At 33.8% G+C, this 57,593-nt stretch overlaps 7 protein-coding genes, 1 long non-coding RNA gene and 1 pseudogene across 16 annotated transcripts; 4 read left to right on the top strand and 5 right to left on the bottom strand.

The window, feature by feature from the left end:
* Positions 1-4,135: 4,135 nt before the first annotated feature.
* On the top strand, positions 4,136-5,646 carry LOC107906847 (zinc finger protein 3). The gene has a single exon (XM_016833973.2). The coding sequence runs from the start codon at positions 4,642-4,644 to the stop codon at positions 5,521-5,523; it is 882 nt and encodes a 293-aa protein (XP_016689462.2). The 5' UTR covers positions 4,136-4,641; the 3' UTR covers positions 5,524-5,646.
* A 1,151-nt stretch (positions 5,647-6,797) lies between these two features.
* Positions 6,798-9,042, bottom strand: LOC107906848 (uncharacterized protein At2g39795, mitochondrial). Of its 4 annotated transcripts, XR_001686810.2 has the most exons (5): positions 8,514-9,042; positions 8,109-8,440; positions 7,836-8,001; positions 7,038-7,099; positions 6,798-6,897 (listed from the first exon to the last, which is right to left on the bottom strand). XR_001686810.2 is itself a non-coding variant. In XM_016833976.2 (4 exons), exons 1-3 carry the CDS (start codon positions 8,730-8,732, stop codon positions 7,842-7,844), a joined length of 711 nt encoding a protein of 236 aa, XP_016689465.2. In that variant the 5' UTR covers positions 8,733-9,042; the 3' UTR covers positions 6,798-6,897; positions 7,836-7,841. The 4 variants fall into 4 exon arrangements, 3 of the variants coding, with proteins under 3 accessions (XP_016689465.2, XP_016689464.2, XP_016689466.2); XM_016833976.2 differs by lacking the exon at positions 7,038-7,099; XM_016833975.2 differs by having other exon boundaries at positions 6,798-8,001.
* A 2,059-nt stretch (positions 9,043-11,101) lies between these two features.
* Positions 11,102-12,816, bottom strand: LOC107906849 (uncharacterized). Its single transcript, XM_016833978.2, has one exon. It carries the CDS (start codon positions 12,577-12,579, stop codon positions 11,419-11,421), a length of 1,161 nt encoding a protein of 386 aa, XP_016689467.1. The 5' UTR covers positions 12,580-12,816; the 3' UTR covers positions 11,102-11,418.
* A 10,666-nt stretch (positions 12,817-23,482) lies between these two features.
* Positions 23,483-24,664, bottom strand: LOC107906850 (protein PPLZ02). The gene is made up of 2 exons (XM_016833979.2): positions 24,478-24,664; positions 23,483-24,377 (listed from the first exon to the last, which is right to left on the bottom strand). Exons 1-2 carry the CDS (start codon positions 24,558-24,560, stop codon positions 23,903-23,905), a joined length of 558 nt encoding a protein of 185 aa, XP_016689468.1. The 5' UTR covers positions 24,561-24,664; the 3' UTR covers positions 23,483-23,902.
* Positions 24,665-27,974: 3,310 nt separating this feature from the next.
* Positions 27,975-29,600, top strand: LOC121216728 (uncharacterized; annotated as a pseudogene).
* An 898-nt stretch (positions 29,601-30,498) lies between these two features.
* LOC107906851 (aspartate aminotransferase, chloroplastic) lies at positions 30,499-34,321 on the top strand. 3 transcript variants are annotated; one of them, XM_016833981.2, is made up of 11 exons: positions 30,499-30,891; positions 30,988-31,059; positions 31,281-31,475; positions 31,671-31,709; positions 31,794-31,883; positions 31,965-32,073; positions 32,156-32,265; positions 32,355-32,498; positions 32,615-32,781; positions 33,268-33,532; positions 33,831-34,321. In XM_016833981.2, the coding sequence occupies exons 1-11, from the start codon at positions 30,820-30,822 to the stop codon at positions 33,960-33,962; spliced, it is 1,395 nt and encodes a 464-aa protein (XP_016689470.2). In that variant the 5' UTR covers positions 30,499-30,819; the 3' UTR covers positions 33,963-34,321. The 3 variants fall into 3 exon arrangements, with proteins under 3 accessions (XP_016689470.2, XP_016689469.2, XP_040949166.1); XM_016833980.2 differs by having other exon boundaries at positions 30,530-30,891; positions 30,976-31,059; XM_041093232.1 differs by lacking the exon at positions 30,499-30,891 and having other exon boundaries at positions 30,993-31,059; positions 31,333-31,475.
* A 103-nt stretch (positions 34,322-34,424) lies between these two features.
* On the bottom strand, positions 34,425-36,221 carry LOC107902807 (probable receptor-like protein kinase At1g80640). Its single transcript, XM_016828924.2, has 8 exons — positions 35,970-36,221; positions 35,753-35,885; positions 35,609-35,672; positions 35,426-35,522; positions 35,142-35,265; positions 34,885-35,003; positions 34,710-34,800; positions 34,425-34,631 (listed from the first exon to the last, which is right to left on the bottom strand). Exons 1-8 carry the CDS (start codon positions 36,120-36,122, stop codon positions 34,603-34,605), a joined length of 810 nt encoding a protein of 269 aa, XP_016684413.2. The 5' UTR covers positions 36,123-36,221; the 3' UTR covers positions 34,425-34,602.
* A 1,173-nt stretch (positions 36,222-37,394) lies between these two features.
* On the bottom strand, positions 37,395-41,085 carry LOC107906854 (probable receptor-like protein kinase At1g80640). Of its 2 annotated transcripts, none has more exons than XM_016833982.2 (10): positions 40,443-41,085; positions 39,919-40,110; positions 39,559-39,809; positions 39,335-39,467; positions 39,168-39,231; positions 38,992-39,088; positions 38,725-38,827; positions 38,393-38,511; positions 38,219-38,308; positions 37,395-37,803 (listed from the first exon to the last, which is right to left on the bottom strand). In XM_016833982.2, the coding sequence occupies exons 1-10, from the start codon at positions 40,603-40,605 to the stop codon at positions 37,663-37,665; spliced, it is 1,353 nt and encodes a 450-aa protein (XP_016689471.1). In that variant the 5' UTR covers positions 40,606-41,085; the 3' UTR covers positions 37,395-37,662. The 2 variants fall into 2 exon arrangements, with proteins under 2 accessions (XP_016689471.1, XP_016689472.1); XM_016833983.2 differs by having other exon boundaries at positions 39,919-40,092; positions 40,443-41,071.
* Positions 41,086-43,550: 2,465 nt separating this feature from the next.
* Positions 43,551-49,092, top strand: LOC107906855 (uncharacterized). 3 transcript variants are annotated; one of them, XR_001686811.2, is made up of 6 exons: positions 43,574-43,771; positions 43,955-44,011; positions 44,130-44,192; positions 44,280-44,329; positions 48,426-48,494; positions 48,650-49,092. It is a non-coding gene; the product is annotated as an uncharacterized lncRNA (long non-coding RNA). The 3 variants fall into 3 exon arrangements; XR_005913690.1 differs by lacking the exon at positions 44,280-44,329 and having other exon boundaries at positions 43,551-43,771; positions 45,068-48,494; XR_001686812.2 differs by lacking the exon at positions 44,280-44,329.
* Positions 49,093-57,593: the final 8,501 nt, after the last annotated feature.

Raw genomic sequence — 57,593 nt, 5'->3', positions numbered from 1 at the left:
AATGAATATTTATGGTTTATATTTATGTGAAAAAGGGATAAAAATACAGATGATTTTGGAAGTAAACTTTGTTATAGTGTCTTTGAAAAAAATTTGTTTGAATGTAGATGAGACTGAAAAGAAGGCTGATATGGTAAAAAAAAAAAAGGGGCTTCTTGGTAGGGATTAAATCTATAGTAAGTTTTCTTTTGTTGAATTATTTATAATGAATATTAGGTTTGGAATATAGATTTGTTGTGACGGATTGAGAAATATGATTTAGGGGCAAGGGTGAAGTTAGAAATATTTTTGGGTGAATTAAATTATATATTTTTATACAATTTTATCATTTTAATAATTTATATCTTTATAATTTTTAGAGAATTAAATCAAATTCTTATCATTTTGAGAGATAAAGTGTAACTTTATCATTGCTAATTTAAAATTTTGTAAATTATAAAAGAGTCAAATGAAAATTTTTCCATTTTATGGGAGCCCTTCAGATGAGATAAATATATTTAAAGAATAATATAATACAATTTGTTGTATTTTCAAAACAAAAGAAAAATAAAAATTCCAAGTTGAGTGGGTATGTTGGGGAAGGGGAACACAATGGTTTGAGACAGACGCGCGACGCGAGACCATGCTTTGCTTTGTGACCAAATAAAGTGATCGTCTCGTGCCTCAGCCATATGTATAAGGCTGTTATATTTTCAACTTTTTCTGATTAATCCTTTAATTTATTAATCTTATTCTAATAATCTATCTTTGCTTACCTTTTTTTTTAGTTTTGTATACTTTTTAGGGACTTTCATTTTAATTTTCTAGTTTAGTGGGAGAGAAGTGAATAAATGAGATTTGAGATATTGCATACTATGATCAAAAGCTAGAATTTTTGCATGAATGGCCACTGTGCCATTTTAGTGGAGATCACTACACAAAAGAGAACACAACATAATCTTCCTTTTCATCCAAATTGAAATGAAATTCATTCACATGGAGATAATAAAAAAGGATCAAAGCTTAAACTTAATCCAGATTAAAAGATCATAAGAATGCTTCCAAAGACTACCGGACAACGGCTGTTCCACTAATCAGTGATTATTATTATTATTACAAGTTGAAATAATATAGTACTGATACCGTGGGCAGCGCATACCAGAAAAGCTTTTTAACAAACAATGAACACCTTTCTGTTTCTGTTTTGGTTAACTGCACTTGCCTCATTTTCCTACCAACCCTTCCCTTTCTTTTTCCCCACACAACTGATGGACTGAAACTACATTTTGCTCATTCAGCTTTATTCCTTTCAGCCATTCATCATTTATAAAATGTAGGACTAAAATTGAATTTCTTCTTTAAGTAAAAGGAAATCGAAGTTTGTTTTGGCTTTGTTTTAGTGCATATCTTATGCGGTTATGCTCATATTAACTGCCCAGAATAACATCTGTTCATATTTAAGTCAAAACTAGTTTTAATGCAAGTATCGAAACATGTTCTGAAATAGATACTCGGATGCCATGTAGGCAACCACCTCTAAAATCAGGAATTCCAGCATCCATCCGTCCACGTTTTGGAGGATGGTAGACAAACCAAGAGATAAATGTAATGAAATTGTTTTATCATTATTTCACAATCTCGTGTCAAAATATATTTAAATGGTCCTTCCCACTTTGCATGGTAACGCCAAGCTTCCACTGAAAAAAACATATAAAATATAGTCCATATATAGAGATTAGAGTATAATAAAAATATATAAATAGATGATTTATGTTGGGTGCAAAATCTTTGAGATTCCTTGCTCTGTAAGAAGGTCACATGACAAAAGGGTACCATGGAGAAAAACAGCCTACTCATAACTTGATTGATAGAATAACAATAAATCTGTGTTTCTTCGTGAAGTTACGGGACTTTGATGCCAATAACCTTTCAAGATAGCAACACGACCTAAATGGTCCCGAAAATATATAAATTAATGCGCGTAATTCTCACCTTAATCATTATGTATCCAAGCCCTTGAACCTTCCACATTGGACCAAACATCATCGTTCCCGGTCTAGGAGTCCACAAAGAAGTAACTCTGGACCAAACATTAGTATCCCACTGAACTTATCCCGTTTTCTATGATAATCAAAACATATGAGATTTAGCCCAATCTAAATATGTGGCTATAGCAGCAGCAGGAGCTCGATAAGATGTAGGCAAGCCCTAATCAGCCAACTCTGGAGAGCAATGCACGTGATTTTTCATTAGTTTTGGCTTCATTTTTTAGTTCTTTCTCCATTCCTTAAAGAAACAAAGCCACTTTGACTGTTGCAGGGAACTTCCAGTCCAAATTCGAATAGTGGAATTAATGGAATCCTCACGTGTTTCTTCGGTACTTGACACTTGGGCTAATGCATCCGGCTCAATATTCCCGCCCCCTCCCATGCAAATTATACCTTTGAATGGGTGGGTTATTCCTGTTTACACTCTAATGTAGTGATTTTTAATAATTTTTAAATTTTAGTTAAAAATATTATGGGATAAATATATTATTAGATATGTAATATTATGTCAATTTATAATATTCAAAGAAAAGCCACTTCATTTTAGTTAAAATTACCATTAGAGTCAAAGTCGAAATTTTAAAATTTGAAAAAGTAATAAAAATAAATATTAAATTCACAAATTACACATAATATAAAACTAATAATAAAATCTAACTTAACAGTTCCAAGAAAATTAAAATATAATAAAGACTATTTCTAGTATAAGTAATAGTTATTTTTTTTAACACTTAACCCATGGGGCAGTGTGGAGTTGGGGGTGAGACATGGACTTGGACTTTGGAAAACAGGATACAAGGGGGTCACGATAGAGGCAGAGGGAAAGATTTAGAAACTTGGACAAATGTGCAAATCATGAGAAGAAACAAACAAATATAGATTTAAGTTAGGAAATTTGATTTGACCTTTGAATGCACGAAGTTAAAGGGTGCATGAACTCTGGAAATACCGACAACCTATGTTGCTTTGCTGTTGTGTTTGGATTTTGGAGGGTTCCGTTTATACATTGCGTACTGTGTTTGAAGTGGTTCAACAAAATTCATTGGAGCAAGTGTTAACTAGAAGCAGCCAATTTTAGAAAAGCGAAAGAGCCAAAGTATATCAGAAGCCAACAGCAGCCTAGTGTTTGAGATTTGAATCTATCAATCACACACTCTAAAAGATAAAAAAAAAAAAAGAAGAAGCCAGAACCTAACTCAATTCTCCATGTCTTTCTTTAAATCCATGGAGTTGCTTTCTGGAAATTAAAAGACCAACAACCTAATAAATTGATTGTTTGCTTCCTATTTTGTTGCATTTGTCATCTTTTATCTGTCTTGTTTGTCAGATAAAAAGTGATGGATTTGAGTGGGAGAAGAAGGAGAAGTATGATGTGGTGTTTTAAAAGTAGTTGAAGATCTGTTTAGATATATGATGTGGAAGTGATATTTATTTAAATGTAGATTATAGAAAGGCAGACAAAGAAATCTCAAAAAGAGATACGACTGAATTTATTTATTAGACTATAAAATCATGTGGCTTGTTTTGTGGGGTTTGGTTAAAATAACTCTTGCTTTCTCATAATAATTAAGTAAACTTATGCTTATCTCAAGGGTCAATTAATCAACCCTTTGCTATTTCTTTTCTTTCATGGTTTAACCAATAAGATGGCCCTAGTATTTGCCATGAGGGCCCATCACCTTCACCATTTGTTTGTCGGCCATTTGTCACCGGCCCCGACCCCTAATATATTTTCACGCACTGTGTTCTACTCTCCAATAACTTTATTCACAACCCACGTGTATATTTATATTTGATGATGGTTTGAAATTTTAAATGATAATATAAAATTCAAACCATGTACATTATTATAAAGGGGTCGCAATTCCCCTTCCCCACCAATGCCCCCAAGTAGCATTCAATCAAATCACATTAACGCTCTTTGAGTTTGTGAGTTGTTTTCGATAATAATAGCAACAGAAAGAGTGGGGCAAAACATCCAAGAAATGTGTAAAGATGCACGTTCAAAGTAACTGACTGGGGAAATGGTGCTTCTGTTTGATGTAGTTGAAGTACATAGATAGATACCCATGATTGGCCATTTTTTACCTGAATTCAAATGTATATATATATAGCAATAACTATAATAAATACGACACTATTAAAACCCGTGTTTAGTCTACCATAGTAATTCAAGGCAAGTATTGCTTTTGACAGTCTCAAAGCAAAGCATAGTATTTAACAAAAAAGGAACTGTAGTGCAGCATGAGGCTGATGGTGTTGCAGGGAGATCTGAAACCTGAAAAAAAGAGTGTATCCCTGGGATAAAAACAATATTGTTCACTGATTACTGATCAGAAAGTAGTCAAAAAAGCAATAATGTAGTGATCAGATGAAAGCAAAACTAGATTGTTTTTTTTTTTTTCTTTTTTCTGATATAAACAAGTACATTGTGGAGTTCCAAATAAAGTTAGCTTTCCATGTGAGTGATAAAAGGAAAAAGAAATCTACCATTCTTTTCTCTCTCTTTTTTTTTTTTTAAATAAAGGGAAAACACTGTTGTTTACATAGTACTATTTGCACACACAAAAAGCATTTCGGTTGTCTTCAACAAAAAGAAGATTTTTATTCTATTATGTTATCAACAAAAACATTTCATCGTCTGCCCAACAACATAGCTGAGCGTGTGGTAGACACTCCTCCTATGGAATCTCTAAGTAAAAAGCCTAGTGCTTCCGAGACAACCTCATGTGTCCTTTCTATACCAGAAGCTTCAAATGAAGTCATCAAAGATGGAGAACAAGAAGCAGCAAAACCCAGTCTCCAACTAGATCTAAAGCTAACCACAAGTGAGTGTGACGATATTGGTGGGTTCAATAAAGAACTCAACCTTATTGATTCCTTCAACACAGCAGGTTCATCCGATAGTACAGCACCAGAACCAGAAACTCCTCAAGCTACAGATGGTGAGCAACGAGTTTTCTCCTGCACCTATTGCCAAAGGAAATTCTACAGTTCACAAGCTCTTGGAGGCCACCAAAATGCCCACAAAAGAGAGAGGACTTTGGTGAAAAGAGGGCAAAGGATGGGATGGGGAGGACCTCAAGCTACAGCTTTAGGCCATCCTTACTTTTACCACAACCACCACTCTAGCTTGGCTTCTCTTCCGCTGCACGGCTCTTATAATAGATCTCTGGGGATTCAGGTGCATTCAATGATCCATAAACCTTCTTCTCATATTTCATCAACTGGTTTCGGAAATGCGTATGGGCACCATAGTTGGTCTAGGCCTCCTATAGACCAACAACCGGCTGTAGGGAAATTATCAATGGAGAACCACCATGCAACAGGAGCAGGACCATCGGGTCGAGCAAATGTCGGTAAATTTAGCATAACGAGGATGATGATGGGTTCTCCAGCTGATGAAGTGACGAGTAATTATTGGTGGTCTGCTGGTGCTAGTATGAAGCCTAAGAAGGAAGAGATGCAAAAGGTTGATCTATCCCTCAAGCTCTAATTCAGTATTATTTTTAAGAGAATATATATATTTATTTATATATTCCAGTTAAGATTTTAGTTTACTCGTAATTTCTTTTGTAGCAATTGTCATGTATATTTTTATAATAGAGAAGTTTTTTTAGCTTTTTTTTTCCCTTAGTTGGAACTGTTAATCATTTTCTGCAAATCCTATTTTTGGTTGCTGTTTACAACATACTTGCAAGTTTGAACTATTTGTTTTTCAGAGCGAATTTTCCCAATTAGGAACAACTTCCAGAATCGAAAAAAGTTTTGAATCCCAGACCAGTTTCAATTGACTGATAATTACCCAGAAATTCACTTCAGGAAGTCTTGGAGGAATGGATTCCCACAGTCCCTTTAGTTTCAAATCATAATAAAATAAATACTATAACATGAAAATCTTCCAATAATTACATTAAATTTAGAAGATGTAATCATATTCCTAACAACCATGACTTTTCTAATTAGGACCTGCTTAATATTGTTGTGGGCACAATTTGAGTATTTTCTAATTAGGGCCATTGATTTATAAATCAATTCAACACTAATCAATTTTCGGTTTTTTTTAATCCGGTAAAGCCACCGGTTCTTAAGTCTAACCAAACTAATCTATTCCAGCTCTAAAATTAAAATTTCATGGATTTTTTTTAGTATATTTTTGTAAAATTAAAAGATTCCGCAAAAAATATATCAATAATGACTCGGTTTTTGAAATACATTTTCTCATCTTCACGTTTTTTGTAACACAAATTTCCAAGATAAATACTAAATTAATACAACGTTGTTTTGAGGTCAGCGACTATGATTTTGTCGTACTGTGTCATCTCCACTAACTAATCCCTCAAAATCTAAAAAAGATTTGATTTTATGATAATAAAATGCTAAAAAGCAAACACATTTATTATATTTTTTTGTTTTATTCGGATAAATTGATTCTTGCTTTATTGGTCCAAACAAGCTAACCTGACGGCTCAGTTTTAATCATACAGCGACATTACATATAAATAATCTTTGATTGGTGGGGAGGTCGGGATGGCAAGCAGCTTTGTTGTGAAACTAATAGTTCAGAGCAAATCAGACAAACATCTGAGGAGATTAGTGGTCCACTGTACAACTTTGGGGCATGCCTGGTACCAACGTCTCAACTTCCACAACATTAAACAAATGGTGGTTCGAAAGAGTTGAATGTCATCATTTTCAACTCAAAGTCCCACCCGAGTTTAGAGACACATGTTCATCACCACCATTTAATATGAAAAAAAAAAAAAAAGAGACCCAAATGGTTCATCTGTTTTGACAAATACCAGCAAGATTGGAGTTTGATCCTCAAGCTTGCAAATTCTCCTTAGATCTTGGCCTACTTTGTAAGAAACTAGAAAAAAAGTGAAGAAAAAAACCATGTCATGAAGCCAATTTATCATCAGCGGCGCAATTCTATGCAAACTCATGAGCAAATTTTGACGGTTTAACACCTATAGAAAATCCCCACCGTGAAATGAACATTGAACTCACCTCCTTTGCATAAATCAAAAGAATAAATGGAGCATACATGGCCTTATCACCAGTGTAATTTCCTTACAACCAAGAAAGCAAAGAAGAATCAGCAGTTTATTATGTCTTAAACCAACAAAGCACCTAATACAGAACAACTCTAAGCTTTTAAAGCCCTGCAACACCAAGTGAGAGTTGATGGAAATTGCAGCACTTTTAGTTAATGGTCCTAAAATAGGCCAAAGGTTACTCAATCACATGCTTGTATCCATCAAATGGCTCAAGAAATAATGTAGCTTCCTGCTAGCAGAAATTGATACATTTTGTTCTTTTTTTTTCCTTTACAAGGTGAAGGTTTGCAATAATTCAGTTAGTTTTATTTTGAAGTTACTGTCTTTTCAGTAATTACCAACCCTTTCATATGCATACATTAGAATTGAGTCTTGCAGATATCATGCATTACTTGAGGAACACAACGAAGCAATGCAATTACAATTACTGGGCAAGGATTGCTAGAACACCAAAATAAAGGCTGTTCACTACTCTGAGACCCTAAAATATAGTTAACAACAAATCCAAGCTCTAAAATAGAGAGTTGGCGGATGCATAGAATCCTCATAAACTTATTTTTACCTGCACCAGTAAGATTACTTACCTTTACAACTCTGAATAACAGTCCAACGCCAAAATATGGTCAATCAATTTGTATTTCATTTTTCATATAGGCTGCTACAAATCATAGGGGAACCTAAACAGAAATCTTATGAACCTCGTGCAGGAAAAAACTAGATAGCAGAGATCAAATTTTTATAAGCAAACCTCGTTCTATTTCTGCACAATGGATTTGACATTTCCCAACCACTGGATCAATTCAATCCTATCCTTATTCATCATATACTCGTGCAGGAAAACACAGAGTTCATTATTTACTCCCCTTTCTTCCAAGTAATCACCAAGTGTCCTCTGAAGCTTCCTATTCTTTTTCCTGAAACAACAACAAAACATCAAAACAAAATATCACTGTTGACTTTGCCAATTAACATTAGGAAGTAGAAACTGTAACAAGCTTGCAAGCTGTGCCTCATAACATACCTCCTCAAATCACGTCCCATGTAAGGGTTAATAATAGTCTTATCGCGATTGAGCAAGTAAACTTTCTGGATTTCTAAATGATCAGGCCAAGCTGAGCACAAAAATTCCATATCAGGATAACCTTGACCTTTGGAAATATCAACAAGCAAGCTAATGTGAAGAACCACATTCTCCCCAGTGCTATCTTCTCCAGGCTTAGGAACAAAAACACAACCGTCAAACATAGTTGCTTCAATTTTAATTTCTTCATATTCTCCGTATTTTCCCCTCATTGTCATCCACTTCTCTCCCGGTCGGTCTTGGACCGTAAATGAATTGAAACTCGTAGCCGGCTATATAAATTGTGAAGAAAAGAAATGAAATAAAATTTGGGTGCAAATTGTTTTGATAGAAATAAATAGTTACCTGATGGGGAGGAGCGTAGTCGTGCTGGTACTCGATCTCGTTGCTTAGGATTCTGATGATGTTGGCTGTGAAAGGCGATTTATGGGTTTGGGAGGTTGCGTAGGGATGAAATTGGAGTAGTGAATATGCAGATGCGGTTCGTGATTGGCTGCCATTAGTTAGGGTTTTCGAAGCAGCAGAGACAAATGCTCTTTGAGCTGCTGGAATGAAGCGAGCCATTTTTAGTTTGACTGTTGGGAATTCAGTTTCCCGAATCAATGAAATGGGGTTTTAGCTTTTAAGATTAGGGTTTAAAAGATTAAACGAATGGGGAAAAGCAAAGTTAAATTTTGGGGAAAAAATAGTAGTAATAAATGGAGAACAAAATTATAATATGTTGACTTTTTAATCTTTACCAAAAAAATAATTATTTTTTCTTAAACTTTAAATTCTTATAAATTTGTTTACAAATGGAGTGAAAAAATAATCATTTAAATGTTAAGAAACCATTGCTTCATAATATAGTGTTGAGAGGTTGTTCTAAGATGTATCCCCATTTGAAATCCCGATAAGCAGCCAAATATTTACATCCGATTTCCCGGGTTCCATTTCCCTTCAAAATTCCTTGTTGGATGAAGACTGCAATTAAGGCTTGAAAATCTTGATCCAACAGCCCATCCTGCTTCAAGCAGATTCAACGTCAAAAGCCCATATTTCTGCAATCAACCAAGCCTGATAATATAACAATAAAATGTATTCATTTTAAGATGATATGGCATTTTTACTAGTGTGTTCATGATGCAATGTTCTTTGTCCATTGTTGTGCACCTAAATACGTTGCATCTTTACTTTATGGTTTGGGAATGAATTTTCTATTATTATGGCATCTTATATATTGCTTTCAAACTTTCAACTAACGTACTGTGGGTTTGGTTGGTATATGGTGGATATGGTTCAACTTGCACTTGGTCGCCATAAGCAAGAAAAAAATAAAAGTCGATGATGTCAATGGCTATCCTAATTGCATGTGAACAGTTGGCAATGCCATTGAATATAAAATCCACGTCAAATGAATTCATCCATTCGAATGGGTGAAACAGTTTGATTTCTGATAGTTACAAAGTTGAACTTTGTCCTAATTATAATAGTAATAATAATATTGTGCGTGATTCCTACATTTTGGTAAGTGATATCCCAATTGAGGGGTTTTTGTCAAATGATTGGAGCTAACTTTCAGTTGTTCACCAGTCATTTACAAAAGCCAATTAAAGCTTGCAAGAAAAGGGAGGTAATGGGTTTTTTTTTTTCCTTTTTTGTGCTGTTTAGATTCTGTTTCCTACTTTTAGGACTAAATGATTTGTAAAAGAGGAATGTATGGATTCCAGTTAATTCCAGCTACCTTAATCCCCCAAAACAGGCAAGATCCATGGTTTTCCGACCTTAACCCGGGGGTCTCACACTCCACAGCAACAATTCATGTTCAATAGTCCCCAAATATATGGAATTCCACTGTAAGGATGGGTCTCATTTTTTTGGATCGTACTTCAATACAGTTTGGAGTTGAGTTGGAAATTTGAACCCACCCCACCATGTTATTGCTGATGTTCCAACAGTTGGCAAGTGTAATATAACTTTAAAAAGAGAAACCCAACAACAGCATCAAGGTTATATTTTATTACTAAAATATTATGATGTTCCCAATGATTTGCTTAGATTAAATACTTTTATACTTGGCATCTCTTTCTTTAGAAAATGAGAAAAAATCTTGGGGTTTTATTATCTTTAGGGTTTGCCAAATAGATAAATATGGAAACGGGTACTAAAGGGTAGGTTTTTCCCCCTTCAACTCAACCACCCACAGCAGAGCAATATTTATAAAATGGATGAACAAATTCACACCTAATCCTAAAGTACAAGACAAGTCACAGCCTAACAAAACTTTTTTATTACCGACGCGCCTAAGTTAAAAGCGTATACATACAAGTTGGGATCTCAACTTATGCCTAATTCCGAGTCCCTCCCCATAAAGTTAGCACAGTCTCATCTCATTTAAAAAAGTCTTGGTTTATTTAAAAGAAAAAAGAACACTCCTTTCAAGGTGAAAATCTGTGGCCTGAAATTAACGAACCAGATTGGCTTTCCAGTTTCCACAAACAAAGACAGCCATGTTGTCAGACAAACAGTCAAACACTATACAATTTGGCCATTTCCAACCTCCTTCGAGTGCCGTTCGATCTTGTACGACTACTCTTTTTTCTTTTTTTGTGGTTCCACCAATCCTCTCAAGGTTTAAGATTACGGACCAATGAAGAAACTTGCAGTTTCAGGGATCCGAGACAGGGTTAGGTTGCTTGGGCTGTTATAGGATCCAAAAACATTGGTTATTAGTTCTTACACGCATCCCCAAGGAAGCTCATTTAAAGCAAAACGAGATTTACATCTTACTTGCACCTTCTCCAAGAATGGAAACTTGGAGATTTCCCATTACAATTACTGTTCCAATCATAACAGCAAAGACTTGACATATACAAGGAAAGGGGAAAAGCAGAAAAGGCATGCATTACAGCAATGAAAGCATTAGAACGAAACAGTAAACATGAACAGAAAAATTAAGAAACAACAGCTTCTGCTCATTGAATCTGCATGTATGGATTACAACCAGGGGCTCCAACAAAACTAACAATCGCAATAATTTCCATATAGAAGCACGTAAACATATTAATCTCTTTCGAGAACACAAGGGGGAAAGGATTAGATCTATCTATGTATAAATCTCTCTCTCTTTATAATTTTGTTCTCCTATTGTAACAATCTTCTTATTGTACTATGTTCAAGAACAAATGGGGTTAGTGAGGAATCAAATAGCGACATTATCAACAAAAGATTAAAAGTAATGTAGGAGAGCATCAGGACAAGGAAAAATCCTTCACTTTTTCCACGCATAGACAAGCAATAAGAAGCCAGTAGGAGCACTTAACTCGCTCTCCTCCACGCTTGCCCACTCCATTACGGAAGAGCTGCCTGCTGATGAAGCTGAAGACATCGAAATGGAAGAAGAGGATGAGCTTCTTGCAGTTCGCAAGAAGCTTTTCCTCATCTTTTTCCATTCGATTCCATTCACGCCAAAATTACATGAACTTTGCTGCCACAAGACGACCCCATTCTTCTCGTTGAAAGGACCGACTACCTCTTCAACCCCGTCTTGCTGATAATCACCTTCAAGAATTTCAGAGCCTTCGTTCTCAAACTTGAACATGAAAACAGCATGCCCATTGTTCAAATCTTGATCAAACAACCAGTTATACACGTCCCAGGAGACTTGTATTGAGACGCCATCTACTTCAATCCGTTCGTTGCCTCGAAATTTCCACTTAAGTCGCTTTATTTGTAATACCCTATTGTTATCAACGCTAAAACATAGCTTTCCATCCTCGTTGGCCTTAAATTCAATGGAAATTTCCCTGTTTCTGCCTCCAAACCTGGCTTTTGTGTTGTACACTTTATTGCCAAGTACGTGTTCTCTTCTCAAAACGAGAGATTGGCTTTTCCCGGGCCTTTGAGCTCTAGCTCTGGCATAAGCTTCCTTGGCAGAATCACCAACGAGAAGCGTCATTTCTCCACCAACAACAATAGCAATATAGAATCCAGAGTCGGGCTCAGACCCGGATCTGAACTTAGCTCTGGAGAAGTCCCAGAAGACTTGAACATTAGGGACTGTGGCGCTGCTGAGTTTCTTATGTCCATGTTTCTTCCAAAAAATAAAAGGTTTGATATGCAGATGAAAATGGAGGGTGGAGAAGGAAAGGGAGGCAGGGAGAGAGAGCGGAGAAGAGGAAGAATAGTGAGAGGCAGGATGGAGGTGGAGATGGAGGGAGTGACCAAGGAAGGAGCGGGACCAAGTAAGGGAAAAAAGGCCTAGATTTGTGTGGTAGAGACTCGTAGCAAGATTCGTTTTACCTGAGGATTGTGGTGGCGGCGGCGGCGGTGGCGGCGGTGGAGGAGGTGCTAAGAAGTTGTTGTCAGCGTTGGCGCAAGGTCTAAAGCAAAAAGGGAAAGTAGGAGAATGGTGGTGGCATTGGAGCGACATGGTTTGTTGGGTTTGAGATAGTGGCAAAGGAAGCTTCAGGTATGAAGGGGTTTTTGGATGGATTGGAGGCAGGGCCTTGGAAGGGTGGGGGTTTTTAAGGGGTGGAGACTTGACACTTTCCTACCTGATTATTTTGGAAAAAGAAAATACACTAATCAACTCAAAACAGATTAATGTTTCTTGAAGTTTGACCAAGGTCAAACCAAATTTATTATATAATTTTTAAAAATAATCCATAAAACAAATATGATTTATGTCAACTCTTCTCTATTTGTACCCACGTAAGCAAGCCTTGTTGAGTCGAAGAGATGGGGAATTACTAAGAAATTTTCTCTCTACTTTTTAAACTAAGCGGGTTGAATGAATCTACCATAAACCATAACAGTAAAGCCCGTGAATTTACCCTGATTCTGTATGTCGACTTCAAGTCAAATATAATTTCTTAAACCTAACATGTGCAGGCTATTTTTATTTTTATAAACTCTAAAAACCCTAATGAAGGCCACATTCTTCGATCGTTCGGAGGGGTCAGGATAGATTTTGCCAGTAAATGGCATTATTTCGACGGTCCAAACAAACGCTTGGAATAGGACCGCAAGTTTGAAAATCATGTACAATATACATTCATATAATTAATTTTAATTACGGAATATTTAGATAATTTATTGTAATTTATGAGGTTTATTGAATAATATAATTAAATCACCTTAAATACGCTTTTTAATTTTAGAGGAGGGTAATTACAACCAAATCTAATTTTAAAAAATTATTTTATATACAATATTACTTTATAAATTTTTATATTATAAGCATGAATGTGTATGGATGTTTGGGATAATCATGGTAAAAAAGTTATTATATTATAAATCCTAAAAATTATATTATTTAAATCCTATTTTTTTAATTTACGTTAAAAATTATATAAAAAATCATAAAAATGCTATAATATATTTATTTATAAAAAGGTATGTCGAGAAGTATGAACATAATTTATTTATGTGTCTATGCTATATATTATTTGTAAAAAAGTATTATACTTTTTTTTATCAAAACCTATTTGTAAAAAAATAACTTTCTAAAATTATGATAAAAAACTATATTATTTATAAGAAATGATAAGAAAGTTATTAGATAGTTTATAAAAAAATTTATATATTATAAATATTATAATATTTTTTTACTTTATCTACATATTATAAAATGGTAATAACCTAGTATAATTTTTTTTCCAAATTAAGTTTATATAAGTTTTTATGATTAAAACTATAAACTATTTGCACCGTGAATCCATATATTGTATGGTATCATTTGAAATAATTAAGCTAGACACAAGCAATAGAGATGACTCATTAATTCTTTAATTTGAAACATTTAAGGCTTCGAAATGTGATTGAGAGAACCTTTGTAATTCTAAAAAAATCTTTTCCCATGTTAACAACATAACTTTAATATATATATTTTAAAAAAAATGTTGGATTGTACTAACATGTTGCATATTTTATATTCATAGGTAGATTTTAGATAATTCATACTTCGAGGAGTACATGGAAGACTGAGATCTTAATAATCTCAATGATACAAAATTAGATTTAGATGAAAAAGAACTCGATCAAGGATTAATATTTGATGAAAAGATGTTTATGTTAAATATTAAATAGGGAATAACGTAATAAATATGGAACACTAAAACAATTAGATAAAATTAAATATGATGTTTATTTTTTATTTTTATTTTTAGTAATCATATTATCAACTATCTTTTTGCACTAACGTTGTAACACCCCTAACCCATATCCGTCTCCGAAACAGGGTTACAGAGCATTATCGGAATTTACAGATCAAATACAGACAATGCATATCATTTTACATTCATGTCAGAAACAGATCAAAATCAAACATATTGTCCCTTATATGAGCCCTCGAGGCCCAAAATACACATTAGAAACAAGTCAGGACTAAACCCGGTACTCAGAGAATTTTTCGAAAAATATCAAAATTTTTCAAAGATGCAAGGGACACACGCCCGTGTGGCCAGGCCGTGTGTCTCACACGATCAAGAGACACGTCTGTGTCACAAGCCGTATGAGCATTCGAATTAGGGACACACGGCTGTGTTCCAGCCCATGTCCAAACTTGGGAGCTCACTAACTTAGGTCACACGGCCAAGCCACACGCCCATGTGCTAGCCGTGTGAGCATATTGACTTGCATTAATAAGGTGTAGGAGTTATATGGCCAAGCCACATGCCTGTGTGCTAGGTCGTATGAATATTTTGAGCATTCTGTATTGCAATTTAAAAGATGCAGGGGACACACGGCCAAACCACAAGCCTAAACACATATCCTCATCAAGCATGTTAGTCATGTAATTCATATAATAACTCATACATTTCAAATACATAACATTCAATTTAAAACATATAAATATACAATTTAGTTACATGAACTTACCTTGACAAGTGTTCGTGTACACAAAAGCTACTAATCTGATATTTTTCCTTTTCCTTGATCTAACTCCGTATTGTGTCTATCTGGATCTATATGAATGAATTTAACTCAATTTAATACAATTCATATTCAATTCAGTCCAATACACAACTTTGGAAAAATTACTATTTTGCCCCTATCTTTTAATTAATTATGATTTTGTCCCTAGGCTCGGAAAATGAAATTCATACAATTTAATCCTTATTCCAAGCCTAACCGATTTTCATATATAACAACAGCAGCGCATGTATTTCATAAAATTTAGAAGTTTTTCATAAATTTTCCATCTTTTCAATTTAGTCCCTAAATCATAATTTCATCAAAATTCTCTTTAAAAAAGTTGTTTATCTATTAACAACCTTTCATTTTCTACCATAAAACTTCAAAATTCATGCATACTCATCCATAAAAAACTCTAATACTTTAATAGTTTTGCAAATTAATCCCCGAGATAGCTAGATTAAGCTATTACGATATTGGAAACAAAAAAATCATTAAAAAAGGGACAAGAATACTTACCTAATTAAGCAAAATAAGTTTGCTTGAGCTTAGGTTTCCATGTCTTATTTTAGGAAAGATGATGAAAATGATGATATTTTATTATTTAATTCATTTATCATCTTTCCAATTTAATTCTTTTCTTTATTAAAATTTCCAATGATGAATAATCATTCTTATCTACTAACTCCTCTAAATGATCTACTTGCCATATAAGGACCTCAAATTTTGAATTTCATAGCTATTTGGTACCTTTAGCTACTAGAATTCAACTTTTGCATTTTATGTAATTTGGTCCTTGTCATCAAATTAAACATGTAATCGGTAAAAGTTTCTTAATGAAATTTTCATACGATATTTCTATCATAATGAAAATCATAAAATAATATTAAAATAAATTTTCTTCCGAGCTCGGATTTATGGTCCCGAAACCACTGTTCCGGTTTCACTGAAAACGAGCTGTTACAAACGTAATACATATGATGATTTGATTTTAATTTTTGTAACTTATTTGGAAACCTTTTTACCATGCTAATGATTTTTATAGTAATTAATATTTTCTTTAAATATAAATTATGTAACCGTGTAATAATATTTTGTATTACTGAACATAACATAAGAAATTATAATGTCAATACACTGTCAATCAAACATGTCTAAAAAAGTTGTAATTCTTTGTAATTATAAAAGAGTATAATTATATTTTCATTCAATTACTCCGTATTATCCGAACATACCTTAAAAGGATAGATTTTTACTTTAATATGAAGGGGACATACTCTCTTATTAGTTTTCGGAACATAACACGTGTTGTTAACCAAGTATGATGCTGGAAATGGAAACAGAAATTACTTCAAACAGACATCCCAAACTGTTTGATTTAAACACTTGCTGCTATGACGATGATAACTTGCTCTTTCATTAAAGAAAAGGTCACCTAATTGTACAACATTTGTTAAGTGAAGTAGGGTCATCGAAAATGGAGTGATGGAAATGATGGTCCGCAAGGTAAGAAGCAGCCGTGTCCCAGCCATTCATCGTATATATTTATTTATTTCTAGCCATTACCGGATAACTCTACCAGCGAAGCTGGGATTGTCTCCTCGGTTGCTCGGTGTCCCCTACTTGCTTTTAATTCGGACAGCTGGTACATCCATGTACTTGCAGTTGTGTTGGACCATTTATTTATTTTTATATCCTTTTAGGTTGTAAATTTGCAATCCTTCCGTCACCAAAATACAATTTCCCACGGCCTAATTTGCTGGAGTCGATCGGTGAAGTTTCCAGGAAAATGTTTCAAGGCTTGCTTGATTTTATTATATCCAGCGTTATCCCTAGACTTTACACTTAATAGGTTTTTATCACATTCATTATACTGCATTCTTATCCTACACGTGTATAATAAACAAATGCTATCCAACCAAAATTTCAGAATACTTACTGTGTCAGACCATTTTATTTATGGATCAAATTATATTGATTTAGGTATCTGGTAAAATATGATATCATGAAAACATGATACGTTATTTTATTGAACGCTATAAATTTGGTTAAATTAACAAATTATGTACGAAAAAAATTAAAAGACCTACTTTATTTAATTATTTATGTATTTGCATTAGGCGGTGTTAGGTCTGCTCGTCTCTCTTCGGCAGATCCTCAAACTGACCTACTTTTCCACCAAAAATCCGCAACTGATTTGACGGATATTAGCATGAGTGTGGATCAATGGACAATGTTCTCCACTCTTAATTTTGTGGTTTCATTTCACTCTTCAGCAGATGGTCATAAATTAGTGTTGTAATGGGGTTAAACCATACAATGACAGTTAACAGGCAAAATTGACCAACAAACTCAAAAATCAGATGAACGGAAAAAGAAAAGAACGCAAGTAGAAGCAACATGGAAGTAGGTACGTAGTTGTAAATAACAAGTCAATGTGTGCGGGACGGAAGATGTGTGTATGATCTTTTATAATATTAGACCGCGCCATAAAACTCAGGCAGCCTGCATCCCATGGATTGATACAATTGGATGTCTAAATTAACCCTTTAATATAACGTTACTAGTTTGGGTTAAACTTGATCAGTTCTAAGCACTTTTGTTTTTCGCCACTGACTTTTCAATTCTTGCAAAGAACGGATTCACTTTCCTTTCGAGACTAGGAATGTTGTTAGTCAAGGGAACTAACCCAAACTAAAATTAAAGAATCGCCCAAACTCTTTACTTTTCCCAAGTGAGAAGTTGAATCCTGGATCATTGGGAAACTTGAAGGGATTTTATTATACAAATTAACTAATCCACGGAACAATTAACGATTGAAGTGTAGAAGACTTAAACCAGGTGGCTTGTCAAAGTAAATTGTCAAGTAAAGAAGAGAGAAAGTTGACCACAAGACTCAAGTAAAGGCGTTGAACACTTTGATGATCAAAGTTGAATCTATTTCTGCCCCACCCAAGAAGCAATTTGCAGCAGAAACACAGACAGATAAATGAAAAGATCCCTTGTGAATTTTGTTCATACCAAACAGCTTGCTGGGCGTAAAAAGAAACTCAAAGTTAATTATATTAACATCAAACACACAATGGTTCAAAAATCAATGGCCTTAGGTTTTGAACGAAAAACCTAGCTACCTGCTAACTTTATAATTAATTTACTGATTTGTGAAAGCAGGGAAGGTTCTGTCCATGATAGTTTAATATAACACATCCAAACTCCAAAGCTAACTCATTACCTAAATATTCTCCAAACTCTTGTTCCTGCTGCTACATATGCCAGCTACTACACTACCCAACAGATGCCTTTGTATTTCTCGCTTATTAATTAAGTCAATGTTAAAACTACTTTAATTTATTAGGGTGTTTCTCAATCTTTCTGATCCCAATAACAATGGAGTTGGTGAGTAAGTGAGCGAGCGAGCGAGCGACCAATATATGACTATTGAACTCTTCCATCAATAAGATTTGGGATTCCTCTTCTTTTTTTTAATACAATTTTGTCTTTAACCAGTGTATGAATGGGCTTGCCCTCAAATTTTTTATTCTTCAAGTGTGGCTGCTGCTAAAGCTAAACTGAGAAATTGTTATAAATTTTAATCTTACAATTTCATGAGAATATTATGGTTAAAGTCTGCTTTTAGTCCCTGTACTTGCATAGAATTTTATATTTGGTCCCTGTATTTTAAAAGTTAAAAAACTCAATCTTATTACTTTTTCAATTGGTAGTTTTTACCAAAATTTATCAATTTAACATATTTATTTTCTACTTATCATATGTCATGCCATATAAGGATAGTCTAATAAAAAATTCCAAATTAAATCTCAAAATTTATCAAAGTATAGGGACTAACAACAAACCCAATATTATATAAACCTCCGATTTCTATATTATTGCATATTTGCATGTGTTAAGAACACATAATCATCCAAGTTTTGCAAATGTTGGAACTGGCTTTAACCCTTGGCAATAAGCCCATCTTTTCAGGGGCGTAGCAGCTGAAGGGGGGCTTGGCACCTACCTCCATTCAGAAAAGGAATATTTATGTTTTGCCCCTTCTAGAATTTTAATCTCTTTCTTCAAATATTTATGTTTAGCCCCCTAGATTTTTTTATATTCTTCAAATACCATACATTTTTTTAGTATATGCTAAATTTATATTTAGTCATTCTAGATGTTTATTATCAACAAATGTTGGACGTAGCATTAAGGTGCATTGCATTCTCAATAGGAGATGTAGATTCAAATATTAGAAGTGACATTATTAAGAGGGGCAGCTATGGCCCTTGAACATAGACAACATGCAAAATTCCAAAAAAGTTTCTAATTTTTATTTTGATAACACTTTTAATTAAGATCTCCTTAATTATTCATTAGCATAATTTATTTTTCTGAACATATATAATGTTCTGTTTTTCTTTTGTGACAGAAATAATTTTATGCTGCAACATTCCAAAGCATGTTGGGGTTGTACAGTAAAGAGCAAAGGCGACTTATCTGGCATATGAACTCTACTAGTCTTGTTCAGTGGGAACTAAGGCTGAGCCCAACTTTAACATCCGAAAGTGGGTTTGAACTTGGAAGATATAATCCTTACTGAAAGGCTGTCAGCCCTAATCCGCAATCATGACTTATTATACCAGGCCGGGCCACCCATTAAGGCATTAACTAGGCACCATGCCATGACTGGTTTTTTTAGTATTTTGCTGTATTAATTAATGGCAAATCATTTGTATAAAGATAAAGAATATCACTTCTAGCATAGGGTCTAAGGTAAACTAGAGTATGTCTTTTCTCTCAACAATTTATCACTTAATCTCATCCTTTTCTTTTGACGTCTTTAAACAGTGGCAATAGCTGTCAGAACTTACACATCCGTGTTCTGCTGGAGTAGCAGTTAGCTACTTCCAAAACATGTCTTTATAATGTGCTGAAAGATAAGCTGTTATTAGTAATATACCATTAAGTACTGGACATTAAGACAAGGCAGTGAAGCTGAAACAAAGTGTTTTCTGTCAGTTCTAAAGTAACTCTTGCTTGGTCTGATAGTGGGGTAGCAAATGAATCAGCAAAAAGAATGTGCCCCAATGCATTCTTCATCAATGGCTCGCTCCTATGTCCTGCCAAGCTAACATAAAACTGTTTACAGTTTACCTAACCTTGAAAAATCATCTATAAAGTGACATGCCTCCAATTTTCCTTACCATCTTCAACTATACTGTATCGCAGTCATTGATAACTGATTGAAATGAACCGTGCTAATAAATGCTATAGAAAAAAGCAGTCACCATCAAAATGGAATCTAATCAAACCTCCAAACTCCGAATGTTAAACGAATAATACACATAAATCTCTATATACATATATATAAAATTTCAAGTTTGGATCAGATTTGCACCTCTAACCATTGAAATTGAAAATCCAACATTTGAACTATTGTCGGTTGTATTTTTCATTAAGTCTTTCAGGGAATTGAAATTTGATACTAGTAGATTACAGGGCAGGTATTGCTTAAGAGAGGTTTCAATATAAGTGCTTCAATGATACTGGCTGTGATGCCACTAGGTGAAGAAAATGATACTTACAATCAATTGATGTATAATTAATTACATTAAAGATTCTTAATAATAAATATGAGCATGATTTATGAATGGAAAAGAGCAAAAGACAAGAGTAAGAAAGGGTGTAGGGAATGAACGATGGAAAGGAAGAAGAACAAGAGGGTCCTCTTTCTTTTTGTCTTGTCTTTTTAACATAAATAAATGGAGATTTAAGAGCTGAACCATATGCATGTTGGCATTCACATAACCATCCATGTGAACAGAATGGAGAAAAGGGGAAGACCATGACATGGCATGGCATGGCATGGCATGCACTGCACCATGATGTTATAGGTCCTACCAGTACATACAAAAAGATGAGCTTCTCCTTGAGAAATTTTAAAGGTAGAGTTCATGCTCCAGAACTTGTTGAAAGTAGTTTTTGGCCTTTTCAGGGTGTAGGCCAACTACCTTTTGGTAGCACTCTTGAAAAATATGTTTTAGCCTTTTGGATTTTTGCATGACTCATTTCCTACACCGCATTTAAAATGAAGATAATACCCCATTAGGAAGACAATCTCAGCACTAATAATGGGTGATTTCTGGAAAGGGTTTTAAGGCCATATGATTGCCTCTATCCCCAACAGTTCCTCACGAGATTCTGTACACCATGATTGGTTTTTGACCACTTTTCTTCTAAGGAAGATCTCATCCTTGACTCTTGTATTCTTCCCTCTTTTTTTCACTAAGATGTGTGATTCAAAGCAAACCTTTCACTTTGAGTTTGTACGAATTTTTTTTTTACTAGGTTGGTAACATGGAGCACTCCACTTATCTGACCAGACAAACTCGGTTATGTTCAACTCAGAACTTGCTTTTCAACATCAATTACCAACAGGCCCATTTGGCATCAACTCTTTGATTAGAAATCTTATAATAGACCATCCTGCTAAAACTCGCCAAACTGTTTCAACATTTCTTTTTTTCTAAGTTTTAGTTGATTTGAGACAGTATTGGCTCGTGACAAGTTCAAATTTCATACAGGTTGCCAGATTATTGTACTTGTATGAAATTTGAACTTGCCCATAAGAGCCAAAACTGACTCAAACCTTTGATTTGAAAGATTATACAACACATACATATACAGAAATATCAGGGTAAAATAGGATTCTACTACTCTTAATAAAGATAGATAAGTTAAAGAGCTAACTTGCAAACTTATCAGGCAAATTGATCAGTTCATAATAAAGTGCAATTACACTCTGTCTCTAAGCAGTTTACCAAGCGAATATATGAAAATGATTGTAGCAGGGCAATGCTGTAATTGGTGGGAATTGCATCAAGTTTATTGAGATAAGGAAATTGGTAGGTCAGGTTAAAAATGTCGAGAGGCCAAAGGTGACAAAAGTTCAAACTTTTAATGATAGTAAACTCACTATCATGCCATGATTTAATCACCTTTGCTGAATCAAAAGTAAGAACAATATAATGAGAATAAAAACAACTTTATTTTAATGGTTGTGGGGAGCAAAATCAATTCCCAAACAGGTGAACCATCATGAAGTTTCATTGATGGAGACTACACACCAAGAACCAAAAAGCAAACATTCATTTTTAATAATAAACCATCCATGCAACTTAATCATTGAAAAATAGGTTGAATTATATTGCTCGTAGAGCTGTTTACAAGGGATTTTATTTTCTTTTGGATCAAGTTAAATGGTCTCTCTATATCCAAAAAGCAGGGGAATCCCTGCTTATGCTTTAAGACTACATCAGTTAGAAACTGTTGTTTTAAATTAATGCTCTAGTTTTGTTTCCTCATTCATGGGGTTGTTTCATTTGTTGTCTTACCTAATTTAGAAAGTGAAAAAGGCTACCATTTTTAGCTATACTGTTTGATAAACTTAGAATAATGGTAGGAAGTGCTTGCCAGCTTACTTTATGTGGAGATTAAAGTGTGGGAGAATGAAGATAGAAAAGAATTTGCTTGTCTTACAGTGAGTGTTGGTTTGGCTTGACAGGATCCGAAGCTATGTCTGATGATCATATTGCCTAAGATAATTAACATGCCTTCTTGACCTGAAAATCATCAGAGAGAGAGAGAGAGAGAGAGAGAGAGAGAGAGAGAGAGAAGAGGATATGAAAGATGGGCCTACGAAAATCATTAGAATACCCACTCAATCACATTCAGTGTTCCTTTCCTTTATCGTTAGCAGCGGCAATCCCCAGCTAAAAGCTGCGCTTGGTTGAAATGGAACCTAACTCCCCCCCCTCCATCCCCTCCCCTTTCAAACCTAACAAAGGAAAAAAAAGGTCAGTAATTTCATCATCCATGGTCCTCACAAGGGAGCTTCATGATGTGCATTGCTAAAGCATCTTAAAAACTGTGAAAATCCTTGACTTTTGAGTGATCCTCTTATGGCATGTAATATTTTCTTCATTAATAAGTTTTCTAGTTTTTGTTCTGAATCAATAATGTTCATTTGATGATCATTGATTAATTTCCAAAACATTAGTATTTCACAAGTCCAAATTCTTGATGAATAAATCATGTTAATGCTTCCTCATCATCTACAAAAGACTATTGCCAAGAAACAAAGGCAGAGATGTTTCTATCATATTATACTAAAACCTTGTGAATTACACGTTATAAGAAAGAATAAAAATCACTAAAAGAAGATCCGCCCATCACGGAAAACCCTATGACAGTGACGTTTTTCTTTATTGGTATGGGCGTGTAGCTCGACCGTTTGGTGTGGAAACCTTGAAAATAAACGAAAGATGACGGTTTTATTGTTGCTCTGAAAAACACTAGCATGACTTGCCTAATCTTGGCAGATAGCTACATAGCTACGACCATTTGAATTGTGAAAATAATGCAATGAAAGTAATTTATCATACATGACTTTGCAACATTGCTAGCAGAAGAGAGAAGAATGAAAAGAGAAAACTCCTACGGTTCATCCTCCGAATCCATGACTGAATAGTAAGAGACAGAGCAGGTGATAATATCATAGTAACATATATCATAACAGAACTTAATGTACACCATCACAAGGTAAGACACTAGAACCTACAGAGACGATCTACAACACTTGGAAAATAATATGTGGGAAGGTTCAAGGTTGCGAAGAATGGGTTAAATTAGCGAATCAATGCCATTGGCATGGAAGAAAATGTAAAATACCAAGCCAGCCTTAATTCCTTAAGGCCAATGTTTGCTTTGGCAACGCAGTTTATCAACCTCAACCCAACTTTTCATTGACCGGTGAAAGGGAGAAAAGAGAAGAAAGGTTTGGCCTAGACATTGCATATTTCAATGGAGCCATAGTCTAGCAGTTCCTCAATCATTTGTTCAATGTGATCCTCTTCAAGAGACTTGAACGGCTGGGTTCTTTCTACTTGAGCTTTCTTGACAACCCAATTGGCCTCTGTCTCTTGAACTGGCAATGGTCTCTTCTCCAGCAGGCGAACTCCCGTCTCACTACCTCTATCTGCAATGCCATTGTTGGTGATGATATGTGGAGTCGGTGGCTCTCTTTTTGGCTCCTGCACTGATTGTTGTTTGGTCATTTGAAGTGAAGCCAAGTAGCATTTATGTAGTTTAGCTGTCAAAGTTGCTGAGAGCAGCTTGGATGATGATGACTGAGGTGCATTGGGATCGTAAGGGAAGTTAGTTCTAGTCCTGGGTCCACACATAAGCCTTGCAGCTTCATCATAGGCACGAGCCGCGTCTTCTGCCGTTTCAAATGTTCCCAGCCAAATTCTAGTTTTCCTGCATAAACCAAACGCTTCTGTTAGTACCCATAAGGAAGAGAAAACCCATGCCTGAAGAGCTGTAATGTTCAGGATTCACGAAACTCAAGTTAACTTACAAAAGAGGATGGCGAATTTCAGAAACCCAAGAACCCCAATGCCTTTGTCGGACACCTCGATATCGTTGTTGCGGTCTAGCCATGTTAGTGTAAAAGAAACGTTTCTTTTGAGAAAGTGTTTGCGGAAATGCCTGAATGAGCTAATGAATGAGAGTGATGATGCTAGGGAGGGAGGGAGGGAGGGGCCTTTTTGTAGAGGACAGACATGGGGAAATCCACTGTCATGCAACTTGAAAAATTGGTGGGTCCCACAGGGTTTCAAGGGTCTTTTACCTTTTGTTCTTTTTTTATCTACCTATTTAGTTACATTTGCCTGGTGATGATTGTTGAATAAATATATAGGAGAAGCGAAATTTCAAACTTCAATTCACATGCTTATGAACTTATTATAACAATACATCATGTTTCAAAAAATAATTCTAGAATATTGAAATTCTAAGGTCAAATCCCCATAGATTCTTAAATTCAGATCATAATGACTTGAGTGCAGAAACTACAAGTTGCTCCATAAAAAGAAAACAGCAGAGAATACAAAAAGCTTATAATTTTGGTTTCAACTTTAAAAAAATCTTTCAACATATCACAAAAAACATTTTTATTAGACAATTTTGTGATGATAATATTTTAAAGAATCTTAAAATTTTCGTATTATTATGTTGTTGGAACCATTTGGTGTTTCATGTGGAAGTTTGAGCAGATTATTATTTTTTTATGTAATAAAACCAGCAAAGCAAATTGTTGCCTAAATGAAATTTTCTGTGCATCAATTAGGCCTGGAATGATTGAGTCAATCCTATGTAATCTTGGACTGCCATAATTACCCTACAAATCTAAATGATTTCATCCTTTTTCTCTCATTCACTATTTATCAGCTCAATTTTCCCCCCTTCTTTTAAATCCTGGAGATATTGGGATTTTCCCCTTTCCTTTAACATATATAACCGATGAAAATTTTATGTTTTATGTCACTATGATTAAAAAGCTTATTAATGCATATATCAATATGCAAAGCGAAAGACACGTTAAAAGACAGTTGCAAGCAAGTAAGCAAGAATTGCTGGGGTTGCTTCTTTCTTAGCCGCTATTTCTAACTCATTAACTTGCTTGATTCATGAATAACCAAATCAGACAATAAGACGGGGTCCTGTTTTAACTTTTTCATACATTTCTACAGCAAATGTTGGCAACTTGGTGTTTGTTTTTATGCTCTATTTTTGGACTCTTACATGTTTCAATTTAACCCTAAATATCCAAAAACAGACCCCTTTTTTTATTTATTTTGAACAGCACATATGTTTGTATAATAAACAGACATTTGCAATTGCAAGTTCTTTCACGGATGTAAATACAAAAAAAAAAGCCACAGCAGCAAAACAGCATGTAATTGGATAGAAAAACATTTAAAAAGTTGGTCTCACACTTGGTTTACAGCTAAACCTAACCTATAAATTCTATATTCAGAGAAGTCAAAATATTAATTAAGGCCTAAATTGGAAAGAAAGAACAAAATGAGAGGACCCACGCAGACGCGTATTAAGATGAATCCAAAAAGAAGAAAATTAAAAAAAAGAAAGCATAAAACATGGGCGATGAAAGGTGATGGATATGGTTGTCGTTTCATATCCAACCTGTGTGGGTATCCATAAAATCTTTCTCAACGTGAAGCCTCAGCCGCCCACCCTATTAACTGACAATACACGCTTCTGTCTATTTTCACAGCTCTTTTCCCTTCAACTCGCCCACTCACACACTTGATTGAACGAAATAGAATTTGTTTGAGAAAAAATTTGTTGGGATAAGAACACCTATCATTTTCAAACATTTGTTGGGTTTTTTACCTATTTATTATAAAATTAAAATAATATTAAAATAGTATATTAAAAAGATTATATATCAAAATAGTACATCTAAAAAAAAGAGAGAGTGGTGCATAGGCGGCACTATCTTAGAATTTTGACATATTTCAGTTAAAAATAATAATATTATTATTTTAATAGTGGTGCTAAAGTAATAGGCGGCACCACGTTGTCCAACCAAATTAACAGCAGCACAACTTATTGTAATAGACCTGTATTTTTTTTAGGTGCCGTCTATTAAGTTATCTTCGCCAATTTTTTCTTTTTTTCAGTCAAATTTGTTAAAATTCTAAGGTGGTGCCGCCTATGCACTACCCTCCACCCGTTTGAATAGATCATTTTGATACATAATTTTGTAAACATGCCATTTTAATAATTTTTATTTTATTTTATAATATATAGGTAAAAAACCCACACTTATTGTTTTCCTTGTCTTATATATTTTCCTAATCACATTTGTTTATACATATCCAATTACCATTAGAGACTGCTAAATCATGCTCACAGCTATGAACGTAGGAAATTGAAACTAGTTTCTTATTCTCTATATTTGGGTGTGGTTTAGTTTGATTAGGGTTGATGAGATGAGAAGAAAAAGGGGGAGGAAGATGATGTGATAGGAATATGTTGTGTTCGTGAAGCAGGCCGCAGTCTAAGGGATTTAGGCAGTCAGCTAGCCAGGCTGGTTCTTTGAATTTTTTGGAAACCCCATACCACTTATCCCATCATTAGTTTTGACATGAAAATGATATCCCATAATCTCCATGTGATCATGTCACTGTTTTGTTTCTCTGACCCTTTTAGCTACCATATATACGTTGATTACTACTGTAATGAATTTAAACAAATATATATATTAGAATTTAAAATTTTAAAACAATAGACTTAATTATTATTTTGTACATCATTCAAACCCATTTAGAATTATGCTATTTGTATAATGATAAAATAATTAAAAATAACACTTGAGATTGCTTATTTTTGTTTTCCAATCACAGTGTAAAGCCAAATCCAACCAAAATATTGAATCAAACTAACTTGGTAGGTAAGGAAACGAGAAAGACAAGAAATTTAGTGGAGAAATGAAAACATAAATTAAAAAAATTGTAGGTACAAAAAGAAGTTGGTGATTGATGAAGCAGAAGCACATGTGTTGGTAAGTAAACTTCATATGCGTGATGGTTGATTGAAGAAAATCATGTGGCTGGAATAGGAATATTGCTATATGTATTGTAATTAACTATGTATTTAATTGGAAAGATCATGTGTTGCTTTGTTTCCCACTTCTTCCTCTTCCTACTAGATATATTAATCTTTCAAGCTAGAGTTTAAAAATAAAGATAAAAAAAAAACTATTTCTGACCTATATTCATGCCATGTTCATTATATGTTCTGTTTTTCATCAAAATATATCCTCAATATAAAATGCATTACAAATTGGAATAGATGAGTAAATGGAAGGGAATTAAAGAATTGAAGTAAGTACATTATTGCTCTTGGATCAAATTTGTGGTTTGAATTAAAAATGTTACCTCGTCAGAAAGAGTTATTGTGAAAACAAAATTTAATATGCGCAAATGGTTAGAATTTGATGAAAACAACACAATATTTTCACAGGAAACAAAATTGGATGAGTGAACAATGGGGATTGATGCTATGATGAGCAAACAATCAAAGATGAGGCTATTGCTAGGTTCCACACAGTGGGAGCTTTCGCTTACGTGGTTATTTTCCCAAATTGCAATGAGTGATTATTTGAGAGGTGAGATGAATTTTATCAACCCCAATGAAGTGTGATGATGGAAGCTATTTGTGATACGGTTCGAAAGATTTTCGATGGTGTATTCTTTGAATTCACTCTCAATAAATTTCTTTTAGTTTTAATTCTTAAAGGTAATTTATCCAAAGTTGATTTTATAATTCCAGCCAATTAAAATGAAGACCATCATGCCTTCTAATTTGATTACGTGAATATCTGAGTTTTGTGGCAAGTTGTAACATTATCAATAATATTTTGATTACCTTAAAAGCTATTAGTATGATTGTTGATCGAAAATTGTACACATAAATACATGTATTAATGTTATAAGTAGTATAATATATCGATTTCACAAAGAATTATTACTAATCAGAATATTAATAGCTAAATATTACTCTAAAACCGACCAAAATATTCGCAAAACCCTAAAAGCACGTAAAATGATACCTGGTAAGGATTTATAGTGAAGTATTAAAGAGTTTTAATGAGGTGATATTGTAAGGTTATATGGTGTACAAATCTAGTCTATAACAGCACATAAAAAACAAATCCTTCTTGTTTTCAAGATTTTGGGCTTTGCAATACCTTTGAGGATCCATTTGTTTTAGGCTTAGAGCCCATCCACTGGAATAAAGCGCACAATTTCTAATCGGATTATTTGAGTTGAATCTTCGGCCCATTTGTATCAGCAACTTCTTTTTTGCCCTTTCTTCACATTTCTTGGGCCTCTTCGGAAGAATAATATACTTCTCTTTACGAAAGTGCATTAGTATTCGGAGCCCCAAACTTAATTGGCGGTCAAACTCGGTCTTCATATAAATTAGGGCCGATTTCAATTCCGTCTTCCCAGGGTTCTGTCTCTTTTCTTATAATCAGGGATTTTTCGGTCGTCGGTCAGAGCAGCCGGTCGAAAGAACAAGAAAACCAAAACGGTACTTTGATATTATTTCCTTTCTCTCTTCTTGCGATAAGTTTATGAGTTAATATACATGCTGATTGTTTGGTTTGATATTTTTCCTTTTGACATTAGTTCTTTGATTTAATCTGATGTTGATTTTGGTAAACGGAACCGAAATGAATAGCCGTCGCACAAGACATTCATAATAAAGAAGAACTTGGCCAAGAAGAAGAGGTAAAATAGGCCTATCCCTCACTGGATCCGAATGCGCACAGATAATACCATCAGGTTTCCTTTATTTTTATTTTTATTTTTTGATCTCTTGTTAGTTGTTCTTTTCGGATTTTAATTTTTATCGTTTTTTTTTAGGTATAATGCAAAGCGCAGGCACTGGCGTCGTACAAAGCTCGGGTTTTGAGGTTCTTGGTTGTTGTTTGTGTTTCGTAGCTTGATTTGTGACTAATTTTAGTTTACTTAGTTACAGTTAAAGAAATAGATTATCCACAACTTGTGGGTTTGTATTTAAATCAAGTAAATTCCAGTTTGTGTGAGGAACTTGTATGGGTTAGGTTTAAAGATAATCTTTTGAATTCAGGTTTTGTTTCAACTATATGAGTTCTTTTTAAAGAGTTCTGGATTTAAGTTTTGGTTTGAGTAGGAAATCATGGGATATTCTAGGATGATTTAAGCATAATCATGGTCGCTTGTTTCAATTTCTTTTGCCTGGTGAAGTATGAGAATGATCGTAGTCGATCAAAATGACGTCTCCAGAGATGGCATTGTGTTCTTTATGTTGTAATTGAAACCACGAACGTGCTACTTGATGAATGGTGCATTGTCGGTAGCTATTTTGTGAGAAACTTGAGAGAGGTCATTGGTTACAGATGTTGGGCATTTTGTCGTTGTTGATATTGCATGATGCTTACCGTCATCAGTTCCACGTATGAATCAGTGGCAGATTAGACATTTATAGTAGTTTTTGTGACTCCAACATCAGACAGTATCGTCAAATCTGAACCATTCATGTCTGAGTCAGGTCACGATATCAGCATCATATTATCAACAGAGCACACGGTCTCTGTATCCTATGGATTCCAATTCCAACAGCTCTCGCTGATTTAGACTACAAAGAAAACCCAGATTAGGATTTTTTATTTATTCAATTATTGTGATATTTTCTTCATAAAGGAACCACCAAAATGTACTTAATTGATATTTTAAAAATAAATAAATAAATGAGATATATGATTATATTTTAATCCCGTTCACCAGCATAACAAATAACAAATCGAAATAAAAAGGGCGTAAAAAACAGTCATTGTGCCAATTAACATTTGGAGTTTTTTGTTTCTGTAGACATCATGAATCCATCATCGGACACGATCATCAATCTTGAACCATTCAGATCTGAGCCGGGTGAACGATATAACCTTCCTATCAAATGACATGTGGCAAATGACTATCCCCACTGTTAAGTCTACTACGGCTGTTTCGTGAATGACCGATATATTACCCCTTCACAAATCACAATCTCGCTAGTGACAGCACGCATGCGGTTTCCTATTCCAACACCATTTCACGGTTTTAACTATTTTTTTTTAGCTTAATAAATAATAAATAGACCCAGTTTTGAATTTTGATCATCACGAGCTTTCGCTTCGAACTCATCGCCCCTTTATTTCTCTAAGATCGTTCTTAAGTGAGGAGAGCTCACCTCCTTTCGAACCCAACCCCACTCATCTCCTTTCTCCCTCCCAAATTCACATTGTTAAAGTTTAGGGTTCAATCAACTACTCATCTGACTGACATTCTTGTTGTTAGATTTCCAGATGGCTTCATCGGTGTTCTCTTTAGCTTCTGCAACTCCCTCTGCTTCACTCTCTTCTCATGATATTGAAAAGGTATTTCTGATCCCTTTCTTCAAAATTTGGTCTTTCTTTTCTGTTTTTATTTTACTTACTGTTTGGTTATTGAGAAATGGAAAGATATCTTCACAGGGAAAACTGAATCTTAGAAATACCAGCTTGTGCTTCAAAAAAGAGAAAAACAATCCCTTCATGAAAACAAAGGTACTCTTTTTTCTTCCTATAATTTTCTGTTCCATTCGCAATTTTAGATAAACTCTCCGTGTAGTTATGTAATTATAATTGGAGTTTTACCTATATCTATGTATGTAGTAATCCACTTATGTTGCAGGGTTTACATAGATCGACTGCGGGCCGCTGGGATTTTTGTTCTTTCTTTTTTCCCTTTCTTTGCATCTTTATCCGAGTTATTTGGTTGTTTGCAGTCTTTTGGTCGAATATCAATGGTTGTCGCTTCCAATGTGTCTCGTTTTGAAGGTATAACAATGGCTCCCCCTGATCCAATTCTTGGGGTTTCTGAAGCTTTCAAAGCAGACAACCATGAGTTGAAGCTCAACCTTGGAGTTGGGGCCTATCGAACTGAAGAGCTACAGCCCTATGTCCTTGATGTGGTTAAAAAGGTTAGTGAGTTCTTTCCTAAAGTAGTTGATAGTTCATATAATTTTATGAGTGGTGGTCTGCTCTAGCCTCTAAGTTCTCATTGACATAGCTTTTAATTTACTTTGCTTGTTGCTGTCATGTGTGAGTATTCATTTCTTCAACAGTTATAAATTGAGCTGAAATTATTTTTATTCTGGAAACTGTCTGTTTTCTAGGCAGATAAACTTCTACTGGAGAAGGGGGAAAACCGGGAGGTAACTTAATTTACTAATTCACATATATAACTGAAATCATCATCTCCTTTAAGGTTTCTAAATGTAGACTATTTTCACATGTAGTATCTCCCGATTGAAGGTTTGGCTGCTTTCAATAAGGTGACAGCAGATTTGTTATTTGGAGCAGACAACCCAGTTATAAAGCAACAAAGGGTACCTAAGAATTTTGCTGTTAAGGAAAAGTTTGAGAAGATTGAATTTGTTTCTTTTTAATGTATGTATTTAATTTAACAGGTTGCAACAGTTCAAGGGCTTTCAGGGACTGGTTCACTTCGACTGGCTGCTGCGCTTATAGAACGATATTTTCCCAGGGGAGAAGTTCTGATATCATCTCCCACGTGGGGTGGGTAATTTACCATCTTAAACTTAGCTTGGAAATTTGTTCAATAGTATGTATTCTAATCATTAATGAAACTGTCTCACAGGTAATCACAAGAACATTTTCAATGATGCTAAGGTCCCATGGTCAGAATACCGATACTATGACCCTAAAACAGTTGGCTTGGATTTTGAAGGGATGATAGCAGACATCAAGGTCATCTTCTGCCTTAAAGAGCTCACAAGAAAAAATACCAATATCATCTCTCCCCTTCAAAGGATTTATTCTTAAATCGCACTTTGCAGGCAGCTCCTGAGGGATCTTTTATTCTTCTTCATGGATGTGCTCACAACCCAACTGGTATTGATCCAACCCCTGAACAGTGGGAAATAATTGCAGATGTTATCCAAGAGAAGAACCATATTCCATTTTTTGATATTGCATACCAGGTATTAGTTGCCTGATATAAAACTTGGTTTAAGGTTGTGGTCTAAAATTGTACCATTATATAGAGTTCTGGTAAAGATAATATTTAGAGAGCTCGTTTATTTACATTTGGTGATAGGGGTTTGCAAGTGGAAGCCTTGATGCTGATGCAGCATCTGTGAGGATGTTTGTGGCCCGTGGTATGGAGGTCATTGCTGCTCAATCATACAGTAAAAATCTTGGCCTTTATGCAGAAAGGATTGGTGCAATTAATGTCGTTTGCTCATCACCAGATGCTGCTGCAAGGTGCAGTTGAACTTAACATCTTGGAATGTTATGTAGTGAACCTTTTTGTCAATTAAGCTAACAACTAGAAATGCATGCAAATCAAGAATAAGGCCATGTAGCTGGATTTCTTTTATTTTTCAGTAATTTTGCTGTGTTACATGCAGGGATATATTAATTTCCCTTCATTCTTGACTATGGTAAGATTGTGTTCAAGTTTCAATATGCTGTCATAGTTAACACTCTTAGCTTTCTGATACATAGAGAATTAATCTTACAGAAAATAATTGATGGTTATGTTTAATTTGCATCGTGAATCTGTTGGCAAAGTTATAACCGTTGAATTATTGTCTTTTCACATCCTAGGTTCCTTCACCAATTGCTCTAATGAATATTAATTCAAATGAGTCGCATGTTACACATAATTTAATACTGGCTTCTAGTCCTTGTGAATGGTAATTGATATATTGTTTAAGGGATGTGTTCTATTCTGTCCGTCTATTTCAGGGTTAAGAGCCAGCTAAAAAGAATTGCTAGACCAATGTACTCAAATCCTCCTGTTCATGGGGCTAGGATTGTTGCCAATATTGTTGGGGATGCAGCACTCTTCAAGGAGTGGAATGCAGAGATGGAAATGATGGCTGGGAGAATCAAGAATGTGAGACACAAATTATTCGACAGTCTTTCTTCCAAAGATAAAAGTGGGAAGGATTGGTCATTTGTTCTTAAGCAAATTGGAATGTTTTCATTCACAGGCTTAAACAAAGCTCAGGTAATAGCTTGCTCGCACCTTTCTTTGTCATTTTTGGAGTATTCATTTATTGCACTCTCTATATCACCACATCTTTGACCTATAACCTCGTGTTGGGTTCATGTTTTGCAAGGCCTTTGACATATTAGAATTTAAACACTGTTACCTTTGAGTTAACATGATAAATGGATTCAAAATTCAGATACCTGACTGGTTAAAATTGGATCATGTCGATAATAGAAGTATCATATTATAAATTTTCTGAGGCATCATAAGGCAATATTCTTAGTAATGGTTATTTGGTTTTTTTTCTTAATAGTGTGATAACATGACCAACAAGTGGCACGTATATATGACCAAGGATGGAAGGATATCCCTTGCAGGATTATCGTTGGCCAAGTGTGAATACCTTGCCGATGCCATCATTGATTCTTACCACAATGTCAGTTAAAATTAATGAAAAGTTGGGATGATGGTAGCTTGGAATTTTAGTTGATTTGAACCGAAAACCATAAGTGAAGTGATTTTACGAAAAGGATTTTATAATAACGTGTGTTAACTAGGCGTTAAACACTAATATATTTCAAGTTTTGATAGAGGCAATTTGCATCCTCTAGTTTGTTTTGCTGGATGTGGAAACTGGTGTAGTTTTCCAGCAAATCTAGAACGCATGCTTGTTTATTATAAGATTGCCTCCTACAATAGAGTTCCTGACTGATGATAGAGATACCTGTCGAAATTTAGATTTCATAATTTGTTGTGTAATGTTATTTTCATATGTTAAATAATTGTGTTTAAATCTTGGGATTATCAAGGATTGATTTTTTGTGTGAGAGCAAAAGATTAAGTGCCGTACAAAGCGTCTCACAGAACACATTGCAACATACAAAAATGCAGATGTTTATAAACAAGTAGATTGTCCTCTACATATGTTAAGTTCAGGATCAAATGCATGGAGATAATTCAGAAACTAAACCTACTTTGAAAAGAGTCGCAGCTAAACTATTAATGTCCCTCCAAGGCCCACGGGAACAAGAGGGACCAGAGAGTTCAAAATGTCGGTTATCAATGGGCGATATTTTGGCTCGTCTTCAAGGCATAGATAAGCTATCACCCCAACCTGAATGTAGTAAGCATATATGATATCAGCTCGGTCTGGATGAATTTTGATAGGACCAAATTTAAATTTTAGGCCAACCTGGTTTAAGTGTTTGACACTCAATGGTGCCTCTGATCACGGGATCCACAACATTGGGCATGACATGTCTGTCGGTGAGCACACCCCTGGCCTGGATTCATAAATGACAATATTAAATGTACTAAAATCCAGACATTCTTACAGCGAATAAATGTAGGAGCAGGCGCGGACATACCCATCTTACAAGGCATTCCTGCCCTGATACTTCCGACATTTCTAAAGCCTTTCTTCCTAATACAAGTTCCAAAAGTATAACACCAAAAGCATAAACGTCGCTCATATCTGTTAATATACCTGGAAAAGCAGGTAAGCGTCTCACCTAACAAGATCATAGTACAGTAGCAGCAAATGTGACAAATTTTTGTAATTATAGTATCTTGTAACAAGATCATAGTACAGTAGAACCAATGAAAATTAATTTTACGAGCATACCATTCAAAATGGATTCTGGAGCTATTGGGCCTGTTTTGCCCAAAAAGTTAAGACTTCTACTAAGCCCGCCTTCCTTGCCACCACCACCACCAGCAACAACAGCGGCCATACCAAAGTCTGAGATCTGGATCCCATACAAATGATGAGAAAGAAACCAAAGCTCACCAAAATATCAATGCAATATCTTAATGCAAACCCAAGAATTTAGTACCAACTGCACAAATAAATTTACACTCACACATTTCAATAGTTGATTTTGTTTTACATCATTTGACATTGTTTACCTTAGCATTGAAGTTGGAATCCAATAGTATAGTCGAGGGTTTTAAATTTCTATGGATGATGGGTGGGATGCAGAGCTCATTCAAATACTGTAATCCTCTGAGCAAACAAGTCAAGATATTAAACATTATTTAAAATCATATTATAATAAGTAAAATATAGAAAGCTCACTGCCCAATGTTCACCTTGCTATATCAAGAGCTATCTTCAGTCGCCTATGCCAACTTAGCTGAGAACCACGAGATGGTCCTAAAATCAAGAGGGAGAATTGGGTTAGTAAATAATAAAAAAACAAGGAGTTCCTAAACAAAGGTGGAAAAATTTTGTACCATGCAATTGAGTTTCCAAGGAACCATTGTGCATCAATTCATACACAACAAACCCTGTTTCATTTTCGATGCTATATCCATAAGAAGAAATTACATTGGAATGATGAAATCTGCTCAATAATTTCACCTCATTCTGCAAGCATTACAGCATAATCAGAAAAACAACAACAACAACAAAGGGTTCTAAATGTTTTAAAAAGTAGTTCAATAGTAATACCTCAAATTCTCTTTGTATACCCTTAATTAAGCAAAACACCTTCTTCACAGCAACTTCAGTACCATTATCAAGTATGGCCTTGTAAACAAGTTTAAATCCACTCTCATCCAATATGTTGATTTTATCGAAATTTTTAGTAGCTTTCTCAATCATTTTATAATCAATAAATGATGCAAATCCTTTGAGTGACAGTGTACTCAATGAATTGCATTTAGCAAAGAATGATGATGGTGAGAATGCAACCCCCTTCTCAGCATCTTCTACCAAAACATGAAGTAATTAGACCATAATAATAATAATAACATTCACAAAATATCATACAAATCAAACGTTAATTTTGACTAATAACACATACCAAGGCTCTGGTCATCAGCCTGAGTAAGTAGTTTTTCTGAATTGTTCTTCTTCTTCTTCCTATGAATCTTCCACAAGCAAACCAAAGACAATAAAATTGCAGTAAATGAAAAGCAAAGTATCGTAAATGCTGCTATGAGCAATTTCTTGCGTATTGGATCCATTTTTTTTCAGTACTCAAAAGATGAAACTTGCCAAAGGATATGAACTTAAAGGGTGAAATTTTCCAGGAAAATGCCTTTTGAAATCCGAGTAAATTTAATATTTCGGAGATAAAAGAGGTGAAATCTCCAACAATTATGAGAGAATAAACTGGGATTTGATCCATTTATGGAATACAATCAAGGAAACCAAGTCTTTTCTCATCCAGCCAGCGTACAAATAGATTTCAAATACATATTAAAGGAAACTTGATTGATTAGGCTGCCATTTTCCTTCCAGAAATAAAGCACGATATTAGAGGGAATCAAAGAAATAGAGCGCGCCTCAAGAGAAAGCCGCCATTAAATTAAAGACACAACGATAAGAATTAGAACCAGAGACTATATAAGAGTCCATAAATTTTGGGTTTTTTTTCTCTTTTACAACAAGTAAAGATTTTATTTTATTTTGCAGCAATTAGTCAATCAAAGATTTTATAAGAATATCCTCTCAATTCCCTTTAATTGCTGTTTGTGTTTATTGCATCCCATCAATGGTGATATCAATGCAACACGTTTTTATTAATTACATCCCATTCCCACCCATAGTGATAAAGAAATCAAATCACTATATTAAATCAGATCTCTTTTTTATCACTATGGTGATTTGATTTAATATGGCGATTAGTAACTAATGCACACGTTTACGTTGCAAATCTCGTCACCTTTGTAGTTGTGGGAGCCATAAAAATAAAATAAATAACCCATTTATTTCCACAAAATACTTTTTTCTTCTTTTGCCTTTCAATTCCCATGCAGGTGTACCTAATATGCACTAAATTAACGCTTACATCATCATATCTCATCTGCTCCTTGTAGATTTACCGATCCTTTTAGCCATATTCAATTGATTTGGACAGCAAAGGCAGAATTTTGTTCAAATTATCGTTGCATGAATCTAAAATTGCTGTATAAAGAAAGCATTCCGAATATAGTGCAATTTACAAAGGATATCAACAACAATCAGAAAATCCTCCACACCAGCTCGACCGACTACACTTTGCGGTATAAATTATCATCAAATCTGGGCAATGGAACTGATGTGCATGTGTGATTTAATTGAGGCAAAGCCCGGGATTACATGAATCATCAAATACTTGATTTGGAGACAGTCGACACACGAGAGGAAGTTTGTAGGGTTAAGGTGTTGCAGGTTGTGTAACTCTTAGAGTCCCTCCAAGCTCCATAGGAACAAGAGGGATAAGCGAGTGGAGCACATCAGTTATCAATGGACGATAGCTTGGTTCGGGTTGCACACATAGCACAGCCACAGCAGCGACCTGCATATCACGATTCCACTATGTAATTAGCAAAGCATTAAGCAGATCTTTAGTGATAGTGACCGAAAGCTACAACCTTTCATCTTTTCTTTTTCAGAATGGAGGACAATAATTCAGCCCAAGGACATGCATAGTCAAGCCTAATAAGAACAATGGACAAATTTTTCTATGTGATTGCTTGCTCAGGAATCTTCATTCTAAAGGGGTACAAAGTCAAATTAAGCAAAATAAAGAAAATCAGTCTCCAAACTGAAAGAATGGGTGTTTCTCAGTTCACTCGTTCCTACCTAACCTAAACAGTAAGACTTATCTGACACAGTAGACAACAAAATAAAGTCATTTTAGAATAAAAATCAAATTTCCAACCAAGTTAATGACACTCACAGTACATTTTTTTCACTAGCAGCTTACCAACCTGATACAAGTGTTTTAGATCCATTGTATCTCGTATCACAGGATCCACGTTGCTAGGGAGTTTAGATCTGTCAGTAAGCTGAGGCATAGCCTGCATTCAATAATAATATGGCTTTTCAATCTCTTTCTTCTTCTTTTTTTAACCTGAACTAACATAAGAGCAAGGCATACTTACCCATGTGACAATAGATTGGCACTGAGCTGGTGCCAGTTTTTCTACAGGCTTTCTTCCAAATATAAGTTCCAGCAGCACAACACCAAAAGCATACACATCACTCTTATCTGTTAATTTACCTACAAAACCAGATAATGCATTTAAGCTTCTTATGAAAAGAGTTATGAAATTCATTTCACTCATACTGAAAGTGAAATGAGTGCTGATATGCCATTCCCAGATCCCTTTGAAGCCAATAGTATGAAAGAGAAATAAAAATTAGTGCAGCTGTCTTATAGACCATATATTTATTGAGATCAGAAAATGAGAGCTAATTAGTGCAGAGAGTATACCATCTAAAAGGTATTCAGGAGCAACATAGCCTAAAGTTCCCGAAAGCTTCAAATTATTCTTGTTTTGGGCTGCATAAGTTACTGCAAGTCCGAAATCCGAAAGCTGTATGGAGCCATAATGACAGAATGTGAGCTCCAATAGGCTTAATATAGGGCATTAGTAATGAATGTCCAGCAGCAATAATAATAATAATAATAATAATAATAATAATGCAAAGTATACTAAAAAAGTGTAGGAGGTCTAATGATTTACACTACAATTATCACCTTAGCATTGAAGGCTGAATCCAAAAGAATATTAGATGATTTCAGATCTCTATGGATGACTGGTGGATTGCAATGTTCATGCAGATGCTCTAATCCTCTGGTCAACATTTAAAATTTATTAAAGAATATACTCATTATCTAAGAGGAATAAGTGAAAATTCAAAACAAAGCCTTACCTTGCTGTATCCAAAGCAATTTTCATCCGCATATCCCAAGTTAATGACGATCCACGAGAAGGTCCTGCGATATAATTTAAAATTTTCCAGAAACAAAATTAATACAGTTTTTTGTAGTGTTGATTTCTTAAGTTGTTTATGAGAGTAAGGGGAGAGAAAAAAGTTACCATGTAATTGTGTTTCCAAAGAACCATTTGGCATCAATTCGTATACAATAAACCTCATCTCGTTTTCACTACTAAAACCCAACAGCGAAATTATATTGGGATGCTTAAATTTACATAGTAAATCCACTTCATTCTGCAATTCCATACAATAACTCAACACATAAAAGGAACTAATAAATTTCTTTAAAGAAAAAAAAAGAAAAGAATTCCATAAAAAATAATACCTGAAATTCTCTTTTTGCATCCTGGTTTGCACAGTTCAACTTCTTAACAGCAGCAAAAGAACCAACATCGAATTGAGCCTTGTAAACACACCCAAATCCACCCTCACCCAAAATATTACATTGATGAAACTTGTTTGTAGATTTTTCAAGTGTCTTATACTCCATAAATGAAGCAGAACCCTCTTTAGAAACCGTCCTCGTAGCCTTGAATTTACCAAAAAATGGTGCCAAAACACTCCCTTTCTCAGCATCTTCAAATTTAAGACCACAAAGAAGAAGCAGGGGAAATTATCAGTCCTAAACCCAAGCTCTCATGGTTCCAGAACTATGAAGAAAAACTGAAAGGGTATGGGCTGTTACCTGAGTTCTTAGCATCGTTTGTGGTGGACTTGTGCGAGTTCTTCCTGTAATAAATCCATAAACAAAACAACGAACAGATAATTGCACCCAAGGAACAGCAACCAATAATGACAGCGATTAACATTTTATTGGGTGGATCCTTCTTTGTGTGTTCTTCACTTCCCAGTTGAAATCCTGCTATCCCATTAACCACTTCATAGAGTCAAAAATACAACTTTTTTAGGATATCAAACAACAAAAAAAGGAAAGCTTCCACCAAGTTCAAAAATATTTTCTTTTTTTTTTAAAAAAAAGGTTGTTTATAAACTGGGTAAGATTTCCATGAAGCAAAACGAACACTGTCCACATTCAAAATAATATTAAATGCACCGAATGGAAATTTGAAGTGTGATAAGACCGTCGTTTAACTAGCCGGTCGAAAAAAAACAAGTGTTTTATGTCCACTAGTTGACAGACTAGAAACAAAAAAAAAAAAGGAAGGAAATGGGCAGTTACATTCATGACCAAAAATGAAGTAGTACTACCTGGAGAAAAGGCAGACATTGAAGCAGAGATGGGACTAGAAAAGGGCGATGAAACGGGGGATAAAGAGGAAGCAAGAGGGCCTGGTACGGCTATAACAATCATGTTTTCATGAGTAAAAATAAGTGAAACGAGGAAAAGAAACAGCTGTAGAAGCTTCTTCATCTCTTCCTTCTTCAAACAATAATAAAACCTTTTTACTGTTGATAGTAACAACAAATTTTCAGGAAAACATGAAGAAAAGAGATATGAATAGAAGCAAAGTCCCAGGCTTTGTATTTGTGGGTTCAATTCAAATATGACTGACAAGAGAAAGAGAAAGAGAAAGAGAAAGAGAGACTCTATTTGGGAATTTGGATGTTGTAGAATTGTATAGGCTATGGTTTCTAGGGTCTAGGCTTTTGCGTTGCTCTTCTTTTAACTGTCTTTTATATTGAAAAGTAGGGAAAAGAAAAGCATAAAAGGAATCAAAAGAATGCAGAGGAAAGCTGTTTATGTTGGGAGTGGGGGCAGAGGCAAAGCTCGCAACACAATCATGTGGGCAGCCTTTTTAAAATAATACCATTGATCTACTTTCATCAACCTGTTCATAGTGTCTTTTTTTTTTTCTCTACTCCACTTGCATGATCAGATGTTCAAAATTCCCTCGTCAACAAAATATATCAGGACAAAAACAAAAACAAATTTTGGGTTTTCCTTCTTGTCAAAAATTATGGCAATGAACAAAGAATTGAAAAGTAGAGACTATTATTAAAAAATATTAGTTTAAACAACATGAAAGCAAGTGGTTGTTTTCCCAGGGTTCTTAACATCATTAACCCCAAATAAAAGGACGGAATTCTTTCGTTTTCATGGGACTCTCACTTTGACAAGGTTCAAGCAAAGCAAATTAAAAAAAAAACCCTAAATTTATTGTAAAATTCGATGCTTTACGCTTTCCTAATAAATATGCTAAGAATTAGTATGTGAAAATGTTCGTCAAAGGATGTTGTTGGCATGTTGTTTTACTATCTTAAAAAGTTAAAACCCTAAATAAACATCAATTTTTGAATCTTCAATAGTCTTTTGCCTTTCATTTCCAGAGAATGCTATTAATTTTCCTGGAAAAAAAATGGTCTAAATTGTTGTTCTATTAACTTTTTAAGAATTTAAGTAAAATAAATAAATACTTCAATCCCATTTATGAAATAGTGCATCAAACATATTATATGGTATTATAAAAGCTATTTCATTCATTTAAGTTAGGATATGAGACCCCTCTATATCTCTTTTCTTTTATTTTTTAATTAAAAAATGATAATAGTGCTAACAACAATAAAACTAAATTAGACAAGTAGTCACATGGCTATATTATGGATCGTCTAAACAACATTTTCGGATTAGACATGCACAACATTAATACCTAGAAGCATATCACACTGAGTAAATGACCCTACTTTATTATATATATATATAAAGCTTAAATTTTTGGATCATTTTGATTGTAAGATTCTTAGGGTATGATCCAAAAATATACAAGTAGTTTATATGTACTCACCTTCCAAATAAAATATACAAGTAGTTGTGCCGACAAGGTTTCGAGTATTAAAATCAACAAGCGAAAATCATGTGGATGATGAGGTTGAAATTTATACAAGGATGCAAGAAAAGCCTAATCAAGTTTTTTTCGAAATTTTGGGCATATTTTTAGTCAAAACCCAATTTCTTTATTAAACGTAGACCACTCAAGTGTAGCAGTTGGGTCGACTTACATTGAATATTGGGTCACACATGAGCCTATTAAAAGACCAGAAACAAATATATGCACAGTATATCTTTGGCAAAAGTTAAGTTTTTGAGTTTTAGGTTTTATATTTGTAATGTGAGTAAATTTTAAAAAATAAATTAATTCCCGTAAATCAGATTTATTCAATTCTATTGCTAAAAGTGGTGTGACAGGATAATTAAATATTTACTCGTGACATGTTACGTCTGCTTTATGAGATCAATTTTCAATAATAAAAATAACAAACAAATTATTTTGCTCTTTAATTTAATATACATAAATTAATTTATCCTTTTTTAATAGAAGAGACAACACAAAATTTGACTTTTAGTATAATGATCTCTACGATACTTTTTACTTTGTCATATATGGATTTTGTTGGATTATATATGTTTTTTTAGTGTTTCTTTGTTCTTTGTATTGATTTATCATATTTCATAATTATTTAAATATGTATTTATAATTATATTTTATTATATTTATACTTAAAAAATCTTTTTTTACGTATACAACTTAATCAGCACTGAATTTGACACTGAAATTGATTAAATACAGACAAAATATAGCTTAAAAACGGGTTTAAATTTTTTATTCCTTGAACCTTCATAAGCCCACGGTCTCAGCAGAAAATGAAAGTTATGAACTTTTCCAAAGGCCGAAACCAGGCCCAAAGATATATATCTGCAAAACCCAATATTATTACTTTCTCATTTCTGCAATTACAATTTATGAAAAATTGCATAAATTGCATTTTGTTTTTCTATTCAAAAAATGGTCAAATTAGTCTATGTATATTAAATCCAAGAGCACAATGATCTTTCTGTTAAAAAATTTATTTATTTTTACTTTTAAAAACCGATCTCATATGTCAACATGTGGTATATGTGGTGACTCTCTTGTTACTTTATCAGCCACAATAATAAACTAAGTATATGACAATGATAAACTAAGTATATGGAAGTACCCAAAGAACCAAAAGCGAAGGAAAAGAAAAAAGAGTGGGTTGGTTGGTTTATTGGATCATTAGGGGGTAAATGATGGAGGAAATGCTAATCTAACTTCCCAAGGCCCATCGACTCCCTACCCCCTAAACCTTAATTGTGGCCGCGATTATTAAAGCATCTTAATTATAGATTCTTTGAGATAAGATTGAGAAGCTATGAAATCTAATCTTTGAATAGTGGCGAAGGTAGAATGAACAGTGATAATTAGTTGGAAATACAACTGGGAGACAAAATGGGAATGCAAGTGCTTATACAGGTAGTGACCCAATAACTGGTTGCCGTCAGGACAGATCATATGATAAAAAAGTCACGTGACCTGAACAGTTGAAATACAATGGATGGATATAAGGTTTAAATTCAATCATGTGTTAACATCTTTGGTAATGTGGCGTGCCGTGTTACTATTGCCCACTTCCGTGAGTAGGAGCGGCTGGGTTAGTGGACTGGCTTTGGCTTCCCAATTTCTACGCCGCTGTCATACACAAATATCTCCAAACCCGCCATTGGAACACCCTTGAAAGCTTATTATCAAAATTAGATTTTATTTGTGCCTGGGTTTTAGGTGGGCTGCCACCAAATCTCCAAGCTTTTGTTCAATTGTTTATCCACTTTTGAAATTTACTATTTTCATCCATCTAGTATTCCAAATTATCCTATAGCATTTTTTTTTTCAATTTGTTGGTTCTTGATCAGTTGATGTATTTTGCAGTTTAAAATTATATTGATCAGTTGATGTATTTTGCAGGGCGTTGCTGCTAATGGAACCACTAGCACAACCACGAAGAGATAGAGAAGAAAGAACGTAAAGTGATTGATCTTTTTGATTCATGTTTTTGGTGGGAAATGTTTTATGAAAGAAAATCCGAAGATGATTCATTCATGGGTATTATTATTAACCGGAAGAATCCGTCATTTTTCAGACTTTTGCTGAACTTAAGGAAGAGGAGAGTCTGCTTGTGAAGGAAATGAGTTATTTGAAAAAGGTGAGTCATGGTATTTTACATAATTCATCATGTGCTGTTGATTGCAACTTACAGCTAGATGATCTTACTATCACTATACCAAAATAGGGTTTTAACGGCGTTTTTTTAGGCCTTCAGCGGCGCTTTTTAGCGCAATTGTAAGTATTTGCGGCGCTTCAACAAGCGCCACAAAAAATGCCACTATTGACCACGCCGCTAATATTTGCGGCGCTTTTAGAAATAAACGCCGCTAAAGACCATGTTCTTGCGCTTTTTTAACAAATGCCGCTAAAGAACATAGCCTTTAGCGACGGTTTTCTAACAATTGCCGCTAAAGAACATGACCTTTAGTGACGCTTTTTATCATAAACGCCGCTAAAAGTACCGTTCTTTAGCGGCATTTTACATAAAAATGCCACTAACTTTTAAAAACATTTAAAAAAATTAAATATTAAAATTAAACATTATTAATATAAAAAATTAATTAGTATTAAATATATACTTTTAGTCAAAAAGATATTATTTAATCATATAATAAATTAATATTTTTTAGTCAAAATATTGAAAAATTATGTTAATATTTAAATAGCAAAATTACAAGTTCAAATAGTGCAAATAATTGATTGCAAAAAAAAAATGCACAAGTTCAATATGTACAGTTATAAACTTGAAAATTTATAAACTAAAAACCCTTTGAAATTAGACTAAAATAGGTTTACTACATCCACTGTTTACTACATGGGCTTATTGCTTCTATAAACTCAAATTAGACATTGTTGAGGAAATATAACACAATCTGATAAAGTAACAGGCTAATTGATATTTTACTTCTGAGTAGTGACTTAATTAATTTAATTCACTCACTGCCACTGAAGATGGTCTCTCCTCTTCAACAGGTCTTTCAAGCAAGAACCTACCTCTGAGTAGTGACTGCAAAAAAGATAAGAGTGCTGCTAGTTTAGCATGGCAATATGTGAAAACAAAAGGATTTTCATAGAGCAAAACCATATATATATATTAACATCAATCATCAAGACATGTGATCACACAACAGTCTAGAAGTGATTTATAAGAGCTAATTCCATCGTGGGCATACTTTTAATATCTTACTTTCATAAAAAATTAAAATATTTTCTAAAAACATAGGAATGATATTACTTTCAGTCTTAACCATTATATAGCAAGTATTATCCTTCTACAAAGAAATAAAAGGTTAACCTCCTTTAGTTTCCAACCTAGCATGAATATATGATAAAGAGGGATGAATGGTGAAAAACTTAGGTAACAAAAACATGGTTATTAAAAACGAAGTTCTCAGCTGGGATTGAAAGTTGATTATTAAAAATTTAACTAGCCTGACAGAAGTTAATTGCTAAACATAGCTGGTGCTTAATTATCTAAACAAAAAATAATGATATATCTATTATATACTAATCCTCAGGTTTCATAAACTTAAAGCCTGACATGTGACATATAGACAAGAAAAACGCACACTTTCACATATGCAATCACTTAAATGCAGCTTGGGCAATTTTGAATTCAAAAGAAATCTCAAAACTGTGTATCCAAAAACAAAGAAATTCCACCATTTAAAGTCTAGTAAAGCAAACACGTCGTGCATATCAGTAATTCATCAAATTCAAAAACATAGACATGGCAATATATCCACAATAAATATAAATTACAATAGTTTAGACTGAAGAGTGCTAAACAATACCCATTAGCAGAAAACACTTTTAAACTAATTCAATCTTACATCACTGAGAACAAGAGCAGAAATAAGCACGTGAAAACAATGCAAAATCAGCGTATCTTAGAAAAAAAAAGGGTAAAAGTAGATCAATAAGAAACAAGGGACAGTTAAGAGGCATGAATTTCAGCCAAAAGATTCAGTGAGTGAAGTACATGGTACCAGTAATAACCCATGAATTTCAAAACCTAGGATAAAATAGTGAACACTGGACCAGTGCAAAATACTTTTAGCTACTTAGTCAGACTCAAATGTGAGTGTTAGGTACAAGTATGCCTCTGACACAAGTATGTTTAACATTTCCAAATGTGAGTGTTAGGTACAATATCACGCAAGGGCTGGAAGTATACATTACTTCTAGGGGTAGACAAATCTAAATGTTTATTTGATTTAGGACTTGATATACCATATCAAGGGTTGAAAGCATATAGTACCTATCAGGATATCTCCCATTAATCCCATTAAAATAGCATCAACTGCCAACCTTACCTACAGTATTCGTATTGGATAACCAAGCTAGGTTACTGTCCAAGATGAAGAATATGTACTTCTGATTTTAAAATTCTTTAAAAATAAAAAATGAGACAATCCATACTTTCTCAGGCAACTCCACAAATGGATATATAAAACAATTTAAATAGGAATAATTTAAATATAAAACATTTAATAGAACTTTAATCTAAAAAGCAAGTACATAAAGATTCTCTAGTCTTATTTCATAATATACCCAAATATAACCGCATTCCAAAGCATAATGTTGTTATCTTGAGGTGCACCACTAATTCCAGCACAAAATAATTGATAAAAAGGTCACAGTTCTTTAGCATAAACATCTAAAGGATATGACCTAACAGAACCTGAGGTGAAAAATGATGTGCACAACATGCTTAAATGCACATATATCCAGTGAAACATTTAAATACTTGATCCCCCACATGACATGATGACTCAACAAGAAGGATGAGACATAATGGCTACATGAAAAGCTTACAGTTAAAATGAAGTTGATTAAGCATACCTGTCCACCAAACATTATTAATTTCTCCCTGGAGTTATGCAGCAGAGAAGGGGGAAATTATACCTGTCAAATTAATAATATACCCTAAACTAAAATGAAGTTGATTAAGCATACCTGTCCACCAAACATTATTAATTTCTCCCTGGAGTTATGCAGCAGAGAAGGGGAAATCTCTAACCCCTAAACATTAAATCCCAACCCTTAAACCATAATCCCTAAATCCACACTCCATAAACCTTAAAATATGAACACCTAAACCGGCCTTAAATCTTAAATTAATAATATACCCTAAACTAAAAACCCTAAATAAATTTATTATTATCTCTTTTACAATTATATAAGAACATATTTAAAATATAAATTAAAAAATAATTAATCTAAACCCAAAACCCTAACCTGACCCCTGAATCCCTAACTTTTAACCCCTAACGCGTCTAAGTACCCCTAAACCCATAACCCTCTAATCCCTAAATCTTAAATCCCAACCCTTAAATCATAATCACTAATTCATAATCCATAAATCCATACTCCCTAAACCTTAAAATATGAACTCCTAAACCGGCCTTAAATCTTAAATAAATCATGTACCTTAAACCAAAAACCCTAAACAAATTTATTATTATCTCTTTTACAATTATATAAGAACATATTTAAAACATAAATTAAAAAAATTAATCTAAACGCCCAAAATCCTAACTCGACCCCTGAATCCCTAAACCCTAAATTCTTAACTCTTAACCCATAACATCTAACCCCTAAACCCCTAAACCTCTAGCCCCTAAACATTAATTCTCAACCCTTAAACCATAATCCCTAATCCATACTCCCTAAACCTTAAAATAGTAACTCCTAAATTGGCCTTAAATCTTAAATAAATCATATACCGTACCCTAAACCAAAAACCCTAAACTATAGTGATAATTAATTCAATATTTTAAAATTAATACTATTTCTTTTACAATTATATAAGAAATTTTTTAATATATAAATTAAAAAACAATCATAATTCTTTGAATATTCAATTAGAAATAAATTGAATTTTATTTACTTAATATAAATAAACCAATTAAGATAAAATATTTTTAGCGGCGCTTTTCCAAAAACGCTGCTAAAGCCTTAGCATTAGCGGCGCTTCTTCAAAAACGCCGCTAAAGCCCCTAGCATTAGCGGCGCTTCTTCAAAAACGCCGCTAAAGCCCCTAGCATTAGCGGCACTTTTTTGAAAAGACCGCTAAAGCCACTAAAGGTAAGAAAACGACGTCGTTTGGGTTTTGGTTTTTTGCGATGTTTTTCTGGAAAACACCATTAATGCCCTTTTTTACCGGTGTTTTTTGAAAAAACACCGCTAATGCTCGATCTTTAGTGGCGATTTCCATAAAGCGCCGCTAATGCTCGATTTTTACCGGCGTTTTTTGTCTAAGCGCCGCTAAAAGTGCCGCTAAAAGCCTGTTTTGGTGTAGTGTATCATTTTCTTATTCGTTGAATAGGAGATAGCATCAATGCGTGCTACTTGCAAAGAATAGAGAGCCAGGAATGAGAACTTGAAAAGAATCAAGGTGAGCAAAATGTCTTTGTAATAACTTTAGCGTACTAATTTGGCAATTCATTGATCAATATGTTGGGCATATAATTGGCCAAAACTAACTACTTTTTATTGGGAAATACTCTTCTGCTGCCCTCATTGTTTGATGTAAACTTATATTTATTGCAGCGTGATTTGAACTTGAGCACTGCAAAGAATTAACCTGAGGAAGTACCTTCTTGTCAACCCCATCCAAGTGTACCCTCGTCTCTTGAATATGTTATGTCAACTTTTACCCTCACATGCCATTGATGATTGCAAAGCCGTGTTAGATTCTTGCATTATCGGAAAGGCCTTACTGTCTGATCTCAATATGATGCCTGTTGAAGATGAATCTGGCGCTGAGACTTTACATGGGAGTAGCTAAAAAGATGAGTTGACTACTTTTCCCATCTCGCAGCCGAAGGTTGTGAAGAAATAGGTCATCTTGTAGGAAACTAGTGACACTGGCCAAGGCAATGAACTGTTTGTTGATTAACTCAAGCCAAGCAACAAAATCTGTAACAGCCCAATTTTCAGTAGTCTCAGAACAATGATTTGAGATCACTAAATTTGATGAAAAAGTTAGAAAATTTTATTAATTAATAATTATAAGTTAACCGTGATTTTAGAAATATTTTTGAATTAGTGAATTTTGTGATTTAAAAGAAATTATTAGGTAAATTGGGTCGAAAACAATGTATCAAGACCTCGATATTATAAACTGAGCCGTAAATATTTTTATAAATATTTACGGAGTGTCATTAGGGTAGTATTAAAGTTTCGTTAAGAAATTTTAACGTTTTAATGGTTAATTGATTAAAAAGGATAAAATTGAAAAAAAAATTCCTGAGACTCCATTTCGGTAAATTGGATGATAAATATTTACGAAGTTAGTTGTATAATTAATTAAGTTTTAATTAGGTGAATTTGTCTAAATTGAGGTTAATTATGAAAGAGGATTAAATTGCAATAGAGATAAAATTTTAATTAAAAATTAAAGAAAAGTTAAAAGGACCAAATAGGTAATTATGCCTTTTTATAAAGTTGAACCGGCATACCTAAAGAAATATCTGAGATATTTTAGTTAATATATATTATATTTATTTACTTAATAAATAAGTATTATATTAATTATATTGTTATAATATTATATTATTATATATATAAAAAAAACAAATAGAAAAGAAGGAAAGAAACAGAATTGAAAAACGCAACAGAGAAGGAGAAAGGAAAGAAAGAAAAGGGAATTTTGGGTTTTGAAGTTCCAAGCTCAATTGGTAAGTTAATTTAATCCATTTTCTTATAATTTTTGAGTTTTTGGAGTTCTAGAACAAAATATGTCATGATATATGTTGAAATTTTGAAAGATAGTTGATTTTTAGACATGAGTTATGTTGAATTAATTGATGAAATAGGGGTTAAATTGATTGAATTTCAAGTTAGAAGTTAGTAAATGGTTGATTTGTAAAATAAAACATAAGTTTTGAATTAATAGGGACTAAATTGAGAGAATTTCAAAACTAGGGATTTATGGTGAAATTAGAGAGTTAAATTAGTTTAAAGTGGGAATGGAATGAAAATATGAAATTAGTTTTGAGAATAAAAGTTAGTCTCGGTTTAGAGACTAAATTGAAATTTAGGCAAATATTGAGTAAAAATTGAAATATTTAATATGAGATTGAATTGAATTGTATTGATGATTTTTAATTGTTTTAATTCCGTAGCTAGCGTTGTACCGGAATTCTCGACTAAAAAGGGAAAAAAATATAGTCGACGAGGAATAGCTCGAAATTCCTGGTTTGTATTTCTATAATCCGAATCTAATTATTAATTGTTATATTTTTAATTAAATGTTATGGTAAGTGATTGAGGTGAGAATTATTGTTTTTTTTTTACAATTGAAGTGGATTGTATTGATATGTGATGAAATTATATTGGTTGAATTGAAGTGGAATATATATTATGAATATATATTATAAATGTGAAATTGTGCAAATATGATAATTCAATTATTTTTTATATGTATAAAATTCACCCTTAATGCCCAAGTAGATGGAATTTAGAACTACTGGGATATTAGTGGCATGTCATTAAGGAACTTTAGCGCACTCTCTGATTATTAGCATTTAGCACGTTGGTGCTCTCTGATTATTAGCACGTTAGTGCTCCCCTGATTACTAGCACGTCAGTGCTCTCTGTTTAGCACATCTGTGCTCACTGTATAGCACTTCAGTGCTCTCTGTTCATTAGTGCATAATAATGCACCTCTGTATTTGTTCCGTATATCCGGTGTGTTCTATAAAGTCTACTTTGGGCTAAGAATAAGAATATGAGATAGTGAATTGAAAATAGAATGTGAAAAATGATAGTGAATTGAAAACATAATATGAAATATGTTATAAATACATGGAATACACGAGTTATATACTCATGAATTGAATGTGGAAAGCTATTATATATAGCAAGTGATGATTATTGAATATCGTATGGTTTTAAATGTTCAATTGTGCTTGACATTTTATTATACATATTTTATTGTTTTATTTTTAAATATTCAGATTATAGAAATACCACTAAATTTTTACTCAGCGTACTGTTTTATTTTTCGTGTGCAGGTTAAGTACTTAAGTTTGATCGCTGATTCAGCATCCAACAACGATCCCGAACTCAAATATGGTGATGTTTATTTCTTTGTGTCGGCATGTACCTAAAGTGTCTAAATATTAGTTATTTTGTGATTTGATTGTAAATGAAGTTGTAAGATCTATTTTTGAGAGTTTATAATTTGGATTAAAACGATGCTTGATGACTTGTTTTGATGATATAAAATATTTGAGATTTCTGTCTATTTGATCTGAAATCTCCGGTAATGCTCCGTAACCCGGTTCTGGCGAGGGATACGGGTTGGGGGTTTTACAAAATCATAGTTTGAGCATGCTCCAGTCGCCAACCCTTGAAAAGGAGAAGAAGCTGAGCAGCTACAGAGAGAAGATATTGAGGGTAGTGTAGAAATCCAAGCTCCTCCAATATTCGTTGGGGGTAAACCCTCGTTACTTGATGTTTACAAATTTATATAGAAGATAACTTTGATTCTTTGTAGGTGTAACCTGATGGCTTAGCCCTTTTAACTTGTTAAAAACTAATTTCAGAAATTTGTTGTTATGAACTCTGTTTTCAGCTCTCTTTTTTCAATTATTATTTGGAACTCAGGGATGGGATCGATATTATTTCTATATAATCTTCATGGCTAGTCAAGTTTCTATAAGTTTTTCCTGGACCTCATGCTATATACGTGGCCATAGTCGGCGTTTGGTTTTGTGCTAATAGCTACTCAGTAGCTTTTGTCAGTGATATTCCTTTGACCGTGTCAAAAGGTTCTAGCTGGGCTGGTGATTGGAAGTTGCAATTGGAAATAGGGAGCCTTTGCAAGTAACAAAGGTAATGTGTGTTGGTAAAAAAAAAGGAGAAAAAGATGCCATTAACATAATCGAAATGAAATTGTGCAAACCTGTTTTTTGTTTTTATTCCTGCACTTTGGTCCAATATGTAGTATTTTTTGGATTATACTTGGCGGATTTTCATATAATTTGTCGGATTATAATATTCATATAACACCATATTTTGTCTTTCATAATGTATTACAGCTGAGAATAGAGCACACATCCAAATTCAAAAAGGGGTATAGTATTTAATAATGTTATTATTTTCTTTTTGACTCCTTTTATGGGCCTGAATATGTTTATTGGTAATTGCATGCGTAGAGTAGACTAGGATGCAAAGCTGCATTAAAAGGCAACTTTAGCGTTGCATAACTTAAGCCCATCGATACTAGAAAATTACGTCTTACACTTCCTGTAAATTCATCTTGCTGTCTATGTAACACCCCAAACCCGGTCTAAACGTTATGACCGTATCTGGGAATGTCACATTGTAGCACCCCTTACCCGTATTCGAGGCTGGAATAGGGTACGAGGTATTAGTAGAAGACATACATTTGCATACGTATTAAACCGAGTTAAAAAATTTCATCCGAATTAAAACTTTTAAATTATTAACGTGCTTTTATAATTCTTTACAACATATCCTCGAAATATTATATTCATAACAAATAGGGCCTACGAGACCCGATATTTACTTATGTAATTCAAAGCTTCATTTTCATTTCATTCAATTCACAATTTCTCATGTTTGCAATTTAAATCAATTTCTCAATCCAATATATATTTCAATCATCTAAAAATATAATTCAAGTTACACGAACTTACCAGGCTAAATTGCAGAAATACCAAAATTCAAGGACATTTTGGTATTTTTCTATTTTCATCAAATTTCCACCCAATCTTGATATAAATTAATGTTTCATTCAATTTATTAATTTAAATAATAAAACAATTCATTTCATGCAATTTGGTCACTTTTTGACATTTTTACCAATTTACCCTGAAAATATTACTTTTATTCAATTTAGTCCTTGAACCTAAAACATGCAAATTGGCCATTTTTAATGAGAACTCATGCTAATTGAATAATCATTTATTTTCCTCCTCTTCTCCATTCCACATCCTTAATGTATAATATGTTTATATGTAACATTATCTATAATCCCACCATTTATTTATATATTAATTCAAAGTTGTTCACTTGAGTCATAGTCACTAAATTATTTATATCTTGAGCTACGGAACTCCAAATTAATATCCGCTAAATTCCTATGAAACTAGACTCACATATATTCTTACCATAATATTTAAATAATTTTTAGTTTATCCAATAATTACAATTTATTCTTTAAAGTTTCCCCTGTTTCACTGTTTGACAGTTCCGACCCCTCTTCACTAAAAATTAATTATCTTTTTGTATAGAATTTGGATGATGTTTCCGTTTGTTTCTATTGAAAATAAACTCATTCAGTATTTTAAATGTATAAATTTAAGCCTATAATTATTTTTATTCAAATTTTTATGATTTTCCAAAGTCAGAACAGGGGAACCCAAATTCTTTCTAACCTTGTCTCACAAAATTTATTATATCTCATGATTTAAAATTACATTACTTACACCGCTTCTTCTATGAGAAAATAGACTTAATAAGATTTAATTCCATATTTTGTTCATTCTCTAATTCAATTTCCACAATTTATGGTGATTTTTCAAATTTAACCTACTGCTGTTGTCCAAAACAGTTTTAGTGCAAGATGTTGATTACTAAGTTTGTAACTCCCTAATTGCCTTTCTCTATAATATTTCCCCTCATTTTCACTTATTTGACTTCACTAATATATCAAGAACATAGGACTTTATTTAAGAAAACTCTACTATAACATGATTTCCATGCTTTTTTAACAATAACAAACTTAAAAATATATTGAAATCTTGATGTTCTTACCTTGTGCTATTGATTTCAATCTTTAACTTGATTTTCTCTCTCCTCCAGCTTCTATTTCTTAAATCTAACTTGACATTCTAGCTCCCCATTGTCTCGTTATTATTTTTCTCTCTTGGAAGCTATGGAAATTCTTTTGATTTTTAGGTGAAAATAGTAAATTTTTGGTGAAAGGACCAAATTGTAAAGAAAGCAAAACTTTCTTTCTTCTCTTCTCATCTAACGTTGGTTGTATGGAAAGATGATAATTTTTTCATCATCTTTCCTCCCTTTTATATTAATCATTTAATAATAAAATAATACTAAAAATATTAATTAAATATTAATTAAATAATATTTATCTAATTAATTAATTAAAAATATCACAAACATCATCATTACCTTCTAAAATTCTCTCTCTATTTAACCATTTTGCCCTTTATAATCTTTTTAAATTCCATCCTTGAGTCATCACTTAATTTGGTAAAATTATAAATTAGTCCCTCAAAATTCTCCACCTTTTCAATTTGGTTCTAATTCATCCATTTTCCTTAGTTTCTAGATTATTCCACCCTTAAAATATTTACACTATTGGTCCTTCAACTTTTTTATATTTACACTTTAACCCCTCAAATTTTGAGTATTTACTCTTGGGCAACAAAACTTTTCTCACTTTTGCAATTTAATCCTTTCTTGCATTAATATGTCATAATATACTTCCTAATGTTGACATAACTCAATGTTACCCTTTTTATCACTTTATTTCCTTATTTTACTATATCAATGATATTATCTTACTTTCTTACTGTTGTAATTTTCGGGGTATTACAATCTAAATATTTAGATCGTAGCGTATAAGATATGTTTTCCTTTAGCATCTTATTTTGTCCTGCACTGAATTGAATGGTGAATATGAATTATTTGTTTTTAATATGTTCATCAGAGAGAAGGGGAAGTTGGGAGCAATAGGATGGATGGAGAATTGGTTGTGATTAATCAACCTTAAACGATCTCAACATTACATGACAGACATGGAGCTTGGCATCCATTGCCAGTAACTAATGGAGGAGACAAAAGGTAAATTACTAGAGAACGACAAGGTTACTTGTACCTTAAACTTTAAAACTGAAGCAAGAGGGAGTTTTTGAGAGGCATCCCTCCGTAGTGGGAAAATGCTTAATTGTTTGTTGTGGGGGACTACTCCCCAAAAGATGACTTGAGAACCAATCATCAGGCATGATGTATCGATATCACGCTGAATGTTTTGATTTTTCTTCAAGTTCGATAGCAGAGCAGTACAAAACGAACTCATGTGGGATTAGAGCCCATGCAGTACAGTGTCAGCTGCAAGTTGATCAATATCATGGCTCTTATTGTCTACCATGATGGCTGTCATAGAGGATTCTTAGAGGCCTTTTGCTCATTGTTCATGGATTGGGCTTCGGCATTTGTCAGTTTCCTCGATATCCACTTGCAATCCTAGCCGAACTTGAAGAACAATTGGTGCACCATTTCGAACTCCACTGGCTTACATCTAAAACGCAAGTTTAATCTATAGATGGTCTAATAGACCAGGATTTCAGTTTTGTGACCGATTTGTATGAGATAGCATTTATTAATTTGTACTGATGATCAGATTTGATTGCTTAAAGCATTATAAAACATATGTCTACAACAAGTACATGGCCTTAAATCATATGCATAAGACAATGTCTAAAACTTCTTTTAGCTCAATAGAATGGAATGGAAGTGCCCTATATGTTAATAAGCGGACAAAATACAAACTCTGCAATTCTGCATGCAATAACAATACCTAGATTTAAGTTCTCATATTCATTTTGTTGTTTTTAGGATAATTAATAAATCTGAACAAGAAGATGTGGGGTGAGTATTCCATAAAAAAATTAATGCGTCTCTTATGGAAATTATATGGATTAAAAGCTTGTAAAATTGTTGAACAATAACTATGGTTTGTATAAAGATTCAACTTATGTTGATTCTTAGAAGAGTTAAATTGGTTAACACTTCAAAGTTGAAAGCTAGGTGAAGAGAGTTTCTATGTTTCAACATAGGTAGATTTTTTTGGAAAAATGTTTTCTGATATTGTAAGTGTTAGAGTTGTGTGACCCAAATTCTAAGAGATTGCTTGCAAGTCAAGTTAAACAAAATATATCTTCTTTTTAGAAGATTTAGTATTTATGAGTATAATATATTTAGCATTTATTAGCATAATATATTTAACTTTGATTAAAATTAGGTTTTTTCGACCTATAAATAGATGTAATCGAAAATCCTCTTGTAATCATTCGAATTTGACATAGTGAATTTTCTTCTCCTCTACCAGTGATTATTTTCCCGAAAGGGTTTTCACGTAAAAACCTATGTGTTCTTAATTTCTCTTTTTTTTGATATATTGTCATTATCAATGTTCTATTTTTATAAACTGGTATTAGAGCTTCTAGGTTATTCATCTCGATCACGGTAATGACGTCTTTGAAGCATGAAATTCCACTATTGGATCGTAATACCATATTTGCGTTGTTACAGATTAAGATGCAAACAGTTCTTGTGCAGATGGATTTACAGGATGTCCTGCTAGGGATAAATAAGATGCCTTCGACATTAACAGATAAAGAGAAGAATCGTAAGGATCGAAAGGCGTTAACACAATTACATCTGCATTTGTCTAATGAAATTTTACAGGATGTGATGAAGGAAAAGACCCCCGCTACATTATAAAAGAGGCTGGAACAAATATATATATCGAAAACTCTAACCAGTAAGTTGCATATGAAGTAGCGTCTTTATCCTCATCGTTTGGAGAAAGGTGCGTCTGTGAACGAACACTTAACAGTGTTTAAAGAAATTCTCTCAAACTTGGAGGCCATAGAGGTTCAGTAAGATAAGAAAGATCTATGGTTGATTCTACTTTGTTCGTTGCCCTCGTCTTATTCAACCTTAAGAGACACGATTTTATATAGCTTCGAGTCTCTCACAATTAATAAGGTTTATGATTCTTTGACCTAGTATGATAAGATGAAATATCTTGTGGTTAAACTTGACTTTAAGGGAGAGAGTCTCATTGTTTGTGGGAGACAAGAACGGAATGCTAATTATGGTCGTAGAAGGACACAAGAACGGAATCCTCGCGTTAAATTTAAGGGTAGATCGAAGTCTTCAGACAAAGGTAAAATTTGTAACTTCTGTAAGAAGAAAGGGCGCATTAAATCTGAGTGCTATAAGCTACAGAACAAGATCAAAAAGGAGGCTGTAAATTAAAAGGGAAAACAACCAGAAAATTTTGGTGAACCTGATGTTGTAGAAGACTACAGCGATGGTGAACTTCTAGTCGCTTCTGTCAACAGTTCTAAATTGAACGAGAAGTAAATTCTTGATTTGAGTTGCACCTTCCACATGAGTCCCAATCAGGATTAGTTTACAACCTACGAAACAGTGTCTGAAGGTGTTATTTTAATGAAAAATAATGCTTCATGTAAAATTACAGGTGTTGGAACGATTAAAGTTAAGATGTTTGACGGAGTGTTCAGGACACTTAGTGATGTGAGACATGTTCCAAAATTAAAGAAAAATTTAATTTCATTGAGTACTCTTGATTCAAAAAGGTACAGATACACAACTGAAAGTGGGGTTTTGAAGATTTCCAAAGGTTCCCTCGTTGTGATAAATGGATAGAGAAAGACTGTCAAGTTATATATTTTGCAGGGTTCTA

Source organism: Gossypium hirsutum, chromosome D05 (genome assembly GCF_007990345.1).
Source record: "Gossypium hirsutum isolate 1008001.06 chromosome D05, Gossypium_hirsutum_v2.1, whole genome shotgun sequence".
In the NCBI taxonomy this organism is placed as follows: Eukaryota; Viridiplantae; Streptophyta; class Magnoliopsida; order Malvales; family Malvaceae; genus Gossypium; species Gossypium hirsutum.
This window is presented reverse-complemented; position numbering and strand designations above follow the sequence as displayed.

Bases quoted from the DNA above. Each gene is read 5' to 3' on its own strand.
- LOC107906847 (XM_016833973.2), top strand. From the start codon at position 4,642: ATGTTATCAACAAAAACATTTCATCGTCTGCCCAACAACATAGCTGAG.
- LOC107906848 (XM_016833975.2), bottom strand. From the start codon at position 8,732: ATGGCTCGCTTCATTCCAGCAGCTCAAAGAGCATTTGTCTCTGCTGCT. The intron at 8,441-8,513 runs GTAACTATTTAT...CAATTTATATAG, and splicing joins ACTACGCTCCTCCCCATCAG to CCGGCTACGAGTTTCAATTC. The intron at 8,002-8,108 runs GTATGTTATGAG...TTGTTGTTTCAG, and splicing joins ATGGGACGTGATTTGAGGAG to GAAAAAGAATAGGAAGCTTC.
- LOC107906849 (XM_016833978.2), bottom strand. From the start codon at position 12,579: ATGTCGCTCCAATGCCACCACCATTCTCCTACTTTCCCTTTTTGCTTT.
- LOC107906850 (XM_016833979.2), bottom strand. From the start codon at position 24,560: ATGGCTAGACCGCAACAACGATATCGAGGTGTCCGACAAAGGCATTGG. The intron at 24,378-24,477 runs GTAAGTTAACTT...TGGTTTATGCAG, and splicing joins GAAATTCGCCATCCTCTTTT to GAAAACTAGAATTTGGCTGG.
- LOC107906851 (XM_016833980.2), top strand. From the start codon at position 30,820: ATGGCTTCATCGGTGTTCTCTTTAGCTTCTGCAACTCCCTCTGCTTCA. The intron at 30,892-30,975 runs GTATTTCTGATC...AGAAATGGAAAG, and splicing joins CTTCTCATGATATTGAAAAG to ATATCTTCACAGGGAAAACT. The intron at 32,266-32,354 runs GTCATCTTCTGC...CGCACTTTGCAG, and splicing joins GGATGATAGCAGACATCAAG to GCAGCTCCTGAGGGATCTTT.
- LOC107902807 (XM_016828924.2), bottom strand. From the start codon at position 36,122: ATGATTGAGAAAGCTACTAAAAATTTCGATAAAATCAACATATTGGAT. The intron at 35,673-35,752 runs GTACAAAATTTT...TCTTGATTTTAG, and splicing joins CTTGGAAACTCAATTGCATG to GACCATCTCGTGGTTCTCAG. The intron at 35,266-35,425 runs GTAAACAATGTC...TATGGGATCCAG, and splicing joins ATTCCAACTTCAATGCTAAG to ATCTCAGACTTTGGTATGGC.
- LOC107906854 (XM_016833982.2), bottom strand. From the start codon at position 40,605: ATGAAGAAGCTTCTACAGCTGTTTCTTTTCCTCGTTTCACTTATTTTT. The intron at 40,111-40,442 runs GTAGTACTACTT...GACTCTATGAAG, and splicing joins AATGTCTGCCTTTTCTCCAG to TGGTTAATGGGATAGCAGGA. The intron at 39,089-39,167 runs GTAAGGCTTTGT...AATGTTGACCAG, and splicing joins ATTGCTTTGGATACAGCAAG to AGGATTAGAGCATCTGCATG.